Source organism: Micrasema longulum, unplaced genomic scaffold (assembly GCF_059751315.1).
Source record: "Micrasema longulum isolate JH-2025_06_02 unplaced genomic scaffold, ASM5975131v1 h1tg001039l, whole genome shotgun sequence".
In the NCBI taxonomy this organism is placed as follows: Eukaryota; Metazoa; Arthropoda; class Insecta; order Trichoptera; family Brachycentridae; genus Micrasema; species Micrasema longulum.
In genome coordinates, this window is record NW_028278227.1 from 505,165 (window position 1) to 577,253 (window position 72,089).

The 72,089-nt window shown below is 32.0% G+C and overlaps 3 long non-coding RNA genes across 3 annotated transcripts; all 3 read left to right on the forward strand.

Moving 5' to 3' along the window:
• The first annotated feature begins 12,406 nt into the window (after positions 1–12,406).
• Positions 12,407–18,387, forward strand: LOC148277393 (uncharacterized). The gene is made up of 2 exons (XR_015823487.1): positions 12,407–13,937; positions 15,866–18,387. It is a non-coding gene; the product is annotated as an uncharacterized LOC148277393 (long non-coding RNA).
• Positions 18,388–31,047: 12,660 nt separating this feature from the next.
• Positions 31,048–33,548, forward strand: LOC148277394 (uncharacterized). Its single transcript, XR_015823488.1, has 2 exons — positions 31,048–32,349; positions 32,383–33,548. It is a non-coding gene; the product is annotated as an uncharacterized LOC148277394 (long non-coding RNA).
• Positions 33,549–65,859: 32,311 nt separating this feature from the next.
• LOC148277395 (uncharacterized) lies at positions 65,860–71,957 on the forward strand. Its single transcript, XR_015823494.1, has 2 exons — positions 65,860–66,255; positions 69,923–71,957. It is a non-coding gene; the product is annotated as an uncharacterized LOC148277395 (long non-coding RNA).
• Positions 71,958–72,089: the final 132 nt, after the last annotated feature.

A 72,089-nucleotide genomic window follows, 5' to 3' on the forward strand; every position in this document is an offset into this window, starting at 1 on the left:
CATATACTTTTTTTTAAATTGGCCAACATGAAAAAGAAAAAAATTAGACTCCCATTGAGAAAAAAGGCGAAGTAAATTTGTTTTTTTTGAGGACGTAAAAAATTGACAAACTAACATAATGGCAAGAATTATGTGCACGCTGTTATTACTAAAGCACAAATCAAAATGATTTTATGTGTGCTCTACTTTAAGATTCTAAGTAAAAAAAATAACGACCGTAACTGTAAAATATATTAATAATATATGTTTTATTTCAGATCGAATTATCTGCATTAAATCAAAGGGTAATAAAAAAATTATTATGTACAAGAAGTATACATATTGCATGGATAAAATTTCAAAATTTGGAAAACAACGGTGGAAATGCTCTACGCACTATCCTAAAGGGTGTAAATCTAATTTGCACATACTGAATGACAAGATATACATGGAAAACGTAATACACAACCATCCACCGCCCCAATTCTTTGTTACTGCTCAGGGTAATTATTTAAGAATATAAGATATTTCAATCTTATGTAACCTTGCTTTGTTTAAAAACATTAAATATAAACTGCCTGTATTATAATTATTTAACTCAACGGAGACTCTGTTGTATACAAAAAATTACAGTTTTTATATAATTTCCGCCAGTTTTTACTTTCATTCGTTTACACCTCGGTTTACTTACTTCTCTAGGATTTGATGTAACTCAGATCGAGGATCCATACTTCCATTTCCATAAGTCAGGCAATTGTACGCTAAGAAACTTCTAGTTCGCTCTCATAAAAATGGTGGTAATAAATATTACAACACTAGCCATGAAACGCGCCTAAAAAAAAGCAGCTGTACTGCCGTCAAAAGCAAAAAGGCACCATTTTGCCAATAATCACAAATCCGCTAAATATCGAGGCTATACTGACAGAATGCATTAAGTCAACAGTCTTCATATATTATATTTAAAATAGTTTTGTGCTATGCTTAGAATAAAGATTACTCTTTCAAAGCTTTTATAAAAAATTCTAATAAAAGACTATTGTGGATGAAATAATGCGTTGAAAGAATATAAACGCTTAAAATGCGATTATCTCGGAACTTGTTTTAATGACTAAATGCATTTTGTCAGTAAAGCCTCGATATGAGGTTATGTTCTGCAATAAATTTCGAACCGTTTTAAATTAAGCAATGAGCGGTAAAAAATATATTTCAATACGAAAAACGAAAAAGTTTTCAAGTTTATTGAGCAATAACACAATATATAGAGAGAAAAAAACCTAGTGTAGATTGACACACACAGGTTTTATGCTTGAGAAACAATTGACATTCTGTGTTTTTACTCATGAATAATTACAGTTTGTTCAATTTGCATGAAGTTGATAAATACTAAAAAGTGTCATATCTGAAATATGACTTGCTAAAATCTGTCTTTTTGTTTATCGAAGGTAAACATGGCACCTAAAATGACAACATTGTTTGGTCAGAGGATTCATGCATACCTTGCTTCCAGAATATACAATACCATACCATTTGGGCCCCGATTACAATGGGAAGTTAACAGAGTTATCTTCGATTATCTATAAAGAAAAATCGATATTTGTGTACGAAAATGAGTACATTTGCATTGACATTCAAAGTATCTTCATCGGTCACCTATAATTGAACATATTTAAAAGAAAAACATGTATGTATATTTTGATTTTCATACAGAAAACTTAATTTTATTTTGTAGATAAAATTGAAGAAAAAAGTTAACTTCCCATTGTAATCGGGGCCCTGATTAAAAAGTTAATAAAATTATGGAGTAATTAAAATTATTTGTAAAAAAAAATGCTTCTTGATTTGGGTCCTGAGATCTGCCTTGAGATGGTCATCTTACCAAAGCAGTAGTCTACTAAATATTAAATGATTGTTGCATGTCATACATAGTATATATTTAATTTTTGTTCATTTCTGTTTATATTCACATACTGTTATGATGAATATATTTCCCTGTAATATTGTCATATACATAAGTGTTTGTGCAGATGTTGGGCAATCGGAAGCTTGCTAGTGTAGAAGTGCCAATAGCGCGCGACTCGCGACAGTGCAAAGGCTTGTACTCTGCTCAATATACATATTATGCACAGTACTCTGCGTTTTGCCTAAATTATATAATTGTTTTTTTTTAAACTTTAATTTATGCATCTATAAATGATGTACATTAGCTTGTGTATGTATTATTTATTATAAAATTATTATTTAAACTAGGAGTATAAAATAAATATATTTAAAAATGAATACCTCGACACGGGTTTTGCCTAGTGAGATGTTCATTAAAAAAAGTGAATAAAGAAATAAGTAATTGTATAAATACTTCCACACTAATATTATAAATGCGAAAGTGTGTTTGCCAGTTTAAATTACATTCGTGTCGCAACGGAGCAACTAATCAACATGTTTTTTTTTGCATAGGGATAGCCGGAGATCTGAGAAGCGTCACAGGTTACTTTCAAATGTCACTCCCTCATTAGTGGAAAAATGAATTCTCAGTGAAAAAGTAAATAAATATTAAAAGAAAATAACGATGCTACGTCGTCATAGACTAACGGATCTTCATTGTTTTGCGTAGCGATAGTTGTAGGACCGAAAAGCGATACAGGCTAATTCTTATCCCAAAAAATATATCAATCTGCCGGGAAACTTTTAATTGTTAAATTACCAATTTTTTATTATCTCATTTCTCCCTAATACCACGCCAGCGAAAGTGATAGTAAAAACTGATAGTAATATAAAGCTACGAAGTCGAAAAGTTAATTAGTTGTTGAGGTCTTCTTTTTTAGATCGAGATATCTCAACTTTTGACTAATTTGTCATTTTGCATGTACACTGTATTAAAGTTTTGGAGTGGCGTAAAGGAATTAAATATTTATAAGGGTTTGTTTTATCGCGTAGAAATTTCAGATCACGCATATGTTATTTCCATTTCTAAAAGTTTATTTATTTATTTTTATTGGAATAGAAATACAAAAAATCACAAATGAAAATTGATCAAAGCCAACATGAGCATGATCACAATACCAGAGAAAAGGTAAAAACTGTGATAAAACAAACTGCTATTTAAAACATTTAAGTTTGTAAGTGAAAACTCTTGATGGAAGTTCATTGTAATTTATTATAGAAATAAAAGACGAGTGATACTCTAATCCACAAATTTGGAATATCCAGTGACCGGTTTCATCGTATTCGCGACATCTTCGAGACTGGTTCTGCACTCACGAAGGATGGGACTATAAAAATTAAAATAATTTGTATACAATAAATAAACTCATTAAAATAGCATTATATCAACTCATTGGTTAACCCGAAAAAAAATTGTTAATGATCACTAAAATAAAAATAATTTTATTTAATTTACTTTCATACAATGTTGAATTCTCTATCCTTACCTCTGTTTTGTATAAATACACTGAACTCCTTAATAAAGATACCGGTCTCGAAGATGTCGCGAAAGCGATAAAATCGGTCACTGGATATTCCAAATTTGTGGATTAAAGTATCTTTCGTCTTTTATTTCAATAATAAAAACTAGCTATTTAGAAAAAAGGCGATGTCACAACATTCAGTTTTATGTAAGGCAGTTAAAATATATTGATATGATATGATATGGGAAAAAGAATTTATGAAGGAAAAAAAGAAAATTTAAACTGAAGGCTAAGACTTGTGTGTTCAACAACTTATAAATTAATTAAATTCACACTGTAAGTATTAGAGCACACATAAGCGTATGTTTATGTGTGCCCTATTTCATGATTCAAAATAAAAATAATAGCTTCATTTTGGTCATTTGGGATTCATAGTATGAGAATGTATTTTATGTGTCACTTATTTTCATTCATTACGATTGTTTTGTTTATCACGTATTTCACTTAATAAATCAGTTTGAAAAAAAACTTTTTTAATATTTATTTATATCGAAACACGACTAATCTACTCACATCATGAATCGAAGGTATTTATTTCCTATTTTATTTTTCATGAATAATTAAACGTGTCTGTGAGAGGGTTCGGAAGTTACGTCAGTAGCCTTTTCAGCACTGACCCCATTTACGAGAATTAGAATTATCATATTATTGTATTATTACGCTCATTATGTGTAAAGGATCTAGGTGTCTTCCATGATAGTAAATTACTTTTTGACGCCCATGTTGACAGCATCATAAAAAAGTCATCGCGTGCGCTTGGCTTTGTTATGCGTAGCTCTACGTCGTTCACTATGGCAAAGACACTTAAAATCCTTTACTGTACATTAGTGCGAAGCAACTTAGAATATGCATCACAAATATGGAATCCTATGTACAATGTGCAGATATCACGCATTGAAAATATTCAAAAAAAATTCGTAAAGTTCATGTGTTTCCGGTTGAAACTTGAGTTTAAATCTGACCAGTATATTCATATATGTAAAAAACATCACCTACTGCCTCTGCAAAAACGTCGTGAAATAGCGGATATAATTTATTTACTTAAAATTGCCTCTGGTTCAATTGACTGTCCTGAACTACTTTGCAAACTTTCTATCAATGTTCCTTCCAAAGTTTTAAGAAATAACCCTCTTCTTCACATACCTCTTGTTTCATCTAATTATAGGCAAAATTCATATTTATGGCGAACTTTTAATAATTTTAATGTACTAAATAAATCATTTAACATAGATTTATTTGAAAATAATCTTAATAACGTGCGGCGTTTGCTTTCAAAATAACTCGTAGTATTTTTTTTCTTTTCTTTTAAATTTACATTTAATTACTATTCATTTTATGTTCGAGAATCTTTTTTAACTTACTGTGATGCTACTTGTGAAAACCTGTAATTGGCTTATTTGTTATTTGTTTTGTTATATAAATATGATATAATTATAGCTGTTGGTTATCCAAATAAATAAAATAAAAAAAAATAAATAAATTAAAAAAAAATGTTCAAAGCATTAACTTTATGGTCAAACATTTTTAATAATGTACGTTAATATTAGTATAAAACCACTCACTGACTTTTTATATCTTCTGGTTTCGAGACGCACCCGTCTCTTCGTTAGGACACACACTACACCAACATGCAAATACTAAAATGCACTTAACATATTACAACAGAGATGAAGAACATATAAGAGAAGGTAATATAGAAGTCTAGGCATCTACAGGGCTTATGACCTGTCAATGGCTGGTTTAAGTGGCCACTTTACACACTGTGTAACATTCACCATTCTGCCTATATTTGAACATCTATATTCCTTCAATTCTTTCATCTGTTGATGTTTGTGAAGTTAAAGAGAGTACCTTTATTTATGCCAGTTCTTGTCTACAAAAATTTGGACAAACTCAAAATATTGTTGATGAATTACCTGGTCCATGAAGAAGTATAGAAATTGAAAAAATAACATTTTCAGGCGTTACCTAGTATGCAGGTGAAATAATTCAATTAGATGAATCTCACTCGCATAAATAAAGGTTTCAGCTCTTTAACTTCACAAACATCAACAGATGAAAGAATTGAAGGAATATAGTTGTTCAAATATAGGCAGAATGGTAAATGTTACACAGTGCGTAAAGCGGCCACTTAAACCAGCCATTGACAGGTCATAAGCCCTGTAGATGCCTAAACTTCTATATTACCTTCTCTTAAATGTTCTTCATCTCTGTTGTAATATGTTAATATAAACAGCTTACCAGGGAGTTGAATCCAGTTCTTGTCTACAAAAATTTGGACAAACTCAAAATATTATTACTAAAATGCACGTTCACCTACCATTACCGTAGTATACACAGTATTCATAAATTACGTGTATAGTTAAGGGGGATGCAAGCACCACCGTGTCCGAACACGCCCTTACATTTGATTAATAATATTTAGTTGCATTTTGCAGAATGTATAAGAATGGGGGATTGGAAATTACCATTATTTGTTAAGAATTATTAATTTTATTGTTATTTCACTTTATGAAATACGTTTTAGATAAAATTAATTCAATTGTTTTTTTTCATTAAAGAAACCTGATCTAAGAAGGATTGATTCTGAGCAGGATAAGAATAATAGTTTTTGCTCATATGTATTAATGATTTTTATACATATTTATTTTTATGCAATTTTGTAATATACATGGACGTGCATATTAAATTTTGTGTTGTTTTTTTATGTGCAGAAATGTACTAAGCATTTGCTTTTGTTTGTATTTTTGATCGTACTTTTAGTTAAACCGGATTGTGGACTCACGGGTTAGAGGTCTGAGGTTCGAATCCCACTCTATCACATTTTTTTTCCCATTTTTTTATAATAGGTTATTAATGAACTGACTCGTTGAAAATGGCCCTCAAAATGGAAATATTTGGTTTAATCGTAAGAACGAAAATATTTTATCAAAAAAAATAAGTAAGATGATAGTACGCCACTTAACTCTATCTGTGCTCACCGCACTCGCTATCTTTTTGTTGTGAAATACAAAAATCGTAATATTTATGTATTTTTTATGTTGTAGATTCCATAACCTATATTGATTCAAAAAGAGGTAAAAAGAAAATAATGTACAGGAAATACACATATTGCTTACACGATGTTTCTCAATCGGGGAATGAGAGATGGAAGTGCTCAACCCACAGCTCAATGGGCTGCAAGTCTAAGTTGCACATCAGGGCTGGAGAAATGCAAATGGAAATCCTAAATCACAATCACCCTCCGCCACGGTACTACTTAACTGCGCAGGGAAAATATATCAAGTTATAAATCAGAAATAGGCAAAGTGCGGCTCGGGGACCAGATTCGACCCGATCAATGGTTCTATCCGGCCTACAATCCTATTGGTTTTATAGAAATAGTACATACACGCATTTTACATCAATGTCTAAAAAATAAACCAAATATCTTTCACATACCTGACAAAGCAATGCTTGGAACTGCAGAAATGAAGACATTGCGCACTATTCTGGGAAAGACTCTAAGGAACAGGATCAGAAATACTGTCATACGTGAGGCTCGGAACATAGAAGATATCGTGAGATAGGGCAAGAAAGAGCGACGATTCTGGCGCAACCACGAGGAGAGAATAGATACCAACAGCTTTCTATACGTGGTACTAAACATGCCAGAGGGTAGTCAGTTGGAGCTCGTCATCCCAAGAGACCTCTTTGTAATAAACAGATCCCGAATCTAATACAATATGAACAAGAAGAAGAAGACCTCTGACATCAATTAGTTTCTTTTTTGGGTGATGCCATGTGTGTTGGATTCGTTCCGACGTTTCGGCTTCATTGCAATAGCCATCTTCAGGGTTAACCAAATTGATAACAGTGACTGTAAAAAACCTTCGTACCTATTTAAGATCTCTGACATATTATTGCCTTACTAGCTACATCTCATCATCATCACCAAAGTAGTAACAGGTCATCATCATTATGAGCCTCCACTCGTCCAGTGTTGAACATAGGCCTCCCTTCTTGAACTCCACAGCTCTCTGTCCATCACCAGTCTGTGGCATTGATGCCCTGCCACCCTTTTAATATTACCTGACTATCTCGGTTGTGGCCTGCCTGGATTTTCGACGACATTCCAGAATTCGTTTGGTTCATCTATCATCTGCGGTTCTAATAGCACGGCCAGCTCAGTTCCACTTTATTGAGATTGTTTTGTATGCTGATATACTCGTATCTGTAACCCTAATTTTGTCTCTAATCCATTCGTTCCATTTTTCTCTCGAAAACTAATATTTACCATCCTCCCCTATATTGCTCGTTGCGCTACTCGAAGTTTTTGCATTGAGTGTTTCGTAAAGGTGGTGGTTTCAAAATCAAATTAAGAAATAACTGTAGAATAATATTTTACGAAAAAAATCCACCTTTGAATTTGCTGAGCCATGTTAGATGAAAACTTGCTTAATCAGAAGACACCCCGTGTTTTATATTATGAAGATTTCATGAAAACAAATAAATTTCTATGTATATATGTAATAAATAAATAAATAAATATTTATACGGTTGATTTGTTGACTGCAAGTACAGTTGTGATTAAACGCAATGATAGATACCTGTGTTAATTTAAAACGTGTCAAATTTAACAATATAAAAAAGTGTGGTCGTAAAAAATAAAGTGTTAATTATTGGTATCATCAAGATCCATTATCATATTGCTATTTGCGCCCGACCGTGGTTCAGATCTTCTGTTACATGATGGTAAGGTTATCAGTCTTAGACTCCGTGTGCCAGTCCAAGGACAGTGAAGCAGGTGCAGTGCTAAACCACATTTTAAACAAATATTTCACGCCGAGACTACCAGAAAATTATTTTAATAATGATGAAGTTCAGTGCTACGAGATATTGGATTTATAAAATGTTTTCTTACGTACTGTAAAAATTAGAGCATTTCATTGCATGGCGAACTTTCTCGAAAATGTATAAAATTTAAAAAAAAAGATTTTGATAAAAATGAACTACTTTGAACGACGTCACTAGTTCTCCGAAATCAACCAAATTGTGATACATTTCCGGTTACCGGGAAGCCAAACCACCAATCAGGACAACTCACCGTAGAGGACTTGTGATGGCACAGGCGGAGTAATTTCAAAACTTTAAAAAATAATTGCGCTGATTATTTGATACATATAAATATTTAAAATAATATTTTCTTAGTTTGATAGTCTATTGACAAATAAAAAAATATTAGGAAACCACTGAACTTCCTCATTGTGAGCTAATTCGCCAACCACTGTACTACGTGGTAAGCATTTCTTCACTTGATATCCCCTTTTCAGGATTTTAACTGAAATTAGCCGTCAAGACGAAGCCAATCGTTCGGTATTCTGAATATATTCCACACACAAAACTGTTTTGTCATTCGGACACAGGAAAAATAAAATTCAATGCTTTTTAATAATGTTTTTTTTTCGTACAAACATAATTGTTTTTTCTACCATGATTTGTATAGCTTTTAAAAAGGAAAACTAGGCCCGTTTTTAAATTGGAAATTAACAGAATCTTCAATTGTCTAATATAAAGTTGAAACGTATTTTCTGAATGAAAAGTTTTTTTTTTCATGTGTTTTCTTAAGCTAACTGACAAATATAGTTTAAATTATCAATTGTTTTCAAGCAAAACATTAGTTTTAATTTATAGACAAATATAGATAATTTTGCTTACTTCACATCGTAATCGAGCACCTGAGGGGCAATTAAAATCGGAAGTTAATCGACTAAGTAAATCTACTTATCTTCAACTGTCTTTAAAGTAAAAGCGATATTTATGTACGAAAATGTGTTTATTGGTATGAAAATTTACAGTATCGCCTTCGGTAACCTGTAATAATTAAACATCTGTAAACTTAATTTTACGTAGCAGTAAAATTAAAGAAGTTAACACTAACTTGTTAATCCCGGGTTCTCTTCTAGTTATATTTTGTTAAGTATGTTTATATTTGAGTGTTTTTAATAATTGGTTATTTGCATAAAAATGAATTGTTAAATTTAAACACCGGCGTTTACCTATATGTATCTCCATACGTGTGTAAAAACTCCTCAATTTATTTCAATTTTATTTCGCAATAATTTTGAATTGCCTTTTTTTCAGGTACTCTAGTTTACATCGATTCGAAGGGCGGCAGAAAGATAATAATGTACCAGGGATACACGTTCTGCTTTCACCAAGGCTCCAAATCAGGGAAAGAGAGATGGAAGTGTTCCACGCACAGCCACAAAGGCTGCAGATCAAACTTACATATTATCGATGGTAAAATAGAGTCGCAAAACCTCGCGCACCACCACCCTCCCCCGCGGTATTTTTTAAGCCCTGAGGGAATTTATATTAAACTTTAAGCCAAACATAGCATTTCAACAGTTTAATCAGATCGTTGCTAAATATTTAGAGTTGCTACCTATGGCTGAGCCGACAATTTGTTCAGATGCTATTTCAGCAAGGAAAGCGTATGCAGGTTAGCTCTTTGCTAATTTTAGCGTTCTGAAATTGCCTCGTCTAGTAGACTGTCTGGTTGGCTGATCTGCTTCATGGGTTACCGATGCCTATGTATCTACAACTTTTATCTGCTATCCGCTTCGCCGCTGCTGGTTATTTGAAAAAGTTTTGTTTTTTCGCTTAGCCCCTCAAATATCGGATTTTCATCGCCATCCATCGCCCTTCATATCACAAAAAAAACTGTGTCATTTTACACTATACCTTTATAATATAGTTTTCCTCGTCTCCGGTGAATAAGAACATCACCGACTACATTCACGATGATTATGAGTTGATCCCGACAGGAGATGAGACACTAACTTAAGGTTAGGTAGTTTTTATTGCATATTGGTATCTTGTTTATATGGTCGATTTGTCGGCCATATTATCCGTTGCTCATATTGTCGGTTTGGAGAATAACCGACCTTTACAAGGTGAATCTATTTACACGCCTCACTCAACCAATGTTCAAATAAAGGAATATGAGTTCTGAATTGAAGAAACATTTTTTTTAAACTAGGTATTTTGAATAAACATTATTCGATTATAAGTCGATCGAGACCTAAAAATGAAACTTATGAAATAATTTTACATAATAACTAAAACAATTACAATATTTGAGTTTGTCAGCCAATGACAGGTCATAAGCCCTGTAAATTTTTAGACTTCCATATTCCCTTATTTAAGGTTTCCTTCATTCATGTTGTAATTTGTTAATTAAAACAATCACCCTTTTAAAACGTACCTTATAGTTTATGGTAAAATAGTAAATAGGTTCCTGCACCTCAAATGGTTTTTTGCTTTAATACCCTCGAGAATCTGTACAATTTTATATAAAATGTCCTTTAGTAAATAATTCTCGGCCTCGTGGTGTAGTGGTCAGCGCCTTTGCCTGCCATGCAAGAGTTCTCGGGTTCGATTCCCGACATGGTCGATGTAAAATATTTATTTAAAACGGTGTTTTATAGTCACTGGACTGGCACCTGAAGCGTAACACTGATCATCTTTCCTTCATGTTACAAAAATGATCAATATACGCTGTGATTGGTGTACCAAGTCAGTGCCCTATGCACCATTAGGTACGAAAAAGAAACGAATAAATATGTTAGTAAATAAATCAATATTATTATATATTCAAAGCCCAAGTGGCATCCTAAGTATTGGTTAACTGAAATATAAATCAGACAATTATTCTCTTCTCAGAAATATTATTTGTATATTTATCGTAAAATCAATTGAAACAGTACGCATTTGAATTATTTTACGCGTAATGGAATAATGTCACCAGATAATGCTAAAACGATATTTATTTATTTAGATGGAATATATAAAATTTTGTATTAATATCTCCAAGGAATTTTTGTTATAAAATCGTTTAGGGACAGGCGTATTACGACATTTATCTTATGGCAAACCTTTTTTTGCCTTTACTATTAACAACTGTTATCTACAAAACCCGAAAAATAGATAAAACGTTATTGTTACAATAATATTTAAAACGATAAATTCCCAGCCAAAAAAAATATATTGAAAATGATGAATTTTTAACTTTGTCTAGCGATCAAGATATCGTATTTGTAAAAAAATCTTATTTATGTCGATACCAAAATAAAGTTTATCCGAAATACTTTAAAAAAATATATACTTCATATGTCATGTTCTTTTATTTGGAAAAGGGCACTCTACATGTATTTGGCAGCTGATTAAACCATTAAAATTTTATGTGTTGAGGATACAATAGTACTTAATTTCGTTGACTTTACGTTTAGTGTTTTAAAAATTTTGTTAATTTCATGCAAGTTCGTATTAATATAAAGCCGCAGAAAGTGGCTTGGTGAGATTTTAGTTTTTTTTTAAATTGAAATGTTATAAGTGTACAATGTAAATTAATCTTGATAAATAATTCAATAAAAAAAATCTTTCAAAAAAGGCCCTGTATTCTTATTCTTTTGATTCTTAGATCGGGCCCTGTTCTTATGGAGATTTCCATTTAATTACATTTCAATTTCCTTCTTAGAGGTTATTTTTAAATTAATCTTTACACTGCGAATCTTATAAAAAGTGAGGAAATCATTCGATTTTGCTATTCTAAAATACCTTTTTATCAAAATCGCGTTATTTAAAAAAAGGAAATAAACATTCGTGACCGTAATTTTCTAATGTGTAAAAGTTTTATAATTACTTTTCGACCAACAGATTACGGCTCTTGAAATTAAGTGTTAAAGTAAAAAATGTTCTAATGATTTGAAGATAATGAATTGAACAGGAAAGTTATTCATGAAAAATTTAGTTTTTGGTTACGTTTGTTACTTATCTTCTTTTAAATTGTCTTTAAGTTCTGACCTGTTTTAAGCCAGACTGAGTGTAATGTTATGATTGTTTTCTCTTTTTTGCATTACATGGGCATAAGTATATTTAATTACGTCATCGACAACATTTGACTTTTTTTTTTTTTTAGGGCAATTTTCAACGATTGAATACATCTTGAGAACGCAAGACCATTTTTTTATCCATTCATTTGCCATTCTAATGCGTTCGATTCCTGGCAAAGTCGACATAAAGTATGGACAAAAATATATTTTTACACTGCATTAGTTCAACGTCCTCGGGCTGGCAGCTAAACCGTAAGACTGATCGCTGTAATCCATCGTGTAACAGATGATCGAGATACGTTGTATTTGGTACACCAATGCAATGCCTTATGCACCACAAGTTGCAAATAAAGGAATGTTGATGACAACAATGCCAGACATGTTACGATAAGTATTATGCGTACTTAAGAAATTCCATTATTTTGTTTTAGGAAAGTTTATGTATATCGACAAGAAGAACAGTAAGAAGATAATCATGTATAAGAGATACACATATTCTTTACATAAGATAAATAAAGCCGGTAAAGAAAGATGGCACTGTTCAACGCATCACAATAAAGCCTGTAATTCTAATTTGCATATCTTCCGCGGTGAACTAAAAAATCATCAGCTTTCACACACTCATCCTCCGCCAAATTACTATGTGACTCGTGACGGGAAGTATGTTAAGTGTTAAAAGAATTATGTATTTTTCACTGCTATAATCTTTATAGTTAATAAAGAATGATGACATTACACATTTTTAATTAATTTATGCTAAAATCTTCTGTAATAACTTTTCGACTGCTAGAACTGTTAGAAGAAAATTTCCATTCTTTACTTTACAAATGCTTTTCTTTGTCTCTCTTTGCCGTTATTAACTGTTAAAATCTTCCGTTTTAGAAGAATCATGGCATTATTGACCATACAATTTTAATGGTTTACTATGTCTCTTTGATTGCTAAAATCTTTAGTTTTTTTAAAAGAATTATGTAATTTTTGACTACACAAATATTCAACGTTTCTTTTGTTCTTCTAAACTGTTCAGTTTCAAAAGGATCATGGCATTCTCGACTGCACAAATCTTCAAAACTTACTTTGTCTTCTTTACTGCTAAAGTCTACAGTTTTAAAAGAAATATGCCATCCTTGACTGTTAAAATCTTTGAAGTTTACAATCTTTACTGTACAATTCTTTAAAATTTATTGTTCTGTTCTGGACTGTTGAAATCTAAATGATTTTTTAAGGAATTATTACGTGCAAGCACAAATTCTCGAGGGTTTAGATTTATAACGGCATTCTTGACTACATACAATTTCAACTATCGCGCACAGCAAGCAAAAATGCATTTTTCGTTACAGTAATCACTTTAAAAAAAAATATCCATACATTATTATAAAAATCAGTATTAAATCAGAGCAGAAAAGATAAATTCAAGCAAATTCTGTTAACGTAATAAAATGTAATGTTACTTGATAATTCTTATATTGAATAACGACCACGCTTGTCTTCTTAACTTGGCATCAGGGTCTCGAGGTCCTGGACGTCCACGGCTGACAGTTCGTCGGCAGTTCCCTTCTGAACTACCCGGAGAGATTTCGTGGATACCATATGCTCCATTTAAGGAGCGGATATGGATTAAGTAAGTATTGAATGACATTGCCCTTTGATTTTAGTTCGATATTTTTTTGCTCCTTTATTGAACTCGTACAATACATAGATAATAATTATAAAATTTCTGGGTAGCTTCTTGGGATCCAATCCTCTAAAATATGTACTTAAGTGAGAAACCTCGAAATAAGATAGTGCAGAATGCGCGGCGCTTCGTATTGGCAGTTATACTGCACTGATCTGAATTTAGCGACAGATTTTTGTGAACAGTAAAATTTAAATAAATTACCATTATTTTTCAACTCTTGTTTTTAAGTACATTTGTCTTTAAAAGAGCCTTTTAGATATTTTTTTTTTTTTTCAGGTCTTTTTTAATGTTTTTACTTTTTACTGTCTCGTTTTTTTGAACTTTTATTTAATTCACTAAGTTTTGAAACATTCCTATATCTCCTCACGAGAATTGTTTTTGAAATTTTATACCTGTGTACGTACGTATTGTTGTTGGTGTTTTTACTGTTTTTTTTTGGTGTAAATAAATTTTATTTCAGTGAAATATGTTTGTTAATTGTATTATTCTGAACCGTCCCATATTTATAACCTGTTTGTAAAACTTTATGTTGTATTCTCCTTTATGCATTACTTATATCTTACGAAAAACCTCGTTTTCGAAAAAAAAATTCATGCGATTATTCATGCTAAGTGAAAATTTGGAATTTAAAACATTCACAAAAAAAACTTTTATTTGCATTTTCTAACGCAATTTGAGTATAAATAAAGCTTGTGTATGATTTCGTTGGGATGAATTATTGAAAAAAGGAAAAAAGAAATTCAGCATGGTGGTTGGAAACCCCGCTCTATCACAACTTGATTCCCATTTAGAACAGTTATTACGAGTATTTAAAACTGATGTATAATTGAATTGAACTATCTGGGTATGTCACAATTTAATATTTTTTTATTTAAAAAAAGAAAGTGTTTTAATTAACATTTAAATATCATTATATTTCTCTTTCCGCGCCTAATGATGCATATGGCACTGTATTAGTACATCAATCTAACATAGGGTTGCCATATTTCGGTAGGGTCTCGTCGGGGCGTTCTGGAATGGGGATACGTAGTTTAAAAAAGGCAAATTTATAATGGTTTTTCATAAATATTTTAGAAATGTTTTTCTCACATTTTATGTGGTGTTTTTTGCGGAAGAAGTAACGCTGGCTTTATTTTTTATATGACTCGGTATTGAGGTAATACTGCAATATTGATTCTACAGTCCCTGGCAGCAGACGACATTTTTATCGTTACTTTTTACTGGGCCAACATCGATGATATTACTTTTTCCACTGTGGTTTTATGAGCAGGAATGGAATACTGGCTCAATTCCAAAAATTGACAAAAAAAATATTTTTCTTTCCCAGAACCTATCGACTTCGAGGCAAGTTTAGCTTCCATGAAGTTCTTTAGAAATATCAATTGCTGAAACCATTTGCCACCTTTTTTTCACATTCATTGTCAGTACGGCCGTGTAATATTTTTGTTGATTAACAGCGTTGCAGCGCTGTGTAAGTTTAAATCGGGACATTATATGTTAGGTTTCATCGGGACTGAGGGCTCAATAACGGCGACAGTCCCGATATATCGGGACGGATGGTAACCCTAATCTTACACAATTTTTTCATCGATTCATTGGTCGTTCTCAACTCGCTTAATTCCTGGCACGGTCGGCATAAAACATTACTTTAAAAAAAAAAATAGTAAAATATTTCTAAGACATACTTTCTCCAAGACTGATCACCACCATCGTGTAACATACTATGAGATGCGCTGTGTTTGGTACACCAAACAGTGCCCTATGTATCACAAGGTGCTAATTAGGAAATAAAGAAATAATGATGAAAATGATCCCTAACATGTCGCGATAAGTAGTATGTGTACTAAAGATATTGCATTATTTTGTTTCAGGCAATTTTCTGTTTATTGATACGAAGAATGGTAACAAAATAATCATGTACAAGGAACACACATATTCTTTACATAAGATTAATCAATCTGGTAAAGAAAGATGGTACTGTTCAACGCATCACAATAAAGGCTGTAAATCTAATTTGCATATCTTCAATGGTGAACTAAAAAAATATTACCTTATACACACTCATCCTCCACCAAGGTACTTTGTGACCAGTGACGGGAAGTATATTAGGTGTTAGAATTAAAGTTGTTTTGACTACTATAAACATTATAGCTTTTGAAGAATTATTTATTTTATTTTATTTATATTTTTTTTAGTTAGTTCATAACATCTTAAGAACTAATATAAACTTAGAATAACGTTATGTTTTATCAAAAAAGATAATATAAAACAATAAATCCTAAGTCAAATGAGTTTCGTTTGCCTATTATTTAATTTTAACAGCCCGCTTTTAACATGGTCAGTTATATAAAGATATTGTGGAATATCCCCGCAATGCCAAGCTATAAAAGTAAACCAGCTAAAAACGCCATAAGGTGATCAAGATCTGGGGTGTGATTACAATTACGAAAGCCGTATCTTTACAACAGCGAAATAGTTGAAGATAAATTCTCCCGAGCGATTGCAAAGAAACACTATTGGCTCGTATTTTCAAGTTTTTACAGGCGGAGACGAAATAGACATCAATAGCTATCGAGGGCACCCGTATCTCACGATGTGTTTATCTACGCACTGGAAGTGACAACGTGGTCAAGCGAGCACTTTTTGCTTAAATTGCATTTATTTTAATTTTTAATCGTTTTGAAATGGCTCAGAAACCTAGACCCTATGTCACTCCGTTTAGAACTGTATGAGGGTCTGAGAGTTCCTCCTTAACTCTAACCCAAAATGTAATATTCGTTAAGAAATCCTCAATCCAACTCAAAAGCTTTCCGTGGATACCAAAATGTTCCAATTCGGAGATAAGTCGTTTTACTAACATTTGATTAAAAGCTTCCTCGGAAACAAGAAGAAGAAGTAAATGATATCTGTAGGATGTCGTTCGTTCCACTTTTGAGTTTGCGTATCTACACAGGACAAGAGGTTTGTCTTGGTACAAATCCATGCTTTTCTTCTACGATAACATTTAAAAAAATCCTCTTATGCCTATTATTGACAATTATTTTCTCTATGCTATACTTGTAAGACTAATAGGTCTGAAGTTATAACAGCAGAAAGCTTGTCCCTTTTTTGCGGATGGGAGTAAGAATTACCTCCCAGTCTGACGTCAGTTTTCCATTTTGAAATGAGAGAATCAAAATGTTCGCAAGCTGCTTGCACACTTCTGTAGAACATCTCTTCAGAAGAAAAGCTGAAATCTCATCTGGTCCCATATAAGTAGTAAGTATCCTTGAAGGATTTTAGTACTTAAAGGATTATTCCTGAAGGGAATTGAATATTATATAATGAATTAAATTACTTATTTTTCTTCTTCAGCCTTTTTATCTCCACTGCTGGATAAAGAACTCTTCCAAACGTTTCCATTCCTTTTAATATCCCGCTATTTTCATCCATGTTACGCTAGCTTTTTCAACTATCATAATTTAATCTCTCGAAGTGTCCTGCTCACTTAAGTTATAATTTCGCTGTACGATCCACGATATTTACGACTTCTGTTCGGCGCCTAATTTCTTTTGTCTCTTAGTCTTTCCATGGATCGTTGCGTGCATTTGAGTTTCTGGTTACTTTTCTACATTAAATAACTAAACTGTGTTATATCTCCTGTTTTAGATAAGTTGATTTACATTGCTTCAACCACCGGTAAACAGTTAATCATGTTCAAAGATTACACATATTATTTTCACAAGGCCTCGCAGGCTGGGAACGAGAGATGGAGTTGCTCGACGCATCACAGCAGAGGCTGTAAATCGGCATTGCATATTTTAAATGGAAAATTAAATGCGTCTTTGCTTGCGCACTTCCACCCACCGCCCAGGTACCTCGTGACTAATGAGGGGAAGTACGTTAAGCTTTAAAGAATTGCCTTTTTTGCACAAATAATTACAATCGTTGAATCGTATTGAATCTCGCGATGTAATTATTTGACTCGAAATGTTTTTTTGCTTCTTGTACCTAGATGGTAATAATAGAAGGCATATTTCTTTATTTATTGTGTCATTATTTCTTATTTTTTTTACAAATTTTGTATCTTTTAAAATTAAAAATAATGTACCCTCACTAGAATGTCTCGTGCCGAGGGAAACATTTAACATTATCGATCCATCTTTCTTTTAAACTTTTGTTTTTTGTGTATATTTTTATACACAGGTATATTTATTTTTGATTATTGTGTACCTTCCATTTTTCTATTTATTTCCGTCTTCTATAGCTTTTTAAATAAAATATTGAACTCACGTTTGAGCACCCGAAGACAAATTGCTTGGTTGATCGAAATTTACATTTATATTTATGTTGTTTGTATAAAAAGGCTCTGTAATTATGTTTTTTTTTCTGAATAAAGAACCTGTCTGAAAAACAGTGCTTTGATTTAAATTATTAGTAACATTTTTTCAGAAATGTAGTCGTGCGTATTTTAAATTAAAAACAAAAAAATTCCCATATAAAAATACCCATTTTTTAAAATAAATTTGGTAAAAAACTGACAAACAAAAAAAAATGTACATAAATATTTTTTTTGATGCAAAATTATACTCGGCACGAAATAATAATAATAATAATAGAATTGATAAATCTTGAGGATAAATTTTATATACTGGCCTAGTAACTAAAACAAAAACTAAACTATTATCCTCACACATTCAACAAATTATAAATCAGGAAAAAAATATCTTTCATCTACAACAAGCCAGCTTCATACCATAAAAAGTAGAGGTCGAATAATAAGTTGCAATTTTAATTAGGAAAAAATATTATCCAATAATATTAATTAACAACATTATTTAATGATATTGAAAAATCCATCACCATTACTCACAATATTTCCGTTATAATCCTCTCCCCCCCTTCTCCTTTACTGGCTTTTCACGCCTCTGTCAGAACCTAGATTTTTCATTTCTTGTTTATAATTATACCCGTAGATGATAAGATACATATTTTGTGCTTCCTGAAACTAGTTTCGCTAAATAAACTCAAGTGGTCTTTAAACAAAGCGTTAAACTGCGAACATATTATATGAGCTGTAAAATTTCAGTGTGAGTGAGAAAAGGGGCGGTATTTTGTAAAAAAACGTTGAATTAATTACTTAATTAATTAATTACAATATGTGAATAGTTAAAGACTTAAAGAAATAAGAAAAGAAGCGTTGTAAAGGATATGTTAATTTCATTTAATGAAATTTTGAAAACAACAGATATTCAATGCAGATTATCTCTTCTGCAACATATCTTCTCCGGTAGTCCAAAAAGTCAGTTTGAGTCGGACACCTAACATATTTTAATAATTTAATTGCTTTATAATTGTGGAGTACCGAACGCTCCCCATTAAATACTGTCAGGTTGCGAACACTGAATCGCTCTACTATTGGCAACGCTCGCGCTGCGTGCTGGTGCGAACCTAACTTCAAGTCATACTATTATGCTAACTTCACACAAGAGCTTTGACAGGTCGTCGCATCCCTCTTGCATCAGTTGTCGCGTCCCAACGGGACTCGACCCAGGTTAACTATAGTGAACTCCTTTTGATCAGTGTAGGGTGATCTAGTATGTAACGTTTTACAATAAATACTTAAATAATAATAATATTTGGCTGATTTATACAGCGCCATTTTTGTGAAAAATTACCTCAAGGCGCTGCTTCACAATTGTGTATTTAAACTTACATTCTAACAAAGCTCAAGTGACATATTATATTTTCTGATTAAAAATTAAGGGAAATGATAAACTCAAAAAGTGAGATTTTATTTGGGATCTAAACTGACTGGACCTGTCGATGATTCCTAAGTTTGAAGGCAATTGGTTCCAGGCAGCGGAGCCGGCAACGGCAAAAGCACGATCTCCGAATCTAGTGTTAAGGGACCGCCGGATTTCGACAAGTTTTCCTCTGGTTGAATCAAATGCTTACCTAAGAGACGATTTTCTTTGATATGTATTTTCCTTAATGCAAAGGTCCGATAGGTATCTTGGAGCTATTTCATGAAGGTATTTGAAAACTGTCCAGCAAAACTTGTACTTCGGGCCCAGGAATAATTTAAATAAACATGTATACAAAGTAGTAGGTATGAAATTACAACTCGCCAAAAGTTTTTCACAAGCATAATTGTATTCTTAGGACATGTTATACAGCAAGGAAACAAAAATAAAATAAAATAAAATAAGAGCCCTGCAAGTAGGTCGAGAAAGAGGAGATAGTGTCGAGGAAAGAAAAAGAGTTTTTTGGAATGTAACTTAAGTTTTTATCATCTGTCAACATTATCAATTATACCATTATCATATCCCTTATCCACACACGATGCCGATGGTATAAAAGTCTTAACATTGGTACACCAAATGTATTGCATATCGATTATCCGTTACACGAAGGTAAGATGATCATCAGCCTTACGTTTTAGGTGCTAGTTCTGCATTGTAGAACCACCTTGATAATCAACTATCCCAGAAATCGATCCAATCGGTATCAGCCATTTAATGAATAGTGTCCAGCAATGCTTGTATTTTATTCTGAGTAAGTCTGAGCTTTTTAACCGTGCGAATCTCGAATATATTGTGAGATGTGAGAATATTTTTTTACTTCCGTAATAAGCCTTTAAACTTTATACTTAATCTGCGTTCATCTTTTTGATTCCGAGTCATTGAACTAATTAGACTACACACTTAACAGCCACTTTACTAACAGTCGAGTTATGCATATCGCTATCATTTATAACTGAAACCATTCTAACTTTCGTTTTTGTTTCAGATGAAATCATTTATATTGATTCCAAGCACGGTAACAAGATTGTCATGTACAAAGGTTACACATATTGTTTGCACAGGGTCGATCAATTTGGGAAAGAGAGATGGCAATGTTCAACGCATAACAACAAAGGTTGCAAATCCAATTTGTATATTTTGTTTGGTGAAATACGAGTAGAAAACGTTGTACACAATCATCTTCCACCAAAGTACCATATAACCGCTAATGGGAAATATGTCAAACTTTAAGGGAATCGGTATTTTTCAATGCTTCTTGGTTCCATCATCACTGAAGATAACAATCCATCACCATCTTTAAATCTCTCAGTTGTATCTCGACAGCACACGGCGGATGGCTGCAGCTACTGAAGAGCTAATCGCTATCCTGGTTCGGTCTGTCCAATGTGTTGACGCACTGTATGATGTCGTTCCCTCTCTCACGCTGTCGGCTACCCTCCTCGTACCTTGACTCGGTTAGGCGGATGGCTGAAGTCACTGAAGAGTCTGTTGAAGTCCTGATTTGGTTAGTCTATTGTTTTGATGCTTTCCTGGCTTTCTTCAGTCGGTCTTTTATTCTCGATTTTTTTTTGTAAGTTGAGTAGATACGAGTACATGTACTTTTAATAAATGGAAATTGTTTTTTGCACCTAAAAATATTTTAGTTTTACGGAACGTTGAATTTACAAAATAAACTTCGATTTGTACTTAAATGACTTTATTTTTATACTTCAAATTCAATGAATAATTTGATTTTCACTTTTGTATTTTTATTTATTATTGTGTAGTATTTATATTTGTATATATTTAAACATATTTTTTTAAATTTCTTTATTCAGGAAACATACCTACAGTCCAATTTTGTAGTTTAATAGTTTACAAAATTAGACTTAATACTAATGGACCAGTTAAGTTTTCATATTATATTTATTTTTTATTTATTTATAGAAATACGTACATATTAAAAAAAAAAAAACAATGACAATGCATTCCGAACTCTATGAGACCAAGGACCCTGTGTTGAGTTGGGATACAACATAATGGAAAGTGGAAGCACGTAGGTACATAATTAAATAATAGCAAAAATAAAAATAAAATATTATAACATAAACATACATATATTTCAAAGGGCACCTGGACAACCCGCTCAGTAGTATATAAATCTATGCAACGTCTCGCATCAGTCTCCTGCAATTGTCTCTTCCCTTAGACAAAATCCAGACTTGTGCATTCCTCCTGAAAATGGCTTTTGTTTTGGAGAACTTAATATGTTCATCCAGGATATGGTAAGGCCATCCATAACTATTTTTAATATTTCAAGTAGAAATATAATATTATTAAGGGGGAAAAAAAACAACACTTAAAGTAGTTTAAAGGTTGACATAAAATTAAAATCATTGAAAACATGCCCAAAGACACATGCACAAGAAAAAACTATATTTAAAGTAACCCAACAACGCGTAAACAGTTATGTTTAAAGTATCTGGGCCCCGATTTGATGGGAAGTTTACATTTATCTTTAATTTTAGCTACAAAGTAAAATTGAGTTTTCTGTATGAAAAGCAGAATATGCATACAATTTTTTCTTCTAAAAATGTTCAATTATAGGTTACTGACTAAGATACTTTAAATGTTCATCCAAATATATTCGTTTTCGTACACAAATATCGGTTTTTCTTTATAGATAGTCGAATATAACCATGTTAACTTCCCATTTTAATCGGGGCCCTGATCAGTATTTACGTAAGTATAAGCAGGTAATATTATAATTGAAAAAACATACTAAAATTAATTAAAAAACGTAAGTATAAAAAAATATATCTACACTTTTTGTTTAAGTAAAAACGTAGTTATATTATTTATTATTGTTGTGGATAACTCATGTAGCGCCATTTTCGTAATATAACACTTCAAGTGCGCTTTACAAAGTGATTATATAAATTAATCAATTTTATAACAATATTTTCAGATTGTCTTATTTTAACTATTTAAATGTGTTATTTAAGTAAAACAATTAACTTTGTTATCACATGCTACGGCTTTATACAAATGATTAAGAGAACAAGTGGGTTTTAGGATTTCTCCAAAACATCACTGGAAAGTGATAATCACATTCAAAGTTTACCCATGTACAAAGCCCTGTGATAAATTGGTAAGGTATGTGCAGTGCCATGTATTAATGTATGGAAAAAAGTGAGTCCAACTATTTCTAGCCCTCAAAATGCATGGTCATGGACGCTTTCCAATGTTTAAGCCAATAGGAAAATATCACATACTACGAATACCGATAAAAATATTTGAAATGGATTTAAAATAATCAATTATTTTTTTTGAAAATCAACGTGGATATTGTGGAGAAATGTTTTCATACATAATTTTAAAAAAAAAATTAAAAAAACATGTCACTAGAAAAACGTGGCATGTTTGGCATTGAAAGTTGTGACGTCAAGATTCGTGACGATGTTCCATTAAAAATTTTATGGTAAGGAACAAAGTTGAAAATAAACATGAATCGTAACGGATTAGGGGCGTGGCTACCGTTTTTGCGGGAATTCAAAATTAGATTTTTTTTAATGCTACTAATAAACATTTTTTTTAAATGTTTTAAAAAAACGTGATATTTCCCTATTTATATTTGTAGGTTACGTCACTACTGTTCTGACCGCCTAATATTTTCTTGTGTCTTGTCTCCTAACGACGTTTGTTTGTTTCAGAGAAACAATATTGTTTCATTTTCTCAAAATATTACAAGAAACAGCTTCTGTTGTTAAAAGGCAACACATATAGTATGACACACCCCTGGTATTGTGAAACACAAAAATGGCGATGCACAGAAAAAAGCTGTGATTGTTTTGTCTCTCTGCGAAAGGGAGTTTTGACAGTTCCTGACGTCAAAAAAGTCCATAACCATGAACCTCCCAAGTACTGGTTGAACTAATAACTGCAATTAGAATATTATGAATATTTTAGACCCACAGACCATAGATTAAATCAATATCTTTCTGTGTGGACAAACTGCCCTATGAAAGACGATGGCGTTGCAGAACTAACATTGATAGCAGCTGAGACCAGCACCTATTCCGTAGACTATGGAGTCTTTACGGAACCAACCCAGTCACATATGTATCTCACACTTTCAGGTTGTGTCCTTTCAAATAATATTTAAAAATAATCTCTTGTAATTAAACTCCTCGAAATTCGTCAGCTAAAAGCCTACTCTAGTAAGTTATTTTTCGAACACGAATATACGAATTTTAGTGTCTTTTTTATCAATTTTTTTACATTGAAGTAATAAACATGTCTACGAAAAACATCAATATCCTAATTTTTATTCTTGAATTGATTTCGTATATCTTATACTGCCCGTAGAATAAATACTTTTAAACTATCACGGAAACAGCCTAAATATTATTTCCTTATAAACGATTTCTGAGATTCAGTATTTCATTTGTAACTTTTAAAATAACTACTCTTTTTTCATTATATTTTTGTTTTCATGATAGCAAACTATAAAAAAACAGAACTTACCCTTAGAATGTGAAAGGTTAAAAAACAAAAATTTCGAATTTTGTTAAATTAAATAAATTGTTGAATATAATATTGGTAGTACTGACTAAAGTTTGTAAGGTCTTTTTGCACTGCAATATTCGACTGTCCCTAGATTGGCACAATAAGAAATACACTGCATATATTTTTCCAATGCAGTGCCCTATGCACCATTAGGTCCGGATTCGGATTTGATGATAATGATTGATCATTGACCATATTATTTATTATCTTCGTCGATTTTTGTACTGCCTAGTCAAAACGTTATAATATCTCTCTTAACATGTCCCTCTTGTATACCTAAACATAAATTACGTTGACTTAGATCTTACATGAATTGAAGACCTGTAATAAAATTGGGCCTAAGCACCAGAAAAGTGAAAAAAAGTTACAAGGGTTTAAAGATATACTCAGTTTTTTTGGTATACAGCATATATTTTTTAATTCTTTAAAATGTGTACAAATGTGTAAGAAATAAGTTTAGTGAAAATTATATAATTAAATATTATTTTAAAAGGGTATAAAATAACAAAGTAATTGAGAAGGCCTTAAGACCAACTGCTATTTCATTAGTCAGGCCTAAGTGCCTAGCGTAAAAACATAAAATAGGGCCTATCACCAACATCCATTAAAATGTCTAATTTTTAATTCAAGGATGCGTAAAACTAATAAGTTTGAACAAAAAAATACATCATTTATAATGTAGGTATGTAAATTAAAAATAATAATTATTAATCAATGGAAAAAGATATCTATCATAACTCTCTACTGGAAAAGATTTTTGTAGAAATTTTTGTTTTCTTCAGAAGGCATATACTCGATCATGTTGAGTAAATCTTTTTTTTTTCGTCCGTGATCCGGCTTTGGTAATCTAATTGGCGTAGTTTATAGGTTTTTATATCGCCAATTAATTTATTTATTTTTAAATTTAATTAATTTATTACTTGTCTTAGCTCGTGAATAGTGGCTTTCTTGTCGTGGAAACAATTTAACATGCCCGATGACTTGGTTTTCGTCTTCAAGATCGAATTTTCGATATTTTTTCTTATTACCCCTTTTTCGGTGAGGATAGTCTCTCCGCGTTTTTTTCTCTATTAGTAGGACTCGAATACCTTAATACTTACTCCAAATATATCAATAAAAGTGGCACGACAGACATTGACTACTTGACCATTGTCATTAGGGACAGTGTAATAAACAGTACACTGCCTTTTGCTTTCTGATGGGTTTTTGTATTTCCCATTTCTCCGTCTTTTAATGTTTGAAATATGGAATAATCCCATTAAATATGCATTTTGCTTCAACCAGTCACCTGCTTCGTAAAATTATTTATGCAACTGCAGTTTTTGATCATAAAGAAGACTTTTACAGTCATTCTGGCACTTGCAAGTGAACTGAAAAAAAAAGTCAACTTTACGGAGGACTGTCAAAAATAACCCTAAATGCAATACTACAAATTATTTACCTGGGTGAATATGTATTTCACTTTTGACATTTCGAAAAGCCGTATTTTTATCGCTTTCTTGCCAAAAAATAAATATTCACCCACCTATCTGATAATTTCGCAGGAGTAATTAGGAAAATGCCCAATGTTTCTTGTAAATTCATCTATAAAGTTATTAATCTTCTAAATTATATATGAAATACATACTAAATTAAACATGAATTTTAGTTAAAACGTTTGAATAAAATTTGTAAAATTTGGTATAACGGGGTCAATTTAGCACTTATTACAGCTATAAATATAGAAAAATCCTTTTAAAATCTCAGATAAATAAGTCTAAGTATCATGCAAATGAACATAAAATACTCCGCTATTCTTAAAATTTTAGTAATTCACTCAAAGATTGTATTTTAAGCCGATATTTTTCCATACTAAAATAATTGAAATATCAGACGCCGTGCAATTCGAAAACGAAATTCGCAGACAATTATTTGGAATTCCCCATACAAACATAAAATTTTTGACAGCCGGCTCTTCATTTAAAAAATGGCAGAAAATATCACTCACTATTTGGTGATCGTGTTCACTCGATTTCTCCTCCCAGGCTACGTGCTTTGACCCCTGTGCACCTCAGACATCGTTTGCACACCCCTAGATTCTGAACGCTAGTTAAAACTTATCAAAAATTTGTCAAAACAGATTTTTAAAAACAAATCGGCTTACCGAAGTATTCGGAGGACTTATTGCTGGTACAATCACATTTTTAGTAGAACAATATTGTCTCCCTTGGGCTTTTAACTTTTTATTTTCACTTAACTTATTAAAACCACTTCTTTTCCGCTTTGTTGTAAAAGGCGTATCCGGATCACAAGTCTCGCGTCCAGCCATTTTGTATGAAATGCTTAGCGCTGCGATTAATCACGTAGGCCCTTATATGCGTTAATGGGTATTGTACTTAGGCTCCATCCCATATACATGACTCCAGATTGATATAAAATATTTTTTTCTGGTACATAAATTCTAATTTGTGTTATTGGCGTAGGCATATAGAACATTTCCTCATACTCAACGTCATTTTTTATTTTTTGGTATTTAAGCCCTATTTTATTACAGGTCTTCAATTGTTTACTAACTTTTGGCTTCTTAATACAAAAATGACCCCAGTTTTTGTCTATCACTTCAACTTTTTACTAGCTACAGGATACCCTCTACAATACAAGACAAAATTAGCGGACAACAGAGAATTAATGAAAAAAAAACACTGTTCATAAATAATAATTTTATTAATGCATAGGCTTAGTTATAGTTTCTATAGTTAATAGAAGTCAAATTGTGTTCATATAAGTACTAAAGTTATTTTTATCAAATGAAAAACATGCATGTTAAGGTTACAAATATTAAATAACATTAGTAAACTCTCTCGCTTATAGCTCCGCTCTGAGCTATCGAAGAATACGCTATTCAGATTTGTTATAGGCTGGAATTTCCAACTTTTCCATTAAACCATGTACGTTATGGCAATACACAAATCCAATCTCGCTTCAACAGAATTTAAGAAATTCTCTTTCTTTTGATCGAAAATAGGTTACCTTAGGTCGATTTTCTAGAAAGTTTTTCTCGTGTAGTCTTGGTGCTTGGAGTTTTCAAGCCTTTTTAGATAGTCCCAAATTACTTGCCAAATTATTCAATTCATAGGTGTTGATCTAATCCTTAACGAACGCAGTCAACTTCTATTTCATAACCATCATCGTTGGTTTCACTTCGATCTTTACTATTCCTGTATTTTGAAAGAGTGTAAATTTTGGCAACACTGGCAATGGGATGAATGAGGCACTGAGCGTATAGCTGATGATAAACTAGGATGGTTTTCTTGTTATATCCTGACGTTTTCACTGCGCAAAAGTGACAGTCCTGAATGATCTCTGGGCTCTCGGCTAATCATAGATATTCCAAATGGCAATTTATTTGGTGTTCCCTTCTTCCAAATTGTAAACTTGAGATACATTCCTTGCACGCCTTGTGAGGGGTCCAAGATATATCTTGATCACCAATTTTCAATTTTAAATATATAAATAGACTTGCCTGACAAATGCGATGATGTTTGTCCTTTGACTGGGAATGGTGAAACCGCCACTAATACAGCGAAACGCATCAAGGCTGTTTAAGTACTTACGATGATAAACAGTAGACAGACGTGATTTTAAAGAAATGAAATATGTAAATACATATGTGAATAAAATCTAAACACTGCTAACTTTTTGTATACAGTCAAGAACTCAGACTCCACTTCGGAATACGCTTCACTATAACGAGCGTCACACATCTCCCTACGATCTTCATTGTCGGATGCAATTGAATAGTCTTGTCAAGTATGAACCTGTTCCTAGTCTTCTATGGCTTTATTAACCCCTCCATAGTTAAGGTAGATTTACTTCAGCCAAAACGAGAGCAATATCGCTTCCCATGATCCGAGCTCGATCCAGCGTATAGTGATCATATAAAGATAAGGTGTAGAGAAAAATCGTGATTTGATAAAATACAAAAACCAACTACAGTTTTAAAGTCAGCATGCCGCCTATTTTAAAATAGCTGAAAAATCGAATAAAAAAGATTATTTTTCAAAAATAGTCCCCATTGTAATAGATCATATTTGGTCGTTTTAGATTAAGCTTCTTTTTATGTGATTAAAATAAATGGATTACGCATCTAGTCTTTAATTTTAAGAAAATTATAATTAAGCATTACAATCAAATGTATATATTTATGTTTTTTTTACTTCAAAATGACCTAAACTATTCACAGACGTCCAAATATGTTCCGACCGACCGTATAACAGATATTTGAGAATTTGTACCGAGACACATTTGTACCGCCATGTCAGGGAGCAAAGGGTTAACACGCAAAGGGCCACTCTTCAAGCATAAGAGCTAGTATCTTTTTTTACAAATTTACACCTTTAAGATAACAAAAAAAATGTAAAAGTAGATTGTAACTGAACTGTATTCTTTTTTATATGACCATATTAATTAAATAAATAAATAAAAAAATATTCTGTTTTAACCTTCAGTTTGAGTTTTGTTTTTCTTTCTTCATAAGCATTTTGTCTTTATCATAGTATTTTTTTACTGCCTCATGTGAAGTCTAATTTTGTGACTTCGCCTCTTCCTGAATGGAAGTCTGACTTTTGCTTACTTTTCTTTACTTTTCTCTGGTATTGTGACCACGTTTCTCCCAACTCAGCACATGGCTTTTGGCCTCATTCGCATTTCAGGTGGGACTCGATACTTTACTTCCAGATTAAAAAGACCGATTCTCGTATTGAATGGATATGGGCACTATTTAGTTCCCAAGATCACAGAAGGCGGGGAAAGGAGTTGGTGGTGCACACTCACCGGGAAATGAAAGCTTCTGTGGTCGTAGACGAAAGCGGTCTATTGTTTTCTCTAGTCCGGAAACACAATCACAACCCTCCGGTATCCTTTACTGAACGCCCTGCACACCTCATTTTTTAATAAATAAATGCATTTCATTGGTGAAAAGGTAGTCCTGCGGCGAAACCGCAAATGATTATCGACGTGCTTATAAACATTTTAAGCGTTTGAGCGATCACAATGAACAATACTTAACATGCTTAAATTATCGCGGTCATAAGTCAACGCGTGTGTAATCTCTAAGTCAACGCTCGTGTCGGTTTGTTTTTTGTTTTCCTCGTAAATAAATACAGTTCACCGTTAAAAAATTAACATTTACTTAAAAAAAAAAATTGTAAGGAGTATCTAATACAAAAAAGTTCAAATTAAATCATAATAACTATGGCGACTGCTTTTCTTGAGATTTGGCTTGCCGACTGCTGGCTAAATGCAATAAATAGCATGATAAATTGTGAACAAACAAATAAAACTTAATTATTTTACTTTACTTACAGTTTTGTAATATTTTTCGTATTTACACCAATGAAATTAAAATATGTGATTGCGCAGCAAGATTATGCGTCGTGAAACGTAAATATTTTGACCGTTAATATTAGGTGTTCCCAAGCATCAGGTCGAAGGGCGACAATATTAAAAAATATAATAATGTCGATCTTTAACTTTCACGGATGTTCCATTCTGATCGAAAATACGATAAACAACCAGGGTGAGAAATTGTTATCACGTCGATAGTCATTTGTGATTGAGCTACTGGATATTATATATAGGTAACTTATTTTTGACCATTTTTTTCGTGAACCACCAGCATATTCATAAATAACCGACGCGTTATCTGTACGTTATGTTTCGTAATCCAGTGTCTTAGCAAATAGCAGACGTGTCGAATGAAGATACTTACATGACGAGTTATCCACCCGTATAACCGAAATAATATATTTTTTAAGACGTTTATAGCGTAGCCAGGATAGTACAATGAACATGAGAATTTTATTTTGAGTTCCGTTAGCAAGCGCTATTCAGGAGCGATTTTCAGGCGTTACGAAATTGATGAATTGAATTAATAACTAGCGCCCGAGTGGTTCCGAAATATCCTGAACGGGCAACGTATTTCCGAGTGATGCCGAAGTATCCCAAATTGATAACGCGTCGGGTATTCTTGAATATGCGTTCCAAAAAGACCATCCAGACTCAGTTTCTTGTTTCTCAGTCGTTACTACAAAACTATTTTAATATCTTTAATATTATATAATTTGTGTCAATAAATCGTGTTTAAATACAGATTTGCTGATAAATTTTATTTAGGTTTTGAATTATGCCTTAATATTTTTTCTTCTTCATGCAAATTACCACGTTTTTGGACCCGTCTTTATAAAAGACGCATTTGTGTAATATTTATAATTTTTTTGGATATTTTTAATAAAACTTATTTTAGTCTTAACTAAATAAAGAGTATATTTTAATTTTCCATTATAATACGGACTAGGTACAGTTTTACAATGGGAATTTAACATGTTTATCTTTAATTTTGTCTACAAAGTTAAATTACGTTTTCTGTGTGAAAAATAGAATTTGAAAACATTTTTTTATAAACATGTTTGATTATAGGTTAACGACCAAGATATTTCAAATGTTTAGTCAAATATACAAAACAAACGCATCTTTTGTAGTCGATAGCGATCTCCCGTTTGAGGAGCTCATAATACACTACATGGATCATGGTGCAGAGCAGAGATGATGATGATCATGTTCGGTGATGTTCCGACAGAGCATCGTCACCGTAAGTCTTCACAAGATTTCTATGCGCTTCAGCTTCAGATTTTTTTTGGAAAAGTAATGGAATAAAATTCCGCGCAACATTCCGTTTCTGGCACGAAATTCAACGCGTTTATCACTCCAAAAATGGGTTGTTTATACTTTGGCGGAAAAACTTAGATTTTCGTTTCGAGCCTAATGCTGGAGCTTCCTATTTATAAACAAAAAATGCTGGAGCTTCGAGGTGAAGTTATCTGTAGGATTGCCTGATGTAATAAGGCAAGATAAACCTCTTGTCGGGTTTTATAAAGGTAGGTGGCGCGGGTAAGGGGGGTTAAATTTTTATTACTAAAACCAGAAAAATAATCAATAACCGCAAAGAAAACATAAATAAGAAAATATAAAAAATGAGAGATTGATTAAAGTGAGATCGGCAATTTAAAAATATTGTTGATAATATATAAAAATTAATTCATATTTTGTTTTTAGGTAATGTCGCTGTTTATATTTCCTCTAGGATGGGAAGGAAGTTGCTATTGCTCAACGGTTATACATACTACTTAAAAAGGCCCAAGGAAGGGGTGAATAGATGGGTCTGTTCCACACACCACGGGAAGGGTTGTGCCAGCTCCGTTTACATCGAAGATGACATCATCTTGACAACTCATTCGTTGCATAATCATCCCCCGCCGCGGAAGCGTCCTGTCGTACAAACGACCTTTTATTTTTAATAATAACGCCAGGGAAAAAATATATGTAAGAGACAAGGCCTAAATTGTTCATATACATGTAATTTTATTTTTATCTAGTACGTTTTACATATTTGTTTATAAATATACCTTGATTTATTACACTTGTATTTATTTACAGACGGCTCAGCTTGAGAAAGCGTATTCAAGGTCCATTTTAGACTTTAGACACTTGTTGTACCGCGAAAATTAAACTCTTTTCAGACACGGCGTTAACCGCGCATTTACATGTGAATTAGCCCTACGTCCACCCAACCTAAACTAACCCCAAGTCCACTCTGGATTGTCAATCTTGCATTTTGTAGCACAAACATATACATTTATTTATTTTTTGTACTCCCAGGAGTTACAACAAAATCATTTTGGGAATAATATTTACATAAAGGTATGGTAATATTAATAAATATAGTAACAAGTAATAATATGTACATAAAACTGAAATAAGATAGCAAGCAAGTATATAATACAATGAAATTAAAACAATTCATAATAAAAATTAATATTAAACATTTGCTTATAGTAAGAAAGAAATATTTGAGGAAAAAGAAGAGCTTTAAGCTAAATTTCACCTTTCACGTACCTCCTGAAGTAGTCATTTTTAAAATGAATAAAGTCATTTTTTGGCGTTCTATAGGACTCCGGTAGCCTGTTGTACTCACTACAAGCAAGGTACAGCAGAGACCTTTTTTTCAGAGACCAAAGACCATACCTTGTCGTGCGTGATCCAGGTTCGTGAATATTTTGACTCTGTCGCGTATTATACTGGTGGACGTCACGATTGAACGTATAGCCAATATTAGTGAAAGAGTCTTTATTTTCACCTTGAAGCACCGTTTTTGCAATCTCATAATACGGTATGACCAAAAACGGGAGAATGTCAGTCAGTTTGTAAATGTCTTTGACATGCGTTTCCATTGGTATACCGTATATGTTTCTTATAGCTCTATTTTGTTTTACTTGTTTTTCTGATACACACTTTTTTGTGGCAAATCCCCAGATGCACATGAGTTTCGGTGATTTTTAAGCGATTATTTACTTTTGCACAGACTAAGATTGAAGGGAAATTGACAACATATTTTGCATTGTTGGTTTTATTCTGGGGTTGCTAGTATACTTGTATGTACTGTAATCAGAGTGTATTGATATACATTCCATAAAATATGTAAAAAAAACTAGCAATAACCTGACCCTGAATGTTGTCAAGAAAAACAAAAGTTACCATTTTTAAAACACTATTATACCCGCATTCGCGTATGCCTCTGAATGCTAGGTATTTAGTAAAAAAGATCTTTTCTCGTGTTTGAGAGAATAATACTATTCAGGATATTTGAAGCTTTACAAGAAAACTGAGTTTTGAGAATACTGTGCGGCCAGGAAGTCAACAAAATGTGCATTGCGCCTAACATTTTATGAAAATAGGTAGGCTGCGGTGAATAAGGAAAGTACAAGGAATGATTAAATAGAGAGTGCTCAATGAGATACTTCACACAAAGCCCCAAGGTAGACGTAGTGTTAATAGATCCAAGTTCCGATGGCTGGATGGAGTGCAAGGGAATGTGGATGCTCTTGACATCAGGGACTGAAGGTGTAAAAGCCAGAATAGAGAATGGTGACGAATGTTGGAGGAGGCCAAAGTTCACAGCGGGCTGTAAAGCCAATAATGCGTTTTTTTATTCAGAAAACATGAAGTCATACATAAAAACGATTAAAAACAAAGATTTTCTAACATTAAAAGACCAATTAATTTTTTTAAATTAGGTAAATGATGTAAACATTAATGTGACAAAAAAAACAAACTGAAGTGAGAAGAGAATAATCGTTAAACATTTGCATTTTCCATAGAGGTTATTATTAGCAATAAATAAAAATACCGAATATACACACGAGTCATCCATGCACACTGCACACATATATGAACGTTAACATATTCACACATGCATACGCACATCTACATGCATACATAAAACATACACAAACACGTACATTAAATGCGGTGCATATACATATTATGTATTGTAAATATATATTTGAATCTCCCAAAAAATATATATTTTTTAAACTCTCTAAATATTTCATTACCAATACTTTGAATATTATCCTATTTTAACCATTAATAATAATAACTGTGTTAACAGAAACATTAATAAGATTTATTTTTAATGGTCTTCCTTGAACAATTTACGCGTTTCCCTGACAGCTGTGGGTTACGGGTTGTGGTCCCATGACTAGTGTCGCCTACTCAGAAGGTCCGAGGCTCGAAGCTTGCTCCACAACTTGTTTCCTTTTTTCAGTTTTGTTATTTACTTTTGTAGGATAATTGTTCTTAAAATCAAATATTTGGATACATTTGGATACATTAAAAGAACGCAAACGCAAATATTTCTATAAAAAATTTCATAATTGTAATTTGATAAATATTTTATAATATAAAACTATTTTTTACAAATTTAATTTTAATAAAATTGTGCTTACGATACATTGTTTTCTTATCTTATTGATTTTCATTTTTCAATATTCTATCGGCAAACAATATTTTTTTCCAAACCCACCTTTCTCTCTCTCTACGGGTTACGCTTGTAGGTCAGATATTAAAAACATCGTTCCGACAGAAGATATATTACTAATGATTGTACACTTAATTTACACAGTCAGTTAAGTAAATCTCTAAGAAATACAGTGATTCAATTCTCAAATTGATATTTTGAAAATTCCATTGGAAATAAATGCAGCAACTTGCCAAAAAAGGCCCTTTCTATTATGCTCCTTGCGCCTGTTAGATATTTTATTTAAAAAAAAACATTTCTTTATCCGAGATAAAATAAGTTAAATAATACTCCAAATGCGTTCAAATCACTTCAAAATTATTTGGTTTTCAAAGTAACTTAATTAAACTTCGTGAATATTTCGAAACTGTAGAGTCGGCTTGCTCCATACGAATTTGTATTGGATTTTTATTTATTTATTTATTTATTAACGGACATTGTCCATGTATACAATTTATAAGGTTTAAATATTACAATAAAAGAGTAGTTTAAAACATTTAAAGAAAAAAAGAAAGAAGCATTGACAAACATAAGGGACATCGAGACAAGATCTGGACTATTTATTTAGTGCTCGTTTAAATCGTTGTAAACTTAAACCAAAAAAGTCCAGATCCTGTCTTGAGTTAACAATACGACAAAGGCGGGTCATCGGAGAATTTAGGCCATAGTTTGTTCTATGCTGATCGATGAACAGTACTTCATTGTTTCTCAATCTACGAGTCGGAATATTGAATTTTACTTGTCCCAGTAATGATGGAACATCGATTATACCATTTAGTATGCCGAACATATATATGGAGTCAATATTAATTCTACGTTTTTGTAGACTAGAAATATTTAACATTGACTCTATTTCAGCATAAGAATAATTATCTCTCTCTAGTCCAAGCATCCACGCTATTTTTCGAAGCAAGCGATGTTGGACTGATTCAATGTGATTTATACGATTGACATTGAATGGAGACCAGACCACTGAGGCATATTCAAGAAGAGGGCGAACAGTTGAGCAATAAAGAGTTTTGATTGTACGGACATTAGTAAAATCAGAGGATATTCTGTTAATGAAGCCAAGTAATTTCAGTGATTTATTTACTGTATTATCTATATGCTCGTTGTATGTCAGTTTATAGTCCAAAACAACTCCTAAATCTCTGATGGACTTGACTACATCAATTTTGGAGTTTTCTAATAGGTACTCGAAGGAAATTGGTTGTTTTGTTCTATGAAATGACATTATTTTGCATTTTTTAATATTTAGTTCTAATTTATTGACTTTACACCATCGGTTAAAAGAATTAATGTCTGATTGAAGAAGAAAGCAGTCTTGTCTTATTTTTGACACACATCCTGCTGCAGCTCGTCGAAATAATTTTAAGAATATTTAAATTAACTTGTTAGTTCGTAGAAATACTTTGAGATAAACGCACGTCGGTTTAAATTGGATTAAAAAAAAGATAAGGCTTGATGAAGACTGTCTAAGTACATAAAATACCTGGTGTCGGCGGCCCGATAGTTTGAGTTTTGGGACTTAATGGTATATCAGTAAAATTTATCTTGAAAGCTTAATCATTTAATTCTGTTAAAGTTTTATGTATGGTAAAGCCGTCGTCAGATAAGAATGCCAACGCTAACATATATTTTACACAGCTGTCACTTTGTGAGCGTAAGATGGCGACGACTGTTATTTAATGTTCTTACAGTTATTAAAAATATTCGAAGTATTATTTTATTATGTTCATTTAAAATCTCGATGTTATTAAATATAAAAAATATTACAGCTATATTAAACAAATAAAACAAACATAGAATTACAAACTTGTTTCTTACGGACACGAGAAAAATTCATATTAATGTTTTTTTTTTCTTTTTTAGGTCAAGCAGCGGAGTATATTGCGTCTCGATCCGGAAAGAAATTATTACTACTTAACGGATTCACGTATTACCTAAAACGGTCCAAGGATAGTGTTTCCAGATGGGTGTGTTCCACCCACCATAGCAGGGGGTGTTTTGGCTCTGTTTATATCGAAGATAATATCATTTTGGCCGAAAAGTCGACTCATTTTCATCCCCCGCCGCTGTTGTACGTAGCACCGAATGGCACAATTATAAAAAAATAATCTATTTATTTATAAAGGAATCATGCAACATTTTACACAAAAATTCATAAAAAAACATTATTGTACTATTATTTAAATATAGCCTAGTTACTGGATTATCAGAATTATCACTGACAGATAGAGGGAGACTGTCCACAGACGAGCCATTCCTGGAGTCAGGCGTAATCACCATTCTCAGACATGAGACACGGATTGAAGAGATATTTAAATGCTAGAACTCTACATTCTCTTCTAAAAAATATTCTCCATCTCTGTTGTAATGTTTAAATCTTAATAACTTCCTAATGGGTGAAATTCTGTCTTTGTCCACAATTTTTAAAAAGGTTTTTTTCATTTGTTTCTTACGTTATCTTATATTACTTAAGCTTATATTACAATAAGTATATTTATTTATTTATTAATTTTTTCCATTATAAATAAAGATTAATAATAAAAATGATGTGTCCTCACTGGGGTTACCTGTGCTGAGGACACTTAACAAAAACCTTTAAAAATAATATTTTTACATGTAAGAATAAACAAAGAAGACTCAATACTCGTAAACAGAGATAATTAACAAAATGTTCAGACAGTTTTAAACACTACGTATTTAAGTTTATATTTAATTTATGTACACCTTTATTATTTATATTATAAAACGTACTACAAAAAAACAAAAACATAACATAAAATATATATTTGTGGAGCAGTTGATTCAATATTGGTTTGGGCGAATGAGACAATCCATTTTACTTCTATCCAGCTACAGCTCCCATGTAAACTAATATTTAACTTTTTTTAATTACGTACCTCTCTATTTGAATCATTTTACAGTAAACATAACATTTTTTGTTAAATTTATTCACACTCTTTTCATTCTCTTCATACGTTCGGCCATCTCTTTACACATTTTTTTGCAATTCTTCTTTTTTCTTTTTTCTTTTCCTTTTCTTTCTTTTGAAATTATTTTTTTTAATGGCAGCCTTCTTCTATCCTTATTTCTAGTAGCATTTGGACAAGCTCAACCTTTGTTATTGTTAAGGACGTGTTGTGGTCCAGGAGCAGGAAGTCCGAGATTCGAATCCTGCCCTACCACAACTTGTTTCTCATTGTCTAACATTTACGGCTAAAAGAAAATGGCCCCAAAAATGCAATTGTTTGGATAAATCGTAAGAACATGAATATTTATTTTGAAAAAATATTGAATAAACCAACTTGTCGAAAATGGAGAATAAAAATGAAAAATGTTTTCAGGTTTGATCAATCTCATCCAAGTTAGTAATAAAACAGCTTTTTAAATTATCAAAAATCACCAGATGGAAGAATGGAATAAATTATGGATGTTCAAGCATACGCAGAATGGTAAATTGACCACTAAATTAGCCAATGACAAGTCATAAGCCCTGCAAATGCCTGGACTTCTACTTTCCCCTCTTAAAAATGTGTGTGTGCGTGTAATCGATTTCCCAATAACTCCGTCAAATGTTGCGCATTTATCTATTGACGATAGAGCTTACAGTTTTTTTAAACTTTTAAATCATATTCGTCATGAAAACGTCCAACGGAAATAGTCTTAGACCGCGGACTCTCTAGCTATCCTGTATTTTACTTAATAAAAAGTTTTTTTTTTGCTTATTTAAAAAACTTTTCTGTGTTCTGGCGGATTATAAATACCATTATGTGTGCGAAATAGAATCAGAATCTTGGACGAGTGCTTTGTACTCGATGGCTAATCTCAGTTCGAAGTCCTGTAAAAGGAAATAGAGTTGAGATAAATCCGCCTCGTAGTCTAGTGATTTGCGGTGCTTTCGCATACCATGCTTGAGATCCCGAGTTCGATTTCTGGGATAGTCGAGATGAAATATTGATTATCAAGGTGGTTCTATAATGCAAAACTGGCACCTAAAGCGTAACGCTGATGATCACCTTCGTGTAACGAATATCGACACGCGTTACACTCGGTGTACAAATGTAGAACCCTTATACCATTGTGTGTGGACAGGGGTGGGGTATGATAATGATATAATTTATAATTTCGACAGATGATAAATATTTTAATTTCATTCCAATTACCTCTCTTCCTTTCCTCGACATTATATCCCCTATCTCGACAAGCCTACGGTGCTCTTCTTTTATTTATTTGTTGTCTTTGTCTCCTTGCTATATACCATGTCCTGATAATACAATTATGTTTGTGAAAAAAATTAAGTTTGTTGTATGTTCATACCTACTACTTTGTATAGGTACCTACCTGTTTCTTTGAATTATTCCTGGGCCCGTAATACAATCGGAAGTACAAGCTTTGCTGGACAGTATTCAAATTCTATCATAAAATGTCTCCAAGATAGCTATTGTACCTGAGTATTAAGGAAAATACATGTCAAAGAAAATCTACTCTTAGGTCAGCATTTGATTCAGGCAGAGGAAAACTTGCTGACATCCGGCGCTCCCCAAGCGCTTGATTTGGAGATCGTGCTTTTGCCGTTGCCGGGCCCCCCTGCCTGGAACCAATTGCCTTCAAATCTATAAATCATCGGCAGTCCCAGTCAGCTCAGATCTTAACTAAAATCTCACTTCTTTAGTTTATCATACCCTCAATTTTAAACCAGAAAATATAATATGTGTCGTTAGCTTAGTTAGAATGTAAGTTTAATATACAATTGTAAAGCGCCCTTAAGGTGATTTTTCACAAAAATGGCGCTTTATAAATCCGCCAAATATTATGATTATTACAATTAAAATTTATCTTAAATTTTACCTACAAAGTAAAATTTAGTTTTCTGTATGAAAAATAGTTTATTTATACATTTTTTTCTAAACATGTTCAATTACAGGTTACCAACGAAGATACTTTATTTTTTCATACAAATGTACACATTTTTGTACATAAATATCTATTAGACTTATTTATTAAAATTATTTATTAATCCGCTGATTTAATCAGATATTGTAGCATACAAATGTATCACTATAACTATTTTATTTTATTTTTACTATTAAAATTAATTACTATTTTGAGTCATAATATTTTATAAATGTACTGATTTTAGTATATAAGGGACTTATCGCGGAATTTATAACAAGTCGGGACATAAACAGTATGTATATATAATTGTACTATAATAAAATTGTTTATTGATTGTAATTTATAAATAAATAAATAAAGTTTTATGCCGTATTGATGAAGATAGCGTTTGCAATCGCGGCCATGTTGTTTTTACTTGTGAAATAAAATGAAATATATTTTTTACGTCGAATCAAATCAATAAATGTGGTTAGTTCATTAGTTATATCTTAATACTACCTATGTACGTACCTGTTTATCCCCAGAGTCCATAAAAATGTTGTGGACTTGCTAGTTATAAATCTAGTCCGATAAATAAATTAATAAAAAGCATTTTTCTGCTCGTTATATAATAAATTATGAGACTTAGTTCTATGTTAAAAAATACGTGTTTTTTTTTTTTACTTTCATAACTTTTGTGTGTTTTACCATTAGATATTATAGTTTGGTATATAATATTTTTCGTCCTTCATATTTTATGTTGTTTGTGAAATGCAATTTCTGTTCATGTAAAATATAAAAATAAATTATGTAATTACTTATATTTGCACATAAGTTACTAATTAAAAATACTTGGTACATTTTTACTTATTTGTTTGACCAATTAGCGTTTTCACATGCCACACATAGTATTTATACCAATTAATAATTTTAAATTTTTACTTTTATTTCATTTTTAGCATGTACATTGCTAATTTTATGTTAATGTGTATTTTATTCGTGTTTATCTGTGTATATAGGATGTGTTTAATATTAATTAATGTTTTTTTTACAATAATTTAATTTAAATCATTTACAGTACACCGCCAACACATGTTTCAATAATTTGTCCCACTCTCTTCCATTGAAATATTGTGTATTGTATCTCTTTCAACTTATTTTTAAATGTCCCTTCACTTAAGATAATATTTAGTTTTATATCAATTATCCTTACACTATAATATTCACCAGTCTGAAGATGCCCATTAGAGGGTGAAAGCGCTTATTGGTCAAACAAATAAGTGGAAGTGTACCAAGTATTTTTGATTAGTAACTTATATAAAAACATAAGTTATTACATCAATACAATGGAATTCCATTAAGAATTGTCAATAAACAATTTTAATAAAATAAAAATAAATATTTACAAACACTTTTCTCATTTCTATTCGTATAAATAAATTCTGTTTGATTAAAAATGCATTTTAATTCATTGTTTTCTTATTCCTCTTTATTGTTTTCTCAACTCAAGCATTCCTGGTTATATGAAAATTAATTGCGTTCGAAATCTAAGATTTAAGATCTAAGTTCTCAGTTTTCAAAATCTAAGATCTAGACCTAGATTCTTGTTAAAACACAAACTTTTGAGAATCATTAACTAAAATAATATGCTGACTGGCATCAGACACAAGTTTAGTGAAGTCGGGGCGTGCGAATAAATGATTGCACATTCAAATTATTTATTTAACTTGACAAAGATTATATTGAATTCGTTATTGTTTATGGAGACATTCACAAACATATGCAAAACAAAACCAGCTAGGCCAGCGATCTGATAAAGAAAAAAAAGTAAATAAATCAGCATTAACACAATTTATTAATCACGAAAATAAACGACGCATTCAAAGTTAAATCACAATTACAGTTTTAAAATTTTGTTTAATAAATACCACTTCTGAGACTCTCACTAAAATCTCTGCACACTGGGTTCTGTCATGTATCTCATATTTGTAATTTTTTCCTGCCTTCGTAAGTTTATATTTTTATTTTATTAAGCAATTTTTTGTGGGCTATCTCAGAAGACGTTAGTTTGCTAAACGAAATAATTTAAAACCTAGTTAATAATTAATAAAAATAATGTTTGCATCAATTTTTTTATAGATCTAGAATATTTTGTTGGAAAGGCGCTTTAATAAGTGAGTAAAAAATGCTTATTGGTATTGGCAAATAATTGTCAAATACGTGCATATGATATCGTAATCTATAACATATCTACATTTTCTGCCTATTCTACAGCTTGATTTATTCAGTGTCTCCTAGAAGTGACAAACAATTCTTAGTTAAAGTTATTTATTGTAAAGATAAAGCAAGGGCCAGTTGTATCGAAAAGTACCTTTTTTCACCATCATCAATCCTTTTTCTGCCCCCAGCGGTGCATAAGACACTGCATTGTTAAACCAAATGCAGCGTATTTCAATCATCTGTTGCATGAAAGTAAGGTGATCTATCCTATACTTCAGGTGCCAGTCCAGGAACAATGAAATATATCTGCTGCGAAGGCTGTTCTTAGATACAAGTCACGAATAAGGAAATCGAGTGGAAATGAGTCCTTCTTGTTGTGTAGTGAAATATTGATTTTAAAGGTTTTTTAACCCTTTTTTAATTAAATAATTTTACTAATTTCGATGTCAAAAAAATAGTTACATTTTCGTAAAAAAATGTTAGCAAAAGCATCCTATTTTGAACTATTTACACGAAAAAGTAACGATTCTTTTACTTTTAATTTTACTTAACTTTTCCTTGATCTAACTATCACTTACTATATTATATACGTATGTATACTGAAATATATCTTAAATAACCTATTACTAAGAAATATTATATTAATACTCGTTACATAAATAATTATAGAACATTTTTTAAGTTTGTTTTTTTTTTTAGATATGCCGGTTTTCATTACTTCTAAAAGAAATAAACCGCTTATGATACACAGCAACTACACTTTTTCTTTTCACAAATCTTCGCAAAAAGGTGTCGAAAGATGGGCTTGTTCGACTCATCAAAGAAAGGGGTGCAAAGCAGTTGTCCATATGTACAAGCAAGTAATTCTTCGAGTAAGAAACAAGCATAACCACTGATAATAATATAATAATTGCGTTGCATAGAGTTGCAGAAGAGTACGGGTCAAAAAGCACCTCGAGACCGCTTCACAATTGATGATTTTATTTCATGTTGATATATGTATTACTTCGTGACGTAAGTAATGCACTTTACGGTCCTTGGTATTTCAATATTTTTAATAATATACAAGAAAGCTGAATTGTCCAAACTTAGATATCCTTCTATGAGAAAAAATATATAAAACTAAGACTGGTGTAAGAGTCTTAATTCGCAGAAGAAAAAAATTCAATACAGATAACCTTAAAAACATTTAATGAATTATTTTTCGTACCAAAAACATTTGTCACTTTACGGCATCGCATTTTCACTTACCGATCGACTTATAGCTGAAAAATAAAGCGGTAAAAATAGGTGTTAGTTGATTTATAATGCCCAAACAATTTTTAAATTTCTACTCCACTGGCAATAAATTTTTAAAGGTCTTGCTTTCTTATTATATTGAAGTATTTTTGCAAATACTCGTGTTTTTATTCATTTGATGCTTATGTTTATTTTTTTCTGCATTTTCGTTGTATTTTTTTTTTTATCTTAGTGTTTCCCCAGTATAGGAAATTCCAGTAAAACACATTTATTATTATTAATGAAAATAATAATAATAATGGTTTATGAACAAAAATTACAAATTCTTTATCTACTACATACATACTTATGTAATAGATTTCTCTGGATTATGTCTAGTCTGCCTAACTAGGTAGAACCTGTTTTAAGGCAGACATTTTAATGCAAAAATAAACTAGTTCAACAACAACAACAAACCATCACGCCGTTTCCCCGTAGGGGTAGGCAGAGAGGATAGAACGCCATAACACTCTATCTTGGCATACAGACCTCGCTTCCTCTACATTCGTACATCTTCTTATGCACGCACGCCGATTATTCCTACTTTTGACATGTCCATCTTCAAGTATTTGTTGGATTTGATCGTGCCATGTCTTTCTCGGTCTTCCTCTATTTCTGCGTCCATCAACATTCTCATCGTAAATATTATATATTTTTTATATAATGAATATTCTAATTTCACTTTATGAAAAAATTCCATCGTAGAACGGGCTAAGTCCACGTTACATAGTAACTAAATATAACTAAAAATGTACGACGAATTGCTTATTTTTAAAAAAATACATTTAATTTCTTATTATTTACCCGAATGTTTTAATTTTAAGGACCGCTTCCTCAAATTCATAAATAAAATTAAAAGTTTTAGTTTTAAGGATCGCTTCCTCAGAGTTATAAATAAAATCGAATATTTTAATTTTAAAGACCACTTCCTCAGTCATAAATAACTTTTGCTGAGAAAATTGGCATAGGGTTGCCGTAAAGTGGAATTTTAACCTCTGATACGTGAGTCCACAACACAACCCGGCTCAGAGTCATATATCGGGTGTATCTCTGTAAATGCATTTTATTGAAATAGGTGGTTGGTCGGACAAATAATTGTTCTCGAACTCTCGTACGTACTCCCTACGTATTTTGTTTGCACCACAACAGGCCAGAAAGCCTTACTACAGTTGTGTTTTACAACACAAAACACCCAGGCTTGAGAAAAATCAATTAAAATCACAGAACCTTCCGTGCGTGAATCAAACATCTTGACCACTACACCACGGAGGCCGCTTATGAAATAGTAATGACGATGCGTGTTTACATATACAGAACATAGGTGTTTTTATCTGCCCCATTAAATACAATGCTTTAAATTGTAACATCCCATATAGTGCAAAGCAATTTTTTTTTGTTGCTATACGTTTACATATTTTCTTGACTAATTTACTCATCAATATATTTAATTAAATGAATAGATATCAATCATTGTACTAGTTATTAAGTTTTACATTTAGTTTTAAGAGCGGAACGGAGTGATCGACTATTTTAATTTTATCTCGATTGATTTTTTACTCGATGTTTCATTTATTTTTATTGTTGTTATAATACAATATAACAAGTTATTTTACATATTTTGGTGTCATTAAACAAATTCAAATTTATCAAAAGTTTTTTTATTTTTTAACCTCTTGTCTTTGTTTACTTTGCTTTAGAGGTCGTTTACATAAATATTTAGACCATTAAAATACACTTGTTTAGGATACGTATTTAAAAAGATTTAAGACATTTTTAAGTTCAAATACATTCATAAATGTTATAGTGTGTAAAGTGATCATTTAAAATGGGTAATGACTAGATGAATACTTAAATCAGGCAAATGATGAATGCCTAAATCCAAAGAATGACCAATAATAAAATCCGGTTCGAAGGACCAATGTTGCGGTGTCATTTTGTTATATCTCTTCACATACTTTTAATTACATTCTTATTTTGGTTCTTTTGTTAAATTTATTTTTTCTCCGTTTTTTTCCATTTTTCACTTGATGTTTGTCCTTTACTTAAATACTTATTATTTTGATTATGTGCCAACCATATTTGCCTAATGTGATAATACCCATTGGGTGTAAATAAACAAAATAAATAAATACGTACACCCACATTGATTATACTTTAAAAGAACTGTGAAATTTGTGTTATAAGAAGTGCACTAAAACGTGAACTCTTAAATAATAGCTCTGGTTAACAGTGCTGTAACGTCGTGATACATTAAGCAACAAACGATATATTTTTAAAAAACCGGTTTTTGAATTTCTTTTACACATTTGTGTAGTGTTAAATAATCTATACTAATATATATTTTTTTTAAATAATGACCTGTTGCAAAATACGACTTCATTATTATTTAAAAAAAAAGAGAAATGTACTAACTCTTGTATTCTGTGTAGACCCGTGTAACATCATGGCTGCACACGAGTTAATAAAGATAGCCAGCCATCAATTTGAGCTAGAAAGAGAAAAGGAAAAAACGTTGATTTACCGATTATAAACTTATATTTATTTATTTATCTTATTCATTCAAATACATACACATTACAAAAAAATACAATAATAACGTATCCCAAGCGCTCTGATGCCAAGGACACTGTGTTGAGTTGGGATGCAACATAATGGAAAGTGGAAGCACGTACATAATTTAAAAAAAAACTAAAATTTAAAAAAATATTATTACATAAACAAACATATATTTCAAAGGGCTAGTTTTATATCTATTACGTGTATTGATCTTATGGAATTCGTAAATGTAACGATCACAAATATTGTTCCCAAAAACTCACATCAAGTGCAAATAGTATATAAGAAATAGGTAAGGATCTAATTTTTAAAATCTACAAGTTGACTTTATTTTACTGTTTTTGTGCAACATTAATTTAAAACAAAATTTGTTTTAGGAGTTTTCATACCATCCCAGAAGGGCAAACGTTTATTTTTGTATCAAAAGTACACCTATCGATTTGAAAGAAACATGAACGCCGGGTTAGAAAGATGGCCTTGCTCTGTTAGACAGTGCCGCGCCTTTGTTCACGTTCTAAATGGTTGTGTCATAAAAATTCAAGAAAATCATATTCATGATCCAAGGCGATATCATGTCACAGAAAACGGGTCGTATGTTTTTGTTTAAAGCCTATCTGATTTTCAGTCGTTTTATAGTTTGACATATATATTTTTTCATCAGAGATGAAGCTGTTGAGCATTTGGAAGTCTAAACTTTATTTGACAACAACAACAGTCAACAATTGAGCTGATAACTTGGTACATAAGTATTTTTATTTGAAATTCAATTTTGCGTTAAAACTTTATTCAATATAAAATATTATACAACTGTATATATCTTTCTATAAGAAAAATAATCTAAATCAGTTCTGGTGTAAAAATCTTATTTTGCAGAAGAACACCCAAAACAAATAATTTTAGAAAACATTCAATGGATTGTTCTTAATTTCAAAAACTTTTTTTACTTTATATTGTTTTTACATTTAACACTAACTGGTCAGTGTCCTCGTATAACTCAAAATTAATGTGGTTTATACAAATGTATAAAGAAATATGCATAAATGGGTTATATTCCAAACAAAATTAGATTTCTCCTAGAAACACAATTTTTTTCGTAATAATTTTTTAAGTAGGTTTAATTTTGTTTTCTTATTATAATGGAATTTTTGTTCATGTACTAATGTTTTTAATAATTTACTTTTTATGTTTTTTTCTGTACTCTTCCATTGTAAATAAAAAAATAAAAACAAAATGTGTTCTCGGCACGGGAAATCCCAGTGAGAATTCATTTATTATTGTTTTTGATTGTTTTATAATGGCAAAAATGAAACTTATTATCCAATAAAAAACAGTTTTATAAAATTCTAAAAAGTATTTTTTTCATCCCTTCCGTAGTGTCGAGGCGCCTTTCAGTAAACATCTTGCAAAAGGAAATCGATTTGAGATGAGCCGATTCATGGTGGTTATTGCGCTAGCTCGCCATAAAATAAATAATAATTATAATACATTAACTATCAATCCACATTAAATAATTTAATTTTTATAATCGTATAAAATTGACCGAAGACTGATCATCTCGTCTTTTTTTAACTAATTATGATCCTGCAATTATGATACGCTGCCGCTGTAATTAGTTTTTTTTATTATTATTTAATAAAAACCGTTAAGGTTCTATAAAAAATATTATAGGGTAAAAAATATCATTATGTCTCGTCTGGTGAGTGAAATTATCATGTGCTTTTTAAGTTTTTTGGATTTCAAATTTGTCTCCAGTGTAATTTCTAAAGAGGCAAGGTATGTCAATGTAGTGTTTAATTCCATTCTATAGTTTTTTTGACGGTCCTACGTTTGTTTTTTCTTTTTTAATGTGGTAGTGTTGTTGTTGTCTGGTATTGTATTTTTTATGTCACCATTTTCTGTCAATGTTATGTCATCGTCCTGTATATTTCCCAGTGCAATTTGTGTACAATTTTTACCGTCTCAAATTTCGTCAAGTATTTTATGTCGAACTGTTGTTTTTTCGTACATTTCAGTCGTAGGGGTCAGGTACGGTAAGTTGTGTGTTAGTTCAATTATTTTGTCGTCTTTGTATCATTGTTATATCTGTCTCGTTAACGATTCCCCGGAAGGCGATCGCGTAGCCTATTTTTTTTTTACATAAGCTTCGCATATCATGATTTTTTTTTATGCTATTGAATACATTGTTGAGTCCGTCTACGTATTTCGTTCATTTTAATAGTCTGGTTCGTTGAAAGTTTCGATGTTTATTTTTACGTTGACGCTGTAGCCGAGAGCGAAGTTCTCGAATAAATATTATCAGGTTGCCAACACTGGAACGCTTTTCCAGGTGGCAAACCTGATACGAAACTATCTTTACTCTATAATATATATGACACTTGAAAGGACATCGCTCGCTGCTCGCTCGTCTATATGACACTTGAAAGGACATCGCTCGCTGCTCGCTCGTCTATATGACACTTGAAAGGACATCGCTCGCTGCTCGCTTGTCTATATGACACTTGAAAGGACATCGCTCGCTGCTCGCTTGTCTATATGACACTTGAAAGGACATCGCTCGCTGCTCGCTCGTCTATATGACACTTGAAAGGACATCGCTCGCTGCATTTCTTCTCGACTTTTGTCTTCTCTGCACTCAGGCCCTTGGCAAGTTTAACCTTTATTGTTATTTTTTATTAATAAAATTATATATTCATATAGTTTGTAACTTCAAGTCATAAATATTTCAAATCTAATCCGTTTTAATCTTTATAAATCTGGTCTCGAAAATCAATATAAAAAAGGCAACGGCGAGAGATGCTTTTTTCTTAATCATTGTTTTAGCTTAAAGGTGCATTAAAATACTATTTTATTTTATAGGTCGTGGAGTGTTAATCCGATCAAAAAAAGGAAAGAACTTGTTTATGGTTGAAAACTATACTTACAGTTTTGTTGGCAATATTGGAGATGGAAAAGAAAGATGGCTCTGTTCTGTTTTAAAAGGTTGTCGTGCTTTTATACACGTGAAGGACCAGTTTGTTGTCAAAATGGCAGGGTTTCACATGCACCCACCACCGCTGTACCATGTCACAAAAAATGGAGAGTATATCAAGCTGTAATAAAAGAAATTTGATTAAATTTATTTTCATGTTATTTTTAAACTTTGTAACAGTTAAACTTTTTAAATAACATCTTCACGAATCAAGACGTGACAAAAAAAATCAATGCCAAACATGTCGCGTTTTTCTAGGGACCATTTTTTTTACAATTTCTTTTTTAAAGTTATGTATGAAAACATTTCTCCACAATATCTATATTGAATTTGAAAATACAATTTATTTTTCTAAATCCATTTATTATATTTTTATCGGTATTCGTAGTATGTGATATTTCCCTATCGAAAAATTTCCATGTCCAGGCAGACGATGAATACAGTTATGTGTGTGAAATAGAACCAGAACCCTGGACGAGTATTTTTGACTCGGTGACTACTCTCAGGTCAAAATTAAAAAACAGTAAGTTAAGTGGGTATAAGTCAGCCTTGTATAGTAGTGGCACCCCTGCTTTTCAATTTGTTTATTAATGATGTTGCTAAATCATTCTCTTACTCTTGTTTTTGGATCTTCGCGGACGACGAAAAAATTCTCAAAATAATTCAAACTTTACAAGACGGTTTTCTTCTTCAATCAGGCATTAACTTTTTTAACCGATCGTGTAAAGTCAAAAAAATAGAACTAAAAAAGTAAAATTAAAACTAAAATTAAAAAATGTAAAATAATGTCATTTCATAGAACAAAACAACCAATTTCCTTCGAGTACCTATTAGAAAACTCCAAAATTGATGTAGTTAAATCCATCAGAGATTTAGGAGTTGTTTTGGACTATAAACTGACATACAACGAGCATATAGATAATACAGTAAATAAATCACTGAAATTACTTGCCTTCATTAACAGAATATCCTCTGATTTTACTAATGTCCGTACAATCAAAACTCTTTATTGCTCAACTGTTCGCCCTCTTCTAGAATATGCCTCCGTGGTCTGGTCTCCATTCTATGTCAATCGCATAAATCACATTGAATCAGTCCAACATCGCTTGCTTCAAAAAATAGCGTAGATGCTTGGACTAGAGATAGATAATTATTCTTATGCTGAAATAGAGTCAATGTTAAATATTTCTAGTCTACAAAAACGTAGAACTAATATTGACTCCATATATGTGTTCGGCATACCAAATGGTATAATCGATGTTCCATCATTACTGGGACAAGTAAAATTCAATATTCTGACTCGTAGATTGAGAAACAATAAAGTACTGTTCATCGATCAGCATAAAACAAACTATGGCCTTAATTCTCCAATGACCCGTCTTTGTCGTATTGTTAACCCAAGACAAGATCTGGACTTTTTTGGTTTAAGTTTACAACGATTTAAACGAGCATTAAATAAATAGTCCAGATCTTGTCTCGATGTCCCTTATGTTTGTCAATGCTTCTTTTCTTTTTTTTTTTTTTATGTTTTAAACTATTCTTTTATTGTAATATTTTAACCTTATAAATGGTATACATGGACAATGTCCGTTAATAAATAAATAAAAATAAAATAAACTTAACAAAAAATAAACAATGCAATATTTTACTGTCCCTTGACTAACGCCGGGAATGTATGGCTAATCACTTTACCTTTATGCAACGGATATACTTTTAATACAATGAAAGGTCTTCAGTACTATGTAGTTAAGAAAATTATACCCGCTAAGATTTTCATTCAGTGAAGTGATAAATAAGATAGTTGCCTCTGTGGTGTAATGGCTAAGACGCTTGACTCGCGCACGAGAGGCTCCGGGTTTGAACACAAAAACCACTAGTTGTTTTTCTCATAACTGGGTGATCTGTGATGTAATTCACTTCTGTAATAGCGCGTTCTGGTTTGTTGTGGTGTAACACTGACGGTTCGAGTATTATCGAAGCTACGCAATCGTTCTGTAATAGATTAATAGTGTCACATTCAAAATTCACTTAAACATAACCTTCAAACACACGCTCCATGTAAAAAATGCTTTAATTGTCCTAAAACCTTTACATATGGAAGTAGTGAATCATTAAGATTTATTAACTTTAAACCATTGATTCGCCCTGAACAAAATTTATCAAATTGTAATCTTAATTTATAACACTATTAAGTAGAAGAACAATCAGCGATTTGATGACTTTACATAAAATTTGAAAAGACGTTGTTTTGATCGAACGAGTCTGATAACTTATGATGTTCCTAAAACTTGTTCACGGCAAACACTAGCAACATTATTTTCTATGATCAAATCTAGTATTAGATAATATTCACCTATTCAAACACCACATAAACATGGCAATTACTATTGACATCATAACGTGTACTTTTTCGAGTTTAAAGAAATTATTTTACCAACTAATTAGGTGACTCAACCATTTTGTGTTCTAGTCCCATTTATTATATATATTTCTTATCTGTATGTTTTTTTTCCATTTGCAATATTGTATTTGTTTATTTTGCATAGTATATCACTTCGCAGCTAACAAATAAAGTTTGAATCAAAGACAAAGTTTTAAATATAAAAGTTCGCTGAGGGCGCTCAAATTATGTATAAAAATATAAAATAATTTTTAATTTCATGTAAAAACAAATTAAAAGAGTAGCTATTCGATTATCAGTTTATTTAATATTAATATAAATACGTTGATATTGTTCTACTTTTTTGTTTAAATTAATTATGTTGAAAAGTATATAGGTACACATCGTGTTTGTAAGTATAAATGTTTTTTTAATTTTTATATTTTAACACTAATCAATCAAGTTTAATATTATTTAGGTAAATATCATTAGAAATCTTCACCAGAAAACTGAGAAAAATAGCTTAATTGGATTTAGTTATATAAAATTATGAGCTCGTTGTGTTCTGGTTTTATTTTTATGTGTTAATTTTTCATTACTAATAAAATTATTTAAAAAAAAAACGTTATATTTATTTCGAATTTCGCTTACCAAGTAAATTCTTCTTTTTTTTTATATAAAAACGTGATACGTAATAAATTAGTTGCAAAAACATTTTTTTTTTTATAAATGTTCGTAAAAAATTGTACATAATCACTTACCGACTTTTCTATGTCAATGTTTTACCCTTTCTGCTTTCAAAGTACAAACCTTGAACTACTTTCACCAGTATTTTTTGGGTGTTAGAAAGATATTGTTTAAATCGAAACTGCTTGTGGTCTTGTAAGTAGTGGTTGCGGACCCCGGATTAAGAGGTCCAAGGTTTGAACCCCACTGCGGTATCTAATTTTTTTACTCATTTTTTTAAAATTCTAAACTACTAAAAGTAAATGGACCCAAAATTCTAATATTTGGGTAAATCATAAGAGTGCAACTATTTAATTTCTTTCAAAAAAGCTATTTGTTTGTCTTTGTACATATTGTATAAAAACGTGTTGAAGGTAGGTACTGAACAATTCTTGACAATCACCAGAATTAACAAAATTAAATATCAAAAATAATATTTATTTATTTTTATAGGTAATCCCAGTTCAGAAGATGTGTTTTGGTATGGCAGCTTAGCAATTGAGCAAGTAATTTTACCAGAATGTTCTATGGAAAATCCAAGAAAACTTGAAACTTTGAGCGATATTGTGTTTGATGTAACTAAACCTATTTGTGATTCAGAACCAGAGTATAAATTCTTTGATAACACAAATTCTTTAGTATATGACGATATGATTATCGTTCCTGCACATAAAACTACAGTAGATTCCACATTAGGAGAGAGATTATTAACAGATTTAGAAACATGTACGTTTACATCCGAAGCTAGCGAAAGGAAATGCAAAGGTAACCCTTCAAAATGGACAAGCGACAAAAGAAAAAATAATCGAAAATCTGGAAAATCTGGAAAATCGCACGTCTCGTGTCGCGGAGACACGGTCCAAGACAAGTCTGTGAAACCGAAAGATTGTTCCAAATGTTTCAAGAAGTGTAACGAACTGTTCACTGAATCCGACAGAAAAGAAAATTTTGACTTCTTTTATTCTATAGGAAATATGAAAAAACGAAGAAGTCATTTGCTTTCTCTCATGGAAGTTTTGCCAAAGCAAACCGTTAAAACAGCCAAGCCGGAATCAAGAAGGACAAAGACGATTAGGTACTTTTTATTAAAAAACGGAGAGCGACAACAAGTATGCCAGGGGTTTTTCTTGGCTACTTTTGATATTTCAGAAAAAAATGTTCGTAATGTGTACTCCAAAATAAATACAATTAATGTTTCTAAGACGGGTATGCGAGTGTCTATTCTTCCGCTATAAATAAACAATATTATTCTCAGACATGAGGCACCCTGGATTTATATCGGACCATATGTAATTCTGAACACTTTGCACATTCTTCTCAGTCTTGGACCCAGTAGCAGGAGAGAACACGTCGCCAGTAACGTCTCTAACCGCCTTTTTCGCTAGCATTCTGTAAGCTTCCTGAAGAGAAATGCAATCGCCGTTGTCAGCAAATCGGTTTTTCTCGCTTAACTCCTTACACTGGTTTGAGATTCCTCGATCCGTACCTGTATAAATTATTTCTCCATCATGACGAGACAAAAGTTCACCGTGGAAAAAAGACGATGTCTAATCTCCAATTTCTGGGAAATTAAAATATTTACCATAAAATACGCAAGATTCTGCGTCATCGCGCTTTTGAAACGCCACCATCTTCCTTATCTCACTTTCTTTAGAGGTCCTGGTTTCTGCAGCGTAAAATTATAGAAACTATTTTAATTTTGGTGGATTGCATGATGTATATTTGCTGCCATAAATAAATATAATGAACAAATATTAATATAAGACATATATATTACTTCTAGAAAAAAAATCACTGGTTATCCATAAAACCTACCTATGGTTATGTATTTAATATGTATATTAAATAAATAAATAAAATCATTGTATTTTGTCTTCATCTCTGTAAGATACCTCTTTATTTACCTAATAATTCCGTTGTCTTTGTTCAGTTTTTTTTTTAAAACTTATTCCAACTGCGTACCTAGTTAAAAGTTAAACTAAAATTTTACACACAGCAGTACGATATCATTAATAAACGAGTTTTTTGAAATAAAAACAAAAATATGATTTTGTATAAATGGATGGATACATTTTATGGCATAAGCGCCCGTATAGTAATTTGTACGTAACTGACGCTATGTAAATCATCTAAACATATTATTAATAAGGAAGTTATTTCGATAAATGTTAGTCAATATTTGTATATAACCACTTACCGACATTTCTTTTCCTACCGATTTCTTATTTATATCGAAAGTTATTATCCTTAAAATTTCTTTACATAATGTAGATATTATAGATGATAAAATTAATCACTATCATGATTCACTCCCACACACCTAATACTTAATGCAAAGGATACTGCAATATTACACCAATCGCCGCGTACCTCCATATTGTTTTGTTGCATGAAGATAAGATGATAAGTCTATTATGTTTTCTTTAATTGAAATTATTTTCAGCCGGAGTATACGTGACGTCACAAACTGGGACTCGACTGCTTCTTCTGAATCACAATACTTTCCGCTTCCGTAAGAATATAACTGACGGTAGGGAAAGATGGGCCTGTAGCATCAAGTACTGTAAAGCCTATATCCATATCTCTGAAAACGCGATTATAAAGATTGAAGGACGCCACAAGCACCCGATACGAAAATATCACATTTCAAAAAATGGAGAATTTGTCCGTGAAAAAAACGTAAAAAATAAATAATCGGTGTAGTCGTCCCGTGGGTCTCGTAAGTATCCCAGAAATCTAGCGCAGACACTGGTCTATAAAATGAATAAGAAGATTTCATTTTTTACTTAAGTTTTTTTTATTCTTTTTAATATTGAGGCAGCGGTTCCCAACCTTTAGCTTCGACGCCTCCCCGAAAAATAAGTTTTTTTTCGCGCCTCCCTATCATCTATTTTTTTGACAGTTAAAATAATAAAAAAACAGGTATTAAATAATAAAAACTTTATTACAACAAAAAACTGTAAATTACAATCAACAGAATAATAACAAGGTTATGCTATACATATAAGTTCATGTATATTTATTTTGGAGGATGGTACATAATCTAAAAATTGAATGCGAGAGTTGTTGTTGTTTAATGGCACAAAGTTTATCAAATCTTGGGAGCAATGTAGAGGGTGCTACTCCATTCTGGTTTTTGACTACTAACCTGGCTCGATATTTGGTTTTCATTGCAGCCAGTGCCAATTCAAGCCTACCCTGGCAACAGTCCGCGCCTCCCAAGTTGGAAACCGCTGTATCAAGGTCTTTTAACAAAATATGATAATATCAGAATCAACGGAAGTACAAATTTAAATCTAAGGTACCTATATTTTACGCCGAAACCTTTTTTTATGCGGCTTTGAAATAATACGATACGAAAATGAAAATTTCGAACATAAACAATGCGTAATTGTTCGTTTTTTGGAAATACCCTGCATTGGTATTGTACTTACTAGGCGCAGAGAGGTACGTAAGCGCAAGGGAAGGGTAGGCAATAGTTAGGGCTTCCAGTTTCGACACAAATTTCAGTCTCGAAATTTTGAGACTTTTAGAGACTTCGAGACTATTCGATACTAACGGTAATTCGTAAAAAAAAAATAGTGAATCGAGTAAATAATAACGAAACAGAGGTCATTCTCAATTTTCGAGATTTTTCGCGTCCGCATGTGAGAATGTATTTAAAAGTAACTGCAGTGTCCTGAAAATATATTATGTTGAAGTATGCGCAGTAAACATAGTGTTGCATTTAATTATTTGAAAACAATCTAAAAAAAATGTAAGTCCGAATACACAACCAATCCGCGTTGTCCGCCACCTTCCCGCTAACCTAAAAGTATATATTATTGACGAAAGGCGGATTGTATAACGTAAAACTTGTACAGAACTGCAGTATTTGAATTATGGAAAGGAGCACAAGAATGGACCTACTTTTGATTGGATGAGGATGTGTTCAATATTAGCGTACTGGATTATTATATGAATTATTGAACAGTTTAAGATAACATTTTTTCTCAACGATGTGTGACGCGTCCAGAATTCTTATTCAATGTGTTTTCATGTTAAAATTTCCTTTATTTTTAATTTATTCCAAATCCAATTTTTCTGTTTTTGTAAATCTTCTATCATGATGTTAGGTAGGTACCATAAGGATGGGTCAAGGGAAAGATGGGAAACCAACGTAGTCGGCCAGGAATAATATCGATAAATGCCGTTTTATACTAAAAATACGAGTATACAAGTATAACATTTAATATTTTTTTATTAATTTAACTATACAGGTATTAAACATTTTATTAATCTATACTTTTTTCAAACGTATCCACCGTAAAAAAAAGTGGTTCCGGCGTAATTTGTGAATTAACTTTTTAATCAAATTTAATAACATTAATACAATTTGTAACGAAAACCATAATAGACATAAATATAAAATAAATAAAACACTTTGAATTTTGTGTAACGCTAAACCAGAGTTTTATATATAAAGAAACACAGGTTTTGGGTATTATAAATAACCATCTTAGGATTTAAATACAAAACTTTTTTTCATATTCTATTCAATAAATGGGAATTTTAATTTTTGATTTAATTTTTATGTTTAATAACAATAAGCAAAAATAGTTTGTGTGTATCCAAAGAAAGGGTTAATGCCCTGTTTAACCTTTGCGTTTTATTTTGTGTTAACAAAATTGGTACTTCTATATTATTGTTTTTATTTAGTTAACGTCACTTGCCATATTTACTTTTTTTTTTTTTAATATTCCCAGTTTTCGTTATTGTTTATTAAAATGTTTTTTACTTTGCTGCAACAAGGAAGGCGTTTTAAATTATAGTTTAATTTATTTACAGCAATAATAAACGGTACAAATCTTTTTATGAAGAAAGAAATTAAAATATTATTAACTTCATTGTACCAGAATATAATGTTAACCTACAATAACGTAAAAAAACGTATCTTTTTATACCTATATTTGCACAATCACACATTGAAAAGCAGAATATCCTTATCTATTTTCTTAAAAAAACTTGTTCGACGACCGTTCAAATATCATATTTTTATTTTAAAATCAACTAATTTTAGGTTAGTTTTTAAGTTGAGAGATTATATTTCTGTTTTTAATACTGAAAAATAAGTAACACATGTTAAAAAAAATACTTTCCTTAAATATATATTTTTTTTTAAATTTAATTTACATGTAATAGTTACAATCAAACTAAACTTCTTATATGATAAATTATTATGACAGAAGATGGGTTCACTCCTGAAACAGGTAGATGTGATATAATAATTCATATCTTTAAAAAAATGTTTTCAAAATTTCCTTTTTAATTACACAATAAAAATGTTAAAAAGACAAACTTTTTTTTACTTTAAAAAGGCCCTTTTAAATTAGATAGATAGCCAGGCTATTTTCGCAGGACAAATGATTACACCCATAACCTTCGAATTATCCTCGTGTGAATGCGCATGGACAGGACGGTTGGACAATGGGCACTTGGTCGGCGCGCGTGTTCGCTACTCCCGTGAAAATGTCGGCAGAATAAATCTTTTTTGTTACTTAATCGTCCTACAACAATTGGAATACATCTTGGTATAAAATAAATTAAGTTTTTCTTCAATTCGCTCGTAACGTCCCAGCGTTCCACGTGTGAACTACTGTTGAATTGTTGTATTGTTTCATTGTCCTTTTCTGCGCCGTGGTCGAGGCTGTGCACGAAGCTGAAACATGACACTATTATCTCGTCTATTGTATTGTCCTTGTGCTAACCTAGCTTTAAGCAATTTATTGGCTTTTTAATTTACAATTTTAATGTACAAGAAGATAACACGAAAAAATAGTACTTTACTATACAAATAAAAACACGAACCAGATCGCAAAACAATAACAATTAATACCAGTTTGTCGGCACGTTTTTCATGCAACAAATAAAGGAAAATACTTTGAGGTATAATTAAAAAAGAGATAATCCTTCGTAGAATGGTATGTTTAAAATACTGTTTAAAAATGATCGTTGTCGCATCTACATTGTCGTTCAAGACGCGTAGTAGAGTTGTAAAATCTATAGTCAATAGTCGATGACACACACGTGTTAAATTAGTTCACCTAAAAAAGACCAATGACCGACGATGCAATGTCATCATTTTCAATCGAATCTAATACATTCGTAAAATGCAACTCTATGAGTATTGCACATGAAATCGGAGGGCATCGTTCTGCAGTACATTCACTTCGTCCCTACCACGAAGAAATGAACTACAAAGGAATATGGTCTATAAAGAGACCACAGGACGCAGCCAACATCAGTCAGCTCGTTCAGTCAGCCCAACAAGATCAGTGCAGTTTGCTTAGCTCCAGCATGTAGTTCAAGTGCAGTTATTTCAACCCATCATCGCCGCTACGCTCGTGCTACACAACCAAGTGCTGTATCTTATTCGCCATGTAATAAATACGCATTAAACACCAACCTCGTGTCTTCTCTGTCAATCTCTAACTGGGGTAGGAACTCCAACCAAACCATCAACTACTTAATCCTACAAAGTAAAAAATACTAATTGTCTATGCCATGTCACGCTCTTTTACTCTGCTTTACATTTACTGACTGCTGCGTGTAAAACACGATATCTAACCAAATAGAAGATAAGTTCCAAAGCCTCAGTCGAATGGAACACAGGACGGGTGCTGGCGCATCTAGTGTATACATATTTATATATCAAGGTGGAAAATAACGTCAAAAATACATTTTAAAAAATTTGAACTCAATACTACAAATTGGAAAAAAAAAGAGTAATATAAACACAAAATATAAACACTCGTTCAGCAACACAAATTAACTGTATTGTCCCATTTGTATCAACCGCCTTTGGTAAAAAGCAATGCAATGTAATTGCTCCAAAAATATTTAATAATTTATCGCCAAATATAAAAGACTCAAAATGGAAAACAAATTTTAAAATAAATATAAAAATATATTAAAAACATATTAAAATAGTGTAGCGAGAGATTTTTTGAAAAATATACGTAAATCTAAAAATGTAGTACTTTATATAATTGGTACTCATATTATTTATATTTTTATGTATTTCGTTGCTTTATATTTGTTTTATTATATATTATACTATATTATTTATGTTTAAGTAACATGTATTCTTGGCACATATATATACTTTATATTTGTATGATAATGATTTTTGATTTCTTACATTTGAGTAGCTAGGTATTTATAATTAAGTAGTTTTAGTTTTTCTTCTTGATGTTATTGTTTTATTAGTATAGGACTACTTACGCTCTTAAGATATAAAATCTCCATCTTAGAACACGCTGTGTCATGTGCCTGAGAACACTCAGTTTTCATTTTACATTAATTGGTTTTATATAGATTCCCTGTTTTTAAGTACGTATATTATTTTTTTGCAATAAATTTAAAAATAAATAAAGTTAGTTGTTGGAACACATTTGTATGGGAAAGCCCTTTGATTGTTTGCTTCTTTGATCCAGACTGGTAGAGCCTTCACGTCGGCACGGTGCGGTAGGAAGTCTTCAGCAATTTAGACGGGAGTGGAGTGGAAATATTTTTCATTAGATTATTATTTTTTCGTTATTATTTATATATTTTTTTTCTTTTCAGATCTTTTCAAGTTTTCTAATTCAGATTATTAATTTATTGATTATTATGCCTTGATAAGGGAGGAGCACGCAGTAGCTCCAAAAGTGGCGGGTAATTTAACCAATAATAAAGAGTAATAAAAAGATTTAAATGTTGTATTTTGAATTTGATTAATTATTTATTTTTCGAAGTTTTTGGTTAAAAGTTACAGAGAGTTTTATTTACTTTGATCATCGATTATTGAAACACAGCGATATAGATTAAGGTCGTCTGCAAAAAGTAATGATAAAAATGTCTTAATTAAAATTGTGGTTCTCAGATACGATTTTTGTTCATAACTTTTTTTATTTCTTATTTCAGTTACCTTTATTCCTTCTCAGAGGGGAAAGAAACTTTTGCTCTTGAACAACTACACGTACAGATTCCAATCCAATTGTTCTAACGGGGTAGAACGATGGCAGTGCTCTCAGTCCACGAAGGGTGTCAAGTGTAACGTCACTGTCCGCCTGAGTAACAATGTTGTCCTAGCCGTGTTAGGCGGAACGCACACTCACGCCCCTCAGAGGTTTATCGTCAGTCGAGATGGAAATTACATAAGGATATAATATTAATTTTTGGAAGGAGTTATGTATTTTTTGAAGTTATGTATTTCCTTCGTTAGGATCAATGACTACTCGATTAAGCCGGGTTAACCCGACGACAATACAAAAAACAAGACAATATTGTCCTACCCCAGCTCCGGTAACAGCCTCGACCGCGCAGAACAGGACAATGAATCGATTCAACCGTGGTTCACGCGCGGAACGTTTGCGAAAATGAAACCACGACAACGTGCGTTACGCCTGAGTTCGCGTTAAATATGACTCCTTTTGTAACAAGATGTATTTGAATTTTTGAAGAATCACCAGAAAATGAATAAGTTCCCGAAACTGGTAAATGTGAATATTTTAAAAGACTGCTCGAAAATAAATTTAATTAAAATGTTATGTTTGAAGCACTAACTTAATTTTTATAATTAGATTCAGTTTTTCTACTACCATTTTTTGGTGGAACTGTATTTTAATTATAATAATAAAAATATGTATATAGTTCTAATTCTTTCACACATGCTGCAAAGGTAAAAAATTAGATAAACTTGAAATTTTAGAAATTAACCGCTTAAAGAGTTGCCCCGATAAAATAATATTAAACGATCAGGTAACACACGTGCATTCCCCATTTTTGTATATGTTTCGGATTCATCCAGAGAAGGCAACGGGAAACCACTCTGGTCATCTTTTCCCAGGAATCGCTACGGCGAGTACATCAATGAGCAGTCGTCCTGGCTGCAAAATGTAAAATTAGCCCAGGGCAGATACATTTGTTTTCGCCGTAGTGATCGCCAACGTCGGGGGACCCGGCAAGGCACTAGAAGAAGATATATTTTTATTCAAGTGTCAAGCTATTCCTTTCTTTGATTCCAGTAGTCCTTGTTTTAAATCCCAACGTACCTACATCCTCCCTGACAGCTAGTCAAAAAAGCGACACACAACAGAACGTAAGACTGCGAGCGTGACATAAATCGAACATACCGTTGCGCGCAAACGTAAACACCCCTGAAGTGATTTTATGCAATCGGAAACAGTGGTGTTCTGGACCAGTGCCAAAAGGAGGAAATCACAATTCCTCATCATTTCATTTATTCCATGATTGAAACTTAAAACATAACGTCAAATAGTTGGTCCAAATTTCTTCAAAAATTTCAAAGTTCTCCATGTCTGTTGTAATATGTTAATATTAACAGCTCCCTAGGGGGTAGGATCTAGTTCTTTTCTACCAAAATTTGCACCAACACAAAACATTGTTGATATAGTTTTTGTTTATTTACACTTTTTGTTTCTATTTTCAGTTATCTTTATTCCTTCTAAGAAGGGAAAGAAGCTTTTGCTCTTGAAAAACTTCACGTACGGTTTCCAATCCAGTTTCGCTAATGGGGTAGAGCGATGGCAGTGTTCCCAGTCCACGAAGGGTGTCAGGTGTAACGTCACTGTCCGCCTAAAAAACAATGTTGTCCTAGCCGTGGTAGGCGGAACGCACGCCCACGGCCCCCAGAGGTTTATCGTCAGTCGAGATGGAAATTACATTAGGATATAATATTCATCTAGGATGAAGTGATTGGACCAATGGACACTTATTAGAGGTATAAATTGGTCAGCCTCCGAATACGCAAGATAACTTAACTCTCGTGTTTGTGAGAAAAACGCGGTCGCGTTATCCGTATATATCCGCCATATCAGGCGCGTGCGGTGACTTTTATCAGTAGGGATGCTGACAAAAAATAATCATGTTCTTATTTTTAGTAGGTATGATCGTAGATATACATACGCACTGATATACAATTTACACATCAATCATTTATATTGTCCTATGTTTATACAAACTTTTGATTTGAACAAATCCTAAACGTGTGATGACAAATAATTTGTTTTTCTAAAAAGCTATACTTAAATTTTATAAATTTTATACGCTATCTAAGTTATTCATTGCAATAATAATAATTATTATTAGTTGGCGGTCAATAAATTGACAGAGCACAGGCGCGTCTAGAGGTGAAGCTGTAAACTTGTTTATTTTTTTCTTCTTTTTCCACTCCTAAGTGGAGCATGTGGACATTACCAGACGCCTCCAGGAGGCCCTATTGTTAGCCAGCACTCTAGCTTCCTCGAACGTCAATTTCGCGTCCCTTTGTTCCGCCGAATTAAGCTTAAAGATCACCATCGACCGTGTTTCAGGACCGTGCCCGTAGGTGTGAAAAGAAGATAAACATTAAAACACCTAAAACAAGACCCGAGACGGTCGTTCTTAAATTTGGGTCAAATGTTAATAATACGCTACCTCAAACTTTATGCTTAGCGTCATAAAAGTAGTTTTTTCTTCGCATTACGCAAATTAAATGCTCTTATCTCTCCGAGTCTCGTAGGATAAATCGAAAACGTAATAAACCTAAAGCGCGTGCGTGAAAATTCGGACGATTGCTATGGGACGCAACTCGACACGCAGCATTCCGCGTATACAACGAATATTCAGAACGTATGTTGATATAGGAAATACGCAAACGTAGCAAGTAGCTACTAGGTATGTATACTGAAAGTATTCGATACTATATTTTATAGTCTCTGGACTGGTACCTTAAGCGTATGACTAGTCATTTTACCTTCATGTAACAAAAAAAAACAATATACGTTGCAATTAGTGTACCAATGCAGTGCCCTATGCACCATTAGGTGCGGAAAGGGATTTATGATGATGATGATTCATGAAGTATTCTATATTTTTCCATTTGTTTACCAATAAGTATCTTCTAAATATTTAAAATTGAAAATTAAAAATATTTCAAAAGAATATCAAGTGGAGCTTAATCGATCTCATGGTGCACTGGTTCGTGCTTTTGCCTTTTACGACACTCAAAAATGTCCGGGCAGATAAAGAATACAGTTCTGACTGTGAAATAGAACCAGAATCCTTTAGGAGTGTTTCAGACTCGATAGCTACTCTCAGGTTGAAAAAAGAAATCAAGTGGAGGTAAGTCCGCCCCGTAATGTAGTGGTTGGGGTTTCGTCTACCATGTTTGAGGTCCTAGGTTCGATTTCTGCCAGTGTGGATTTGAATTATTGTTTTGAAAGGTACTTTGCAATATTTCATTGTTCCTGGACTGGTAATTGAAGCGTAAGGCTTATCACCTTATCTTCTATTTAACAGAAATAAAGAAGATGCATTGGCTTATGCACTTCTGGGTATGGTTCTTTGGATAAGTTTATTTTTTATGTCTCGACAAGGGAACAGTCACGTTCTGTAACCGGTAGGCATATTAAATTTTATTATAGTGATCTTACATAAACTTAATGCGTAGTTCAATAATTATTTGACATGGAATATAACAAAGAAAGTGATTTTAGTAATATTTATTTGTTAATTTATTTTAGCTCGCTTTATTTTATCCAGAAAAGGAAGCAAGCTGTTGATGCTAAATAAGTTTACCTACTGCTTTCACTCTAAGTCCACAAAAGGATCTGAGCGGTGGCAGTGTTCACAGTCAAGAACCACCTCCAAGTGTTTTGCTGCTGTTAAGATTGACCAAGGAATAGCCCATGTGATAAGAGGAGATCACACCCATAACCCGCCACAATTTATTGACTTTGGTTCAGGAAAACTAATCAGAATTTAGCAATTTCACATAATAAAATTATATTATAAACTTATATACGAAGGTTGATTTATATACTCCACTCCTGACCTAATTTGAAGTGGATGAGAAAAGATTTTAGTACCTTATTTTTCGACGTCTCCCTGGACGTCTCCCTGGACATGTATGCATTTCTTGCAGTGATGCACCAACGTGTCTACATCTTCCCGTTAGAACATTTGTTCGGCCCCTGTGAACCACTCATTTATACAGCACATGACATAATAATCATCCAAAAAAATATTTCCGCGCAAATGTTTCTTAAGTTTTGGGATAGCCCGTAATCACTGGCTAGACTATGTGAAAATGGGTATTTAATCAATCAAAACCCAGCATCGTGAAAACCAGCCATTGGCACCAATGCCTTTTGTGCTGGCGCATTGTCCTGATGCTAGAGCACCTCGTACCATTTTGCACTGGCCAAAAGCCTTCTGCAACTAAACTGTTGCAGATTTCAAAATGTCTCGGTGCTTTAAACGCATGCATTTTTGGCTACATAATGCCTACACATCAACTCAAAGCAGGTAAGGCGTGTAGCATATCAATCAACACTTGTAGTATATTGCGAATGTCATATCTGCCATGTATATATTACATCATTTAGTTGAAAAATTGTCTCGGTGAAGAGAATTGACCCGGAGTGTCTCAGGGGACTATTCTCGGACCATTCCTTTATCTCATGCACACCAACAATATGATAGTTTGGGGCATTGAATGGAAGATTTAGCTTTAAGCTGGTGGCATTACTATTTATTTTTGTAAATACTTACTGTGAATAATATAAATATGTACTTTTGTCACATGTATCATAATATATTATAAATAAATAAAGTTCAATTGACATATTATACCGTTAATACCAATCTCGTAGGACTTTTGTAAGCTTGTCAATTGGCTTAAATAAGATAAGTTTCATTGCTTCATTCAAACAAAATGATATATGTATGTAACAATTTTACTATTAAATTCCCTTTCGCAAGTCCCTAAATGGCTGTTTTTTTCCCTAAAACTTGATGGTAATATTATATAAATGTTTTTTAAATATCATTTTACGCTCATTTTAAATCCATAAATTTGGATTAACAGGTCGAATCGCGAAAGCGATGAATCTGGTAAATTTTTATTTTAAAAATTAAATTAATATTTTAAAAATAGTAGCCCCTTCTCAATATTAACACAAAAGAAATTAAACTCTTCGCTCAGTCAAATAAATACTATAGTTTATTTTTAAAAGAAAAAAAAAACATAATATTTGGTAATTATACGTTTGTAAAAGTTGTTAGTTAAGGTAAATACAACCTTTTAATTTTAACGTAGGAGGGTGAAAGTAGATAGCTTCGTTTTCCGAATCTTCGCTGTTGCCATCAAATTTTCACCAAGCAAAAGGTATTCGTAGATATGGACAAATATTGGATGTATTATTATATTATATATCTATAAAGAAAGTTCAAATAAATAATGCACGTAGAAAGAGCATTTATTATGGACGTTATTAAACATTGAAACGCGTATTTGATTGATATTACGTTTGAGCTATCTGTGTTGACACACGTGGGTAGTTGAGGGGTACAAGCGGACGGGGTGAAAAAGGATATTCGAATTCACCCCGTCATTGATATTTTAAGGAAGCCAAGTTGCCGCGGAAAAACATAAAAAATATATTAGTTCGTTTTGGTCAGAGTCGAGTACGTTATTAAGAGCTGTTAATTGAGAGTGTTGCACTTATTCGCTGCAACTACTTACAAGTTATCAGAAATTTCTCACGAAGATCAAATTAAAAAGATAAAAAAGGGAGCACTAAAGTACGCTGTTTTTCAGAAGTGTCAAACCACTTTTAAATGTGGCGTTTTAGAATAATTAGGGAACCTTCTGATGATTAAAAAAAACTATGGAGACACGCCTATGCAGTTCGACAAAAAAGATCTCAGTTGTTTGGCACTCCGTATGGTCGAAGGAAACAAATTGATACATACGAGTAAGTATCATTAGATTCGAAATTTGCTGGTTTGGACTGGGTACATAAGTTAATGAAAAAACCCTGAGTTGTCACTAAGATCACCGGAAGCCACATCGGCAGCCATGGCTATTGGCTTAAATAGAACTGTCGTTTCTTTTTTTTAATGAAATCTTCACCTCATGCTAAATATGATTTATCCCTAGCAAAAATATAATATGGAAAAGACTGGTCTGACAACGATTCCCAAAAAAAATCTAAAATTACATTCTTAGTGGGAAAAAATGAGTCGGTGCTCTGACATCGGCTGAGCGGGAGCGGGAGCCATTGATGACGGTAGTCTCATGCGTTTCTGCAGCGGGGTACTGTGAGCCACCATTTATAATTTTTCCCTGTGTTTGGATGAATGAACTGATGGATGCAACAGCATATTTTCACAAGGTGTATACGTCGTTTTATATCAAATAGAAAGCTTACAACAGAAGATCTAATACTACTGATGTTAAATATCTACGCGACGCAAAAGAAGAACATCGATGCGATTTAATTAACCCGTAATACCATAGTATAGTGATATCATTGTGTTTTGCCTGCCTCCTCACTGTACGCACCGCCTCGAACAAAATGCGTTATCCGGTTTTACCCAACGACACGGGTGTAAAAGGATCTCTCGGAATAAATAATTTATTCTGAAACTACTTGATGGTCTTATGTAACTTGTAAAGGTCAGATATACATTTAAATAAGGATTTATTTTTGTTTTTTATTAATTATCCGGTTTTCCCCTACCTTCCCTTACATAAGTTTTCTAAAAATAGAAATAAAAACGCCTGTTTTTTGGCATTCGGTTTCGTTTTCAGTATCATGACTAAATATTTAATTTTTGGTCTTAATGGATTATATTTTTCATTCTGTCATCCAACATATGAATACATCGCATATCGATATTTATTTTTACAGTTTTCAATTTCGACATTTAAGATATGCCTCTTACTCTACTGGCTGGTATATAATATTCAATTTCTTTTTTTCAGCGGTTTTTATTCCTTCAAAAAGGGGAAAAAGGCTTCTGCTGATAAACGGGTTCACTTACCGCTTCCAATCGCGTGTTTTATCAGACAGGGAACGGTGGTGTTGCTCAGTCGGCGTCAACCCCTGTCGTGCATACTGCCATGTGAAAAAAGGTGCGGTTTTGGGCATCTTTGGGTATCATGAACACAAACCTCGTTCTTTGAATAAACAACAAGAAGATTTTTTGAAAAGGTGTTAATTATACATTCCCATCAGTATCATCAAATCATCATCAAAATTATTTTCATCGTCATTATCTTGATCGTCACAATCATTTCGTCTTCGCTCCCTTGATGAAGCGTGTATGTTAGAGCAAGTCGGGTTCAGCATTGGATGAACGGGACAAGACAAACTGATGCCTTGTAAGGTGGTATTAATAAAAAAAAAATCATTAAACATTTTCAGTATATTTTTGTACTATTTTAGTTGGTGCTCGTTTATTTAACGAGATCAAATAATTAATTGAAATCGTCTAAGGGCTTTCCTAATACACCTGGTATAAAATTACGCCTATAATTATAAGTATATAAAATTACGCGTTTAAACCTGGTATAAAAATACTGGGCATAGTTTTTTAAAAATAGTTGTATAGTAATAATTCTCATTTACAAACCTCGCATAAAGTTATACCCGACATAGGGCTTGGATAGTGACCATAGAAACTTATCCCAAGCTTACCTGCGTCCAGCGTGGTATAGCCCTGGAATAAGCCTAAGGTCTGTCATCTATTACATTTTTCCGTAGTAAAATGGATCGCATTTATCTCGAATTCAAACAATTTAGAAAACATGCAGTCTTTTTAGAGATTTGTGAATAAGTGAATAATCGTTTATTTTTGTAAAAATGATCATCATATTTACATTACATTCAGATGAAGTTTATTTTTATTTAAATAATATAATTATACATTTTTACTATTTTATAAAAAATTCAAATGTTATATTTTTTACTGAAACTAAAATCCCACCAAGCCACTTTCTGTAGCTTGTTGGTGGAGATTAAATTTATATTAACTTTTATAATATTATTAACATTTATTGAAGATAGGAATCTAAATATTATGCTATCCCATTGATTCATTTATAAATTTTTGTATTTTTGTATGTGCATATATATTATGTATGTATGTGTGTATATATATATATATATATTTGGATAATTTATATAGCGCCGTTTTTGTGAAAATCCCCTCAAGGGCGCTGTACAATAAATAAATATCCCACCACGTCTTGCAGCTCAGAGCGCATGGACGGTTGGGATTCTTGTTCCTCGTCTCCAATTATGATATACAGGAGCTAGATCACAGCACGTCTTGCAGCTACAGAGCGCATAGACAATAAGAAATCTAGCCCCCATTTTATTTATTTTTTTTTATTTGACAATAAAGTTTAGAGATTTAGTGATATTTAAAAAAATAAAATTTAAAAAAACAAATGTATAAAAATAGAAGTTAGATTACAACAAGTCTTGCAGCTACTGAGCGCATGGACGGTTGGAATTCTAGACCTCATTTACCTTATTTGGATATTTGATAGTTGATAACATTTACCTATTGAAGCTAGATTACTAATCGTCTTGCAGCTACAAAGTGCATGGACGATTGAAATTCTGGCAACTTTAAATTATCAATAAATTTACAAAAACAAACATTGAGCATAATAGTTAATTTGTAAAGTGTTCGTGCTAAAAAGTAAACAATTAAAAACTTAACAGATAAAGCATTTCAACACTATGAATAACATAACAGATAAAAATATCCAAAGGGTAGCTTTCATAGATTTTGGGTAGTCACTAGTCACTGTCGCAGTGTCGCAAAAGTGCAAATACATGTTGTTTGCTAAATTCCTAGAAGATGGTCCGATCCACGCGTAGTTGCCGGAGAGGGAAAGAAGCCTATTGTTCCAACAACTTTGTATCCATTTTAGTCTGTATTATTTCGTTTTATAATGAGTATGAAATTCCCGCTTCATTTTATTTATTTTTTTACATTATTATTAGACAAACGTGTGTATGAGAGTGGTTTGAGGATTGACGTATCATTTTGTATGTACGAGTATATTGGAACGATTATTTTAAATCTATTGGGTATTTGTATATATATTTGTGTATGTATATGTATGTATGTGTATATGTAGTATGTATTCGTGTATATATTTAAATATTTTATTTTATTTTTTCATTGTTTCATATTTACTTACTATTTTTTCTTCCTTCTTCTCTTCCTTCCCTATTTCCCCATCCCTCTTCCTTTCACCCCCTGCGAACTGTACGTTTTGTTTTTTTATATTTTTGTTCCTATATGAAACCCATAATTGGTCTTGTTATTTGTCGTTATTATATATGTATTGTTTATAACTATGGCTGTGTTGGTTTAAAAAAATGCAAAAATCAATGTTACGAATTTCGAAAGAAAAACCGAAAAAAACTTATATTTATCGTTGAGATATTAGAATTATATGCAAATTCCTAAATTTAAGGATTATAATCTTTGGTTATAATGTTCTTATAAGTCAATTTCATGATGTCTGCATAAAAAAATGCTTCTTTCTATTAAAATATTTTACTAAACTGTATATGTTCGTCTCTATAGGTAATATTGATTTAAAAAAATGACCAAAATGTTGAATTTAACCGACTTTCGAAAACTCTTTAAAAAAAGCATTTATCAAATAAAAAAATTGTAATAAAAACGATAAATTACAATGCTGGTTAGATTTTTAACAAAAAAAAACAGGCCTCTAAAACAGGTCAAACACTAGGTTTGACCTGTTTTAGAGTCTATTATTTTTCATTGATTTTACTTTATAAATTTATTGCAAAAAATAAATATACATACTTAATAACAGGGAATTTATATAAAACTAATTTATGTAAAATGAAAATTGATACATATTTTTTAATGTACATGTTCGTGTAAACATAACTTTAAATATAATTAATTAACATAACAAAATATATTAACATATTACAACAGAGATGAAGAACATTTAAGAGACGGTAATATGGAAGTCTAGGCATCTACAGGGCTTATGACCTGTCAATGTCACACAGTGTGAATGTTACACAGTGTGTAAAGTGGCCACTTAAACCAGCTATTGACAGGTCATAAGCCCTGTAGATGCCTAAACTTCCATATTACCTTCTCTTAAATGTTCTTCATCTCTGTTGTTATATGTTAATATAAACAGCTCCCCTAAGAGTTGAATCCAGTCCTTGTCTACAAAAACTTGGACAAACTCAAAATATTGTTGATAAAATATATTAATGTTGTATTTTTTTATTAAATAATTTATCTATTCAAATTAAATAAAGGAAATTTATAAATAAATCTGTATTTGTATATTTTTTTGTTTTTTTACTATCCTAAGATTCTTAGTTTATTTTTTTTTTTATTAAAAAAAATAATGTTTGTTTAGTCCAATAAAAATAAATTAGAATTTAATGGAGTTCCGAAGAATTATAAAAATTGAATAAATATCCTTATAAGATGAGCGTGATAATTATTTTTGTTTTTTTTATCGTATTCGTTGAGTTTTTATGTTATAATATTATTTAGTTCATTGTTTTAATTTATTGAACAATAAAATGCGTTATTCCGCTTCTATTTTTACCAGCAACATATCAGACTGTTTATTACAAAATATTTCTATGACATTTTGCTTGATGGAGTGCTTATGGTGTAGGATAACACAGAGAAAAATGGTTGTTTCAAACGTTTTTTAAAGGTGACCAATGAAGGTGCTCTTTTCATATAAAGAGGTAGTTTTTTTTTAAATTTATCATCTTGAACAGAAAAAAACATAAAATGTGGCCAAATCAATTGACACGTTCCAAATTAATAAATTGTTACATTTTGCAGTGTCTTATATCAGATCAAGGAGAGGAAACAAGCTGTTATTGTTTAAAGGATTCACATATACTTACTGTTACAACTCCAGCATACTAGACAGAGAGAGATGGACGTGCTCTAAATCTAAGCCCCCTTGTCGCGCTCATTGCCATGTGAAGGATGGTGTCGTCACTGAAGTCCTTGGAGTTCATACGCATCAAAAATTAAACTTTTACGTCACAAATTCAGGAGAGTACATCAAACTCTAAATAACCCAATCGCCCAGTGGACTCTGATTGTACGGTTACGAAGTGCCTGGTTGATCTTGAAAACGATTTTCAAAAACAGTTTTTTGTGCCTTTGAACTAAACGTAGTTATGCAGAAAGCAGCCAGCCATATAACAGTGAAACTGAGATAATAACACCTTTGTGAGAAGAGTGAATTATTAAATCTACACAACAGTTGGAATGTTTCTGACTTTGACAAATGATTAACAATGAATACTTTCGTTTTTTTGGTATTACAAACAAGAATCTTATTATGTATTTGAACAGTGTAAATGAATTTTAAAGTACCGTAAGATTTTTCTAGTTCTGTGGGTGTTTTCTGCAAATTGAGAAATACCGCTTTTGTGATCGGCACTATTTTCATAAGGTGATTTTTACAGTTTTTTGTATGAAAACGGTCTGGCTGTTTTCAGCAGAACATATATTTGATCTTACTGCACCCGATAACAATAATATCTAATTTTGTCGAAATTGTGGACTGGCTTCTTTTTGCATAATTACGTTCAACTCACACACTTTTTGCCAAGCAGTGAATAAGTCTGATGCATGTCGCCTAGATGTTAAGTTTAATTAATTCAGCGTAGTCGACTTTAGTCGAGCGAGTGGGACACTTGTACGTTGCTGCTGTGTCTTCCTGTGTTTAATTTAGTCACTAAATATTGTTTTAATAGATTTTCCGACCGGTTTTTAATAAAAACTATTCATCTCTCATTTTACTTATCACAAGCCCATCGTTTCTTCAATGTTGAAGACGATAGATTTTTATAAAATGAACAGCCAATTTTATCAAGTGATTGATACATACATATGTGATTGTAATTGTGAATATATACATATTTACGATACAATGAGAAAACGAATAAAAGATTTATACAAGATATTCGAAAACTTATAACGGTTCCTTTTGAGGGCTGATGTACCAGTCCATGGCTCACCAGAATACACCCACTAACATCCACAACAAAATTTTAAAAATACAATAATATACATGAAAATATTTTTTTAATTTCTGTTGGAATTTGTTGTAAAATTACTTAAATAAAATGTTTATTTAAAGCAGGTATTAGGTTATTCTTGACTATCATCATCTTTTATGTTGTAGTTATTTCTGTATTTAGTTAAATTTATTACACAGTTAAGCACACATTTCAAATTTAATTATCCCTTTTTTTATTTATCATACAAATTCATAATTTTTATTACAAAAAATATATAATAACATGTCCCTAACTCTATGAGGCCAAGAGCCCTGTCTTTAGTTGGGATACAACATAATGGAAAGTGGAAGCATGCACGTAATGAAATAATTTTTTAATTTATTACATAAACTTATATTTTAATAAATATCTGGACAACACGCTTAATAGTATATACATTTATGCAATATCTCTCAGCAGTCTCCCGCCATGATATCTTTCTTTAGACAAAATCCAACATTGTGCACCTTTCCTGAAAACAGCTTTCGTTAAGGATAAATTAGTATGTTCATCCAGGACATTGAACACTCTTGAGGCCACAAAAGAGAAATTTCTCCAAGCAAAAAAGTTAGCTAAAATAGTTAGTAAAGCTAAAGTTACACGATACCTCGTACGAGAATTCTGCTGGGATCATATACATATGCTTTGATATTTTTTCCAAAGGCGGTAATATTCATGTTTTTTTTTTAAATGTCGTCATTTATAAAATCGAATATTTCATTGGACATATTCCGGCTATTTTGGCATAACATAACATACTAATCGTTGTATGCAAGGCAATAAATACATAAGAAATAAAACAGAAGTATATTGAGTTAAATAATAATAATGGATCTTTATTTATCATAATATACATTATGATACGTACATAGTAAGAAAACAAAGGTACATTTTCAAAAATATGTATTATAATAAAGAAAAAGATTGCGTAT